At 45.7% G+C, this 71,597-nt stretch overlaps 5 non-coding genes across 5 annotated transcripts; all 5 read left to right on the top strand.

Annotated features, from left to right (window-relative positions):
- The first annotated feature begins 27,913 nt into the window (after positions 1–27,913).
- trnav-aac (transfer RNA valine (anticodon AAC)) lies at positions 27,914–27,986 on the top strand. The gene has a single exon. It is a non-coding gene; the product is annotated as a tRNA-Val (tRNA).
- Positions 27,987–33,429: 5,443 nt separating this feature from the next.
- trnav-aac (transfer RNA valine (anticodon AAC)) lies at positions 33,430–33,502 on the top strand. Its single transcript has one exon. It is a non-coding gene; the product is annotated as a tRNA-Val (tRNA).
- A 2,686-nt stretch (positions 33,503–36,188) lies between these two features.
- On the top strand, positions 36,189–36,261 carry trnav-aac (transfer RNA valine (anticodon AAC)). The gene has a single exon. It is a non-coding gene; the product is annotated as a tRNA-Val (tRNA).
- A 5,443-nt stretch (positions 36,262–41,704) lies between these two features.
- trnav-aac (transfer RNA valine (anticodon AAC)) lies at positions 41,705–41,777 on the top strand. Its single transcript has one exon. It is a non-coding gene; the product is annotated as a tRNA-Val (tRNA).
- A 2,686-nt stretch (positions 41,778–44,463) lies between these two features.
- Positions 44,464–44,536, top strand: trnav-aac (transfer RNA valine (anticodon AAC)). Its single transcript has one exon. It is a non-coding gene; the product is annotated as a tRNA-Val (tRNA).
- The last annotated feature ends 27,061 nt before the right edge of the window (positions 44,537–71,597 follow it).

Below are 71,597 nucleotides of genomic sequence, written 5' to 3'. Positions count from 1 at the left end.
CATGTCCAGGAGTGAACATCTCTGCAGCAAATTGCACGGTTAAAGTAAAAGGCACGGAAAGTGGCATCTCGAACCGGCCCCGAGGTCAGAGCATGCTCACAATGTGATGTGTCGTTCTCGGATTGTAATGCGACCTCCGGTTTTAGGGTGGAGAACATTCTTTGGGACCCTTCTTCTGCAAAACAGACACAGTGACTGAATAAATGCTGCACGGTTTGATGTGGAACACGGCCTGCTCAGCTTTGTGCATTTTCCCTGTAGTCAGGTGTGTTTCGTGTTCCGTGTAAACGTGAAAGTCGTCCTGTTTCGAGCAATGTGTGAAATCATTTAGCAAAGCAAGAATCGAAATTGTAGTAATGTCTAGCAGCTCATGGTTATTTGACCGAAGTGTCCAAGTGTCTCTGCTGTCATGATCGCGTTCGCCTCCCGCGCGGAAAATCGCAAACAGCTCTGCTGTTCCAAAGCGATTTGTGCTTTTACTGGAACCGAATGGAGACTATTATTTCATCGCTGTTGTGAAACAAAGTCCTGCGGTGACTCGACTCGTCGTTATTTGGTTTTCTGTCCAATGGGAAAATCGTTCCAATGAATTTCGGTGTCATATGTTATTGAATTTCTCCCATTTCCTTTATTTCCGTCCTGGAGTCATCAGAAGGAAAAGGTAATCTAATCGAGACTGTGAATGGTGAAATTCACTTTTTATGGCCCGTTCTTATGATGTTCTTTCTATCTCTCTTTTCAGCATTGTCTGGAAAGTGGTGGTGCACTAACGCTGCAGTATGTTTGAAAGAGTAGTTTGAAATTGCCCTGTTGGGAGTTGTGAGATTACTTTATGACTCATGCCCTCGGACTGTGACACATTTAGCATTCATGCATCTCTCTGAGAGGCTACAGAGAGGCTACAGAATGACATCGCATCCATTTGGTTTTCTTTAAATCACTGACGAGCAGGAAAATGTAAAAGGGGAGAGCGAGTGGGGAAGTGAGGCGGTTGCAGCTCTGGTAAAAGTCCTTCTTTGTGATTCACTCCGCAAACAGAGACTTGAAGGTGACTCAGAGGCGTGTGAGCTCTTCACATCGAGATCAAAAAGCACTCAAGGGCAGTTAGCACCTCTTCCGGAGTGGGGGTGGGGTGAGGTAATTACCTTTTGACTTCTGTTACTATGTTCAGAAACTGCCTTTTCGATTGACTTGAACAGAAACTGCATTTCCAATAAGCACCATGGAAGTTAGCCAAATTTATTGAATCGCTTCTCGTCGATTCCCGCACAGGTTTCCGACTCAGTTGGTATCCACGTGGCTCATGTCCAGGAGTGAACATCTCTGCAGCAAATTGCACGGTTAAAGTAAAAGGCACGGAAAGTGGCATCTCGAACCGGCCCCGAGGTCAGAGCATGCTCACAATGTGATGTGTCGTTCTCGGATTGTAATGCGACCTCCGGTTTTAGGGTGGAGAACATTCTTTGGGACCCTTCTTCTGCAAAACAGACACAGTGACTGAATAAATGCTGCACGGTTTGATGTGGAACACGGCCTGCTCAGCTTTGTGCATTTTCCCTGTAGTCAGGTGTGTTTCGTGTTCCGTGTAAACGTGAAAGTCGTCCTGTTTCGAGCAATGTGTGAAATCATTTAGCAAAGCAAGAATCGAAATTGTAGTAATGTCTAGCAGCTCATGGTTATTTGACCGAAGTGTCCAAGTGTCTCTGCTGTCATGATCGCGTTCGCCTCCCGCGCGGAAAATCGCAAACAGCTCTGCTGTTCCAAAGCGATTTGTGCTTTTACTGGAACCGAATGGAGACTATTATTTCATCGCTGTTGTGAAACAAAGTCCTGCGGTGACTCGACTCGTCGTTATTTGGTTTTCTGTCCAATGGGAAAATCGTTCCAATGAATTTCGGTGTCATATGTTATTGAATTTCTCCCATTTCCTTCATTTCCGTCCTGGAGTCATCAGAAGGAAAAGGTAATCTAATCGAGACTGTGAATGGTGAAATTCACTTTTTATGGCCCGTTCTTATGATGTTCTTTCTATCTCTCTTTTCAGCATTGTCTGGAAAGTGGTGGTGCACTAACGCTGCAGTATGTTTGAAAGAGTAGTTTGAAATTGCCCTGTTGGGAGTTGTGAGATTACTTTATGACTCATGCCCTCGGACTGTGACACATTTAGCATTCATGCATCTCTCTGTCTGAAAATGCATTCGGCATGCCAGTTTTGTTTGTGTTACGTGAAAAATGCTTTCTGTTTTGCGATTCGCTCAGCACATTACGAGTTAACGGGGTTTCTGAGGTAACTTCGAGCAGCAAAACTCCTCAATTGAGGTCTGGGAAAATTTCACGGGGTATGGTCAGTCGGGGCAAAATTAAGGAAGTTGTTCGTATCTGCAGTGTTTCACAATACTACCTTTCCCGTGAGCAGTCGAACAGACTAAACGATTGTGCCACAGACTGCGATGGAAAACTCCGCTAAAAAGTAATCCTTTACAGCCAGTGTTAGCAACAAGACGTTATGGGGGTACACGGCGTGGAAACAGATATTTAGGTGTATCTCATCCATGCTCACCACATAACCAAAATTAAACAAGTCCCGTTCCCCAGCATTTGGCCCCAATCCCTCTAAACCCATCCTGTCCAGAAACTATCCGATTACCTTTGCAATTTTCTGAGTGTAATAGCCTTCTCCACTTCCTCTGGGAGCTCATTCCATACACGCACAACCTTCTGTGTGGGAAATGTGCCTCAGGTCGTTTGTCAATTTCAGCCCACTCACCTTAAACCTATGCTCTCGAGTTTTCAACTCACCCCAATTTGGGTAAAACACAGAAATACTCAGTTTACATCCCTTCCATAAGATCATATCGCAGCCGTTACGCTGCAGGGAAAGTCGTCCCAGCTTATTCCACCTCGCCCTACGGTCCAAACATTGACGAAATCATTGTCTATATATTGTCATCAATTTCACGGCGACCTCGGCTGGTTTCTGTAGCTTAGTGGTCATCACGTTCGCCTAACACGCGAAAGGTCCCTAGTTCGAAACTGGCCAGAAACTGCTTTGTTCGTCAACTGCAGCCTTTTACATGGACAAGAACGGAGCTTTCTTGCTTGCTTTCCCATCTGCAAACCTGCCTTCGAATTTGCTTGAAAGAATCTGCTCTCGTAGTGAAATGTAAGGCAACTCCATTTAATTACTGTGTAAAGCATTATAAAGTTTTTCTCCAACCTGGTTCTGATGCATATGCCATTCTGTTTGAGAGTGTCCTTGCCGCGTTCTGATCCTTCCACGAAAAGCAGTACCGCATTTGCATTCCTTGCGCAGGCGGCCCGGTTCAAAGGCAGGGAAGAAGCTGCTGCGCTGGTGTCACAGCGCACCACGGATTCCTGAACTTGTCTGTCTGTCAAATGTACCCCAAAGTCGTCTCTGAAAGGCCTCATTTGGAAGCTGTCTGTCGTTATTCAACGCGCGAGAGTTGGTACCAGATTCCTGAATCATATTTTGGGGCAGTTCGCACGTTAGTGGCTCATTCAATCAGCAACAGCAATGAAATAATTTACACTCTCAGAGGAACCTTTGAACTTGTGCTTTCATAGCGCCGCTAATATTAAGGTGCGCCCCGAGATCTAAGCCATGTTGGAACTGAAACGGAGGAATCGACAGAGAGGCTACAGAATGACATCGCATCCATTTGGTTTTCTTTAAATCACTGACGAGCAGGAAAATGTAAAAGGGGAGAGCGAGTGGGGAAGTGAGGCGGTTGCAGCTCTGGTAAAAGTCCTTCTTTGTGATTCACTCCGCAAACAGAGACTTGAAGGTGACTCAGAGGCGTGTGAGCTCTTCACATCGAGATCAAAAAGCACTCAAGGGCAGTTAGCACCTCTTCCGGAGTGGGGGTGGGGTGAGGTAATTACCTTTTGACTTCTGTTACTATGTTCAGAAACTGCCTTTTCGATTGACTTGAACAGAAACTGCATTTCCAATAAGCACCATGGAAGTTAGCCAAATTTATTGAATCGCTTCTCGTCGATTCCCGCACAGGTTTCCGACTCAGTTGGTATCCACGTGGCTCATGTCCAGGAGTGAACATCTCTGCAGCAAATTGCACGGTTAAAGTAAAAGGCACGGAAAGTGGCATCTCGAACCGGCCCCGAGGTCAGAGCATGCTCACAATGTGATGTGTCGTTCTCGGATTGTAATGCGACCTCCGGTTTTAGGGTGGAGAACATTCTTTGGGACCCTTCTTCTGCAAAACAGACACAGTGACTGAATAAATGCTGCACGGTTTGATGTGGAACACGGCCTGCTCAGCTTTGTGCATTTTCCCTGTAGTCAGGTGTGTTTCGTGTTCCGTGTAAACGTGAAAGTCGTCCTGTTTCGAGCAATGTGTGAAATCATTTAGCAAAGCAAGAATCGAAATTGTAGTAATGTCTAGCAGCTCATGGTTATTTGACCGAAGTGTCCAAGTGTCTCTGCTGTCATGATCGCGTTCGCCTCCCGCGCGGAAAATCGCAAACAGCTCTGCTGTTCCAAAGCGATTTGTGCTTTTACTGGAACCGAATGGAGACTATTATTTCATCGCTGTTGTGAAACAAAGTCCTGCGGTGACTCGACTCGTCGTTATTTGGTTTTCTGTCCAATGGGAAAATCGTTCCAATGAATTTCGGTGTCATATGTTATTGAATTTCTCCCATTTCCTTCATTTCCGTCCTGGAGTCATCAGAAGGAAAAGGTAATCTAATCGAGACTGTGAATGGTGAAATTCACTTTTTATGGCCCGTTCTTATGATGTTCTTTCTATCTCTCTTTTCAGCATTGTCTGGAAAGTGGTGGTGCACTAACGCTGCAGTATGTTTGAAAGAGTAGTTTGGAATTGCCCTGTTGTTAGTTGTGAGATTACTTTATGACTCATGCCCTCGGACTGTGACACATTTAGCATTCATGCATCTCTCTGTCTGAAAATGCATTCGGCATGCCAGTTTTGTTTGTGTTCCGTGAAAAATGCTTTCTGTTTTGCGATTCGCTCAGCACATTACGAGTTAACGGGGTTTCTGAGGTAACTTCGAGCAGCAAAACTCCTCAATTGAGGTCTGGGAAAATTTCACGGAGTATGGTCAGTCGGGGCAAAATTAAGGAAGTTGTTCGTATCTGCAGTGTTTCACAATACTACCTTTCCCGTGAGCAGTCGAACAGACTAAACGATTGTGCCACAGACTGCGATGGAAAACTCCGCTAAAAAGTAATCCTTTACAGCCAGTGTTAGCAACAAGACGTTATGGGGGTACACGGCGTGGAAACAGATATTTAGGTGTATCTCATCCATGCTCACCACATAACCAAAATTAAACAAGTCCCGTTCCCCAGCATTTGGCCCCAATCCCTCTAAACCCATCCTGTCCAGAAACTATCCGATTACCTTTGCAATTTTCTGAGTGTAATCGCCTTCTCCACTTCCTCTGGGAGCTCATTCCATACACGCACAACCTTCTGTGTGGGAAATGTGCCTCAGGTCGTTTGTCAATTTCAGCCCACTCACCTTAAACCTATGCTCTCGAGTTTTCAACTCACCCCAATTTGGGTAAAACACAGAAATACTCAGTTTACAACCCTTCCATAAGATCATATCGCAGCCGTTACGCTGCAGGGAAAGTCGTCCCAGCTTATTCCACCTCGCCCTCCGGTCCAAACATTGACGAAATCATTGTCTATATATTGTCATCAATTTCACGGCGACCGCGGCTGGTTTCGGTAGTGTAGTGGTCATCACGTTCGCCTAACACGTGAAAGGTCCCTAGTTCGAAACTGGGCAGAAACTGCTTTGTTCGTCAACTGCAGCCTTTTACATGGACAAGAACGGAGCTTTCTTGCTTGCTTTCCCATCTGCAAACCTGCCTTCGAATTTGCTTGAAAGAATCTGCTCTCGTAGTGAAATGTAAGGCAACTCCATTTAATTACTGTGTAAAGCATTATAAAGTTTTTCTCCAACCTGGTTCTGATGCATATGCCATTCTGTTTGAGAGTGTCCTTGCCGCGTTCTGATCCTTCCACGAAAAGCAGTACCGCATTTGCATTCCTTGCGCAGGCGGCCCGGTTCAAAGGCAGGGAAGAAGCTGCTGCGCTGGTGTCACAGCGCACCACGGATTCCTGAACTTGTCTGTCTGTCAAATGTACCCCAAAGTCGTCTCTGAAAGGCCTCATTTGGAAGCTGTCTGTCGTTATTCAACGCGCGAGAGTTGGTACCAGATTCCTGAATCATATTTTGGGGCAGTTCGCACGTTAGTGGCTCATTCAATCAGCAACAGCAATGAAATAATTTACACTCTCAGAGGAACCTTTGAACTTGTGCTTTCATAGCGCCGCTAATATTAAGGTGCGCCCCGAGATCTAAGCCATGTTGGAACTGAAACGGAGGAATCGACAGAGAGGCTACAGAATGACATCGCATCCATTTGGTTTTCTTTAAATCACTGACGAGCAGGAAAATGTAAAAGGGGAGAGCGAGTGGGGAAGTGAGGCGGTTGCAGCTCTGGTAAAAGTCCTTCTTTGTGATTCACTCCGCAAACAGAGACTTGAAGGTGACTCAGAGGCGTGTGAGCTCTTCACATCGAGATCAAAAAGCACTCAAGGGCAGTTAGCACCTCTTCCGGAGTGGGGGTGGGGTGAGGTAATTACCTTTTGACTTCTGTTACTATGTTCAGAAACTGCCTTTTCGATTGACTTGAACAGAAACTGCATTTCCAATAAGCACCATGGAAGTTAGCCAAATTTATTGAATCGCTTCTCGTCGATTCCCGCACAGGTTTCCGACTCAGTTGGTATCCACGTGGCTCATGTCCAGGAGTGAACATCTCTGCAGCAAATTGCACGGTTAAAGTAAAAGGCACGGAAAGTGGCATCTCGAACCGGCCCCGAGGTCAGAGCATGCTCACAATGTGATCTGTCGTTCTCGGATTGTAATGCGACCTCCGGTTTTAGGGTGGAGAACATTCTTTGGGACCCTTCTTCTGCAAAACAGACACAGTGACTGAATAAATGCTGCACGGTTTGATGTGGAACACGGCCTGCTCAGCTTTGTGCATTTTCCCTGTAGTCAGGTGTGTTTCGTGTTCCGTGTAAACGTGAAAGTCGTCCTGTTTCGAGCAATGTGTGAAATCATTTAGCAAAGCAAGAATCGAAATTGTAGTAATGTCTAGCAGCTCATGGTTATTTGACCGAAGTGTCCAAGTGTCTCTGCTGTCATGATCGCGTTCGCCTCCCGCGCGGAAAATCGCAAACAGCTCTGCTGTTCCAAAGCGATTTGTGCTTTTACTGGAACCGAATGGAGACTATTATTTCATCGCTGTTGTGAAACAAAGTCCTGCGGTGACTCGACTCGTCGTTATTTGGTTTTCTGTCCAATGGGAAAATCGTTCCAATGAATTTCGGTGTCATATGTTATTGAATTTCTCCCATTTCCTTCATTTCCGTCCTGGAGTCATCAGAAGGAAAAGGTAATCTAACCGAGACTGTGATTGGTGAAATTCACTTTTTATGGCCCGTTCTTATGATGTTCTTTCTATCTCTCTTTTCAGCATTGTCTGGAAAGTGGTGGTGCACTAACGCTGCAGTATGTTTGAAAGAGTAGTTTGGAATTGCCCTGTTTTTAGTTGTGAGATTACTTTATGACTCATGCCCTCGGACTGTGACACATTTAGCATTCATGCATCTCTCTGTCTGAAAATGCATTCGGCATGCCAGTTTTGTTTGTGTTCCGTGAAAAATGCTTTCTGTTTTGCGATTCGCTCAGCACATTACGAGTTAACAGGGTTTCTGAGGTAACTTCGAGCAGCAAAACTCCTCAATTGAGGTCTGGGAAAATTTCACGGAGTATGGTCAGTCGGGGCAAAATTAAGGAAGTTGTTCGTATCTGCAGTGTTTCACAATACTACCTTTCCCGTGAGCAGTCGAACAGACTAAACGATTGTGCCACAGACTGCGATGGAAAACTCCGCTAAAAAGTAATCCTTTACAGCCAGTGTTAGCAACAAGACGTTATGGGGGTACACGGCGTGGAAACAGATATTTAGGTGTATCTCATCCATGCTCACCACATAACCAAAATTAAACAAGTCCCGTTCCCCAGCATTTGGCCCCAATCCCTCTAAACCCATCCTGTCCAGAAACTCATCCGATTACCTTTGCAATTTTCTGAGTGTAATAGCCTCCTCCACTTCCTCTGGGAGCTCATTCCATTCACGCACAACCTTCTGTGTGGGAAATGTGCCTCAGGTCGTTTGTCAATTTCAGCCCACTCACCTTAAACCTATGCTCTCGAGTTTTCAACTCACCCCAATTTGGGTAAAACACAGAAATACTCAGTTTACAACCCTTCCATAAGATCATATCGCAGCCGTTACGCTGCAGGGAAAGTCGTCCCAGCTTATGCCACCTCGCCCTACGGTCCAAACATTGACGAAATCATTGTCTATATATTGTCATCAATCTCACGGCGACATCGGCTGGTTTCTGTAGTGTAGTGGTCATCACGTTCGCCTAACTCGCGAAAGGTCCCCAGTTCGAAACTGGGCAGAAACTGCTTTGTTCGTCAACTGCAGCCTTTTACATGGACAAGAACGGAGCTTTCTTGCTTGCTTTCCCATCTGCAAACCTGCCTTCGAATTTGCTTGAAAGAATCTGCTCTCGTAGTGAAATGTAAGGCAACTCCATTTAATTACTGTGTAAAGCATTATAAAGTTTTTCTCCAACCTGGTTCTGATGCATATGCCATTCTGTTTGAGAGTGTCCTTGCCGCGTTCTGATCCTTCCACGAAAAGCAGTACCGCATTTGCATTCCTTGCGCAGGCGGCCCGGTTCAAAGGCAGGGAAGAAGCTGCTGCGCTGGTGTCACAGCGCACCACGGATTCCTGAACTTGTCTGTCTGTCAAATGTACCCCAAAGTCGTCTCTGAAAGGCCTCATTTGGAAGCTGTCTGTCGTTATTCAACGCGCGAGAGTTGGTACCAGATTCCTGAATCATATTTTGGGGCAGTTCGCACGTTAGTGGCTCATTCAATCAGCAACAGCAATGAAATAATTTACACTCTCAGAGGAACCTTTGAACTTGTGCTTTCATAGCGCCGCTAATATTAAGGTGCGCCCCGAGATCTAAGCCATGTTGGAACTGAAACGGAGGAATCGACAGAGAGGCTACAGAATGACATCGCATCCATTTGGTTTTCTTTAAATCACTGACGAGCAGGAAAATGTAAAAGGGGAGAGCGAGTGGGGAAGTGAGGCGGTTGCAGCTCTGGTAAAAGTCCTTCTTTGTGATTCACTCCGCAAACAGAGACTTGAAGGTGACTCAGAGGCGTGTGAGCTCTTCACATCGAGATCAAAAAGCACTCAAGGGCAGTTAGCACCTCTTCCGGAGTGGGGGTGGGGTGAGGTAATTACCTTTTGACTTCTGTTACTATGTTCAGAAACTGCCTTTTCGATTGACTTGAACAGAAACTGCATTTCCAATAAGCACCATGGAAGTTAGCCAAATTTATTGAATCGCTTCTCGTCGATTCCCGCACAGGTTTCCGACTCAGTTGGTATCCACGTGGCTCATGTCCAGGAGTGAACATCTCTGCAGCAAATTGCACGGTTAAAGTAAAAGGCACGGAAAGTGGCATCTCGAACCGGCCCCGAGGTCAGAGCATGCTCACAATGTGATCTGTCGTTCTCGGATTGTAATGCGACCTCCGGTTTTAGGGTGGAGAACATTCTTTGGGACCCTTCTTCTGCAAAACAGACACAGTGACTGAATAAATGCTGCACGGTTTGATGTGGAACACGGCCTGCTCAGCTTTGTGCATTTTCCCTGTAGTCAGGTGTGTTTCGTGTTCCGTGTAAACGTGAAAGTCGTCCTGTTTCGAGCAATGTGTGAAATCATTTAGCAAAGCAAGAATCGAAATTGTAGTAATGTCTAGCAGCTCATGGTTATTTGACCGAAGTGTCCAAGTGTCTCTGCTGTCATGATCGCGTTCGCCTCCCGCGCGGAAAATCGCAAACAGCTCTGCTGTTCCAAAGCGATTTGTGCTTTTACTGGAACCGAATGGAGACTATTATTTCATCGCTGTTGTGAAACAAAGTCCTGCGGTGACTCGACTCGTCGTTATTTGGTTTTCTGTCCAATGGGAAAATCGTTCCAATGAATTTCGGTGTCATATGTTATTGAATTTCTCCCATTTCCTTCATTTCCGTCCTGGAGTCATCAGAAGGAAAAGGTAATCTAACCGAGACTGTGATTGGTGAAATTCACTTTTTATGGCCCGTTCTTATGATGTTCTTTCTATCTCTCTTTTCAGCATTGTCTGGAAAGTGGTGGTGCACTAACGCTGCAGTATGTTTGAAAGAGTAGTTTGGAATTGCCCTGTTTTTAGTTGTGAGATTACTTTATGACTCATGCCCTCGGACTGTGACACATTTAGCATTCATGCATCTCTCTGTCTGAAAATGCATTCGGCATGCCAGTTTTGTTTGTGTTCCGTGAAAAATGCTTTCTGTTTTGCGATTCGCTCAGCACATTACGAGTTAACGGGGTTTCTGAGGTAACTTCGAGCAGCAAAACTCCTCAATTGAGGTCTGGGAAAATTTCACGGAGTATGGTCAGTCGGGGCAAAATTAAGGAAGTTGTTCGTATCTGCAGTGTTTCACAATACTACCTTTCCCGTGAGCAGTCGAACAGACTAAACGATTGTGCCACAGACTGCGATGGAAAACTCCGCTAAAAAGTAATCCTTTACAGCCAGTGTTAGCAACAAGACGTTATGGGGGTACACGGCGTGGAAACAGATATTTAGGTGTATCTCATCCATGCTCACCACATAACCAAAATTAAACAAGTCCCGTTCCCCAGCATTTGGCCCCAATCCCTCTAAACCCATCCTGTCCAGAAACTCATCCGATTACCTTTGCAATTTTCTGAGTGTAATAGCCTCCTCCACTTCCTCTGGGAGCTCATTCCATTCACGCACAACCTTCTGTGTGGGAAATGTGCCTCAGGTCGTTTGTCAATTTCAGCCCACTCACCTTAAACCTATGCTCTCGAGTTTTCAACTCACCCCAATTTGGGTAAAACACAGAAATACTCAGTTTACAACCCTTCCATAAGATCATATCGCAGCCGTTACGCTGCAGGGAAAGTCGTCCCAGCTTATGCCACCTCGCCCTACGGTCCAAACATTGACGAAATCATTGTCTATATATTGTCATCAATCTCACGGCGACATCGGCTGGTTTCTGTAGTGTAGTGGTCATCACGTTCGCCTAACTCGCGAAAGGTCCCCAGTTCGAAACTGGGCAGAAACTGCTTTGTTCGTCAACTGCAGCCTTTTACATGGACAAGAACGGAGCTTTCTTGCTTGCTTTCCCATCTGCAAACCTGCCTTCGAATTTGCTTGAAAGAATCTGCTCTCGTAGTGAAATGTAAGGCAACTCCATTTAATTACTGTGTAAAGCATTATAAAGTTTTTCTCCAACCTGGTTCTGATGCATATGCCATTCTGTTTGAGAGTGTCCTTGCCGCGTTCTGATCCTTCCACGAAAAGCAGTACCGCATTTGCATTCCTTGCGCAGGCGGCCCGGTTCAAAGGCAGGGAAGAAGCTGCTGCGCTGGTGTCACAGCGCACCACGGATTCCTGAACTTGTCTGTCTGTCAAATGTACCCCAAAGTCGTCTCTGAAAGGCCTCATTTGGAAGCTGTCTGTCGTTATTCAACGCGCGAGAGTTGGTACCAGATTCCTGAATCATATTTTGGGGCAGTTCGCACGTTAGTGGCTCATTCAATCAGCAACAGCAATGAAATAATTTACACTCTCAGAGGAACCTTTGAACTTGTGCTTTCATAGCGCCGCTAATATTAAGGTGCGCCCCGAGATCTAAGCCATGTTGGAACTGAAACGGAGGAATCGACAGAGAGGCTACAGAATGACATCGCATCCATTTGGTTTTCTTTAAATCACTGACGAGCAGGAAAATGTAAAAGGGGAGAGCGAGTGGGGAAGTGAGGCGGTTGCAGCTCTGGTAAAAGTCCTTCTTTGTGATTCACTCCGCAAACAGAGACTTGAAGGTGACTCAGAGGCGTGTGAGCTCTTCACATCGAGATCAAAAAGCACTCAAGGGCAGTTAGCACCTCTTCCGGAGTGGGGGTGGGGTGAGGTAATTACCTTTTGACTTCTGTTACTATGTTCAGAAACTGCCTTTTCGATTGACTTGAACAGAAACTGCATTTCCAATAAGCACCATGGAAGTTAGCCAAATTTATTGAATCGCTTCTCGTCGATTCCCGCACAGGTTTCCGACTCAGTTGGTATCCACGTGGCTCATGTCCAGGAGTGAACATCTCTGCAGCAAATTGCACGGTTAAAGTAAAAGGCACGGAAAGTGGCATCTCGAACCGGCCCCGAGGTCAGAGCATGCTCACAATGTGATGTGTCGTTCTCGGATTGTAATGCGACCTCCGGTTTTAGGGTGGAGAACATTCTTTGGGACCCTTCTTCTGCAAAACAGACACAGTGACTGAATAAATGCTGCACGGTTTGATGTGGAACACGGCCTGCTCAGCTTTGTGCATTTTCCCTGTAGTCAGGTGTGTTTCGTGTTCCGTGTAAACGTGAAAGTCGTCCTGTTTCGAGCAATGTGTGAAATCATTTAGCAAAGCAAGAATCGAAATTGTAGTAATGTCTAGCAGCTCATGGTTATTTGACCGAAGTGTCCAAGTGTCTCTGCTGTCATGATCGCGTTCGCCTCCCGCGCGGAAAATCGCAAACAGCTCTGCTGTTCCAAAGCGATTTGTGCTTTTACTGGAACCGAATGGAGACTATTATTTCATCGCTGTTGTGAAACAAAGTCCTGCGGTGACTCGACTCGTCGTTATTTGGTTTTCTGTCCAATGGGAAAATCGTTCCAATGAATTTCGGTGTCATATGTTATTGAATTTCTCCCATTTCCTTCATTTCCGTCCTGGAGTCATCAGAAGGAAAAGGTAATCTAACCGAGACTGTGATTGGTGAAATTCACTTTTTATGGCCCGTTCTTATGATGTTCTTTCTATCTCTCTTTTCAGCATTGTCTGGAAAGTGGTGGTGCACTAACGCTGCAGTATGTTTGAAAGAGTAGTTTGGAATTGCCCTGTTTTTAGTTGTGAGATTACTTTATGACTCATGCCCTCGGACTGTGACACATTTAGCATTCATGCATCTCTCTGTCTGAAAATGCATTCGGCATGCCAGTTTTGTTTGTGTTCCGTGAAAAATGCTTTCTGTTTTGCGATTCGCTCAGCACATTACGAGTTAACGGGGTTTCTGAGGTAACTTCGAGCAGCAAAACTCCTCAATTGAGGTCTGGGAAAATTTCACGGAGTATGGTCAGTCGGGGCAAAATTAAGGAAGTTGTTCGTATCTGCAGTGTTTCACAATACTACCTTTCCCGTGAGCAGTCGAACAGACTAAACGATTGTGCCACAGACTGCGATGGAAAACTCCGCTAAAAAGTAATCCTTTACAGCCAGTGTTAGCAACAAGACGTTATGGGGGTACACGGCGTGGAAACAGATATTTAGGTGTATCTCATCCATGCTCACCACATAACCAAAATTAAACAAGTCCCGTTCCCCAGCATTTGGCCCCAATCCCTCTAAACCCATCCTGTCCAGAAACTCATCCGATTACCTTTGCAATTTTCTGAGTGTAATAGCCTCCTCCACTTCCTCTGGGAGCTCATTCCATTCACGCACAACCTTCTGTGTGGGAAATGTGCCTCAGGTCGTTTGTCAATTTCAGCCCACTCACCTTAAACCTATGCTCTCGAGTTTTCAACTCACCCCAATTTGGGTAAAACACAGAAATACTCAGTTTACAACCCTTCCATAAGATCATATCGCAGCCGTTACGCTGCAGGGAAAGTCGTCCCAGCTTATGCCACCTCGCCCTACGGTCCAAACATTGACGAAATCATTGTCTATATATTGTCATCAATCTCACGGCGACATCGGCTGGTTTCTGTAGTGTAGTGGTCATCACGTTCGCCTAACTCGCGAAAGGTCCCCAGTTCGAAACTGGGCAGAAACTGCTTTGTTCGTCAACTGCAGCCTTTTACATGGACAAGAACGGAGCTTTCTTGCTTGCTTTCCCATCTGCAAACCTGCCTTCGAATTTGCTTGAAAGAATCTGCTCTCGTAGTGAAATGTAAGGCAACTCCATTTAATTACTGTGTAAAGCATTATAAAGTTTTTCTCCAACCTGGTTCTGATGCATATGCCATTCTGTTTGAGAGTGTCCTTGCCGCGTTCTGATCCTTCCACGAAAAGCAGTACCGCATTTGCATTCCTTGCGCAGGCGGCCCGGTTCAAAGGCAGGGAAGAAGCTGCTGCGCTGGTGTCACAGCGCACCACGGATTCCTGAACTTGTCTGTCTGTCAAATGTACCCCAAAGTCGTCTCTGAAAGGCCTCATTTGGAAGCTGTCTGTCGTTATTCAACGCGCGAGAGTTGGTACCAGATTCCTGAATCATATTTTGGGGCAGTTCGCACGTTAGTGGCTCATTCAATCAGCAACAGCAATGAAATAATTTACACTCTCAGAGGAACCTTTGAACTTGTGCTTTCATAGCGCCGCTAATATTAAGGTGCGCCCCGAGATCTAAGCCATGTTGGAACTGAAACGGAGGAATCGACAGAGAGGCTACAGAATGACATCGCATCCATTTGGTTTTCTTTAAATCACTGACGAGCAGGAAAATGTAAAAGGGGAGAGCGAGTGGGGAAGTGAGGCGGTTGCAGCTCTGGTAAAAGTCCTTCTTTGTGATTCACTCCGCAAACAGAGACTTGAAGGTGACTCAGAGGCGTGTGAGCTCTTCACATCGAGATCAAAAAGCACTCAAGGGCAGTTAGCACCTCTTCCGGAGTGGGGGTGGGGTGAGGTAATTACCTTTTGACTTCTGTTACTATGTTCAGAAACTGCCTTTTCGATTGACTTGAACAGAAACTGCATTTCCAATAAGCACCATGGAAGTTAGCCAAATTTATTGAATCGCTTCTCGTCGATTCCCGCACAGGTTTCCGACTCAGTTGGTATCCACGTGGCTCATGTCCAGGAGTGAACATCTCTGCAGCAAATTGCACGGTTAAAGTAAAAGGCACGGAAAGTGGCATCTCGAACCGGCCCCGAGGTCAGAGCATGCTCACAATGTGATGTGTCGTTCTCGGATTGTAATGCGACCTCCGGTTTTAGGGTGGAGAACATTCTTTGGGACCCTTCTTCTGCAAAACAGACACAGTGACTGAATAAATGCTGCACGGTTTGATGTGGAACACGGCCTGCTCAGCTTTGTGCATTTTCCCTGTAGTCAGGTGTGTTTCGTGTTCCGTGTAAACGTGAAAGTCGTCCTGTTTCGAGCAATGTGTGAAATCATTTAGCAAAGCAAGAATCGAAATTGTAGTAATGTCTAGCAGCTCATGGTTATTTGACCGAAGTGTCCAAGTGTCTCTGCTGTCATGATCGCGTTCGCCTCCCGCGCGGAAAATCGCAAACAGCTCTGCTGTTCCAAAGCGATTTGTGCTTTTACTGGAACCGAATGGAGACTATTATTTCATCGCTGTTGTGAAACAAAGTCCTGCGGTGACTCGACTCGTCGTTATTTGGTTTTCTGTCCAATGGGAAAATCGTTCCAATGAATTTCGGTGTCATATGTTATTGAATTTCTCCCATTTCCTTCATTTCCGTCCTGGAGTCATCAGAAGGAAAAGGTAATCTAACCGAGACTGTGATTGGTGAAATTCACTTTTTATGGCCCGTTCTTATGATGTTCTTTCTATCTCTCTTTTCAGCATTGTCTGGAAAGTGGTGGTGCACTAACGCTGCAGTATGTTTGAAAGAGTAGTTTGGAATTGCCCTGTTTTTAGTTGTGAGATTACTTTATGACTCATGCCCTCGGACTGTGACACATTTAGCATTCATGCATCTCTCTGTCTGAAAATGCATTCGGCATGCCAGTTTTGTTTGTGTTCCGTGAAAAATGCTTTCTGTTTTGCGATTCGCTCAGCACATTACGAGTTAACGGGGTTTCTGAGGTAACTTCGAGCAGCAAAACTCCTCAATTGAGGTCTGGGAAAATTTCACGGAGTATGGTCAGTCGGGGCAAAATTAAGGAAGTTGTTCGTATCTGCAGTGTTTCACAATACTACCTTTCCCGTGAGCAGTCGAACAGACTAAACGATTGTGCCACAGACTGCGATGGAAAACTCCGCTAAAAAGTAATCCTTTACAGCCAGTGTTAGCAACAAGACGTTATGGGGGTACACGGCGTGGAAACAGATATTTAGGTGTATCTCATCCATGCTCACCACATAACCAAAATTAAACAAGTCCCGTTCCCCAGCATTTGGCCCCAATCCCTCTAAACCCATCCTGTCCAGAAACTCATCCGATTACCTTTGCAATTTTCTGAGTGTAATAGCCTCCTCCACTTCCTCTGGGAGCTCATTCCATTCACGCACAACCTTCTGTGTGGGAAATGTGCCTCAGGTCGTTTGTCAATTTCAGCCCACTCACCTTAAACCTATGCTCTCGAGTTTTCAACTCACCCCAATTTGGGTAAAACACAGAAATACTCAGTTTACAACCCTTCCATAAGATCATATCGCAGCCGTTACGCTGCAGGGAAAGTCGTCCCAGCTTATGCCACCTCGCCCTACGGTCCAAACATTGACGAAATCATTGTCTATATATTGTCATCAATCTCACGGCGACATCGGCTGGTTTCTGTAGTGTAGTGGTCATCACGTTCGCCTAACTCGCGAAAGGTCCCCAGTTCGAAACTGGGCAGAAACTGCTTTGTTCGTCAACTGCAGCCTTTTACATGGACAAGAACGGAGCTTTCTTGCTTGCTTTCCCATCTGCAAACCTGCCTTCGAATTTGCTTGAAAGAATCTGCTCTCGTAGTGAAATGTAAGGCAACTCCATTTAATTACTGTGTAAAGCATTATAAAGTTTTTCTCCAACCTGGTTCTGATGCATATGCCATTCTGTTTGAGAGTGTCCTTGCCGCGTTCTGATCCTTCCACGAAAAGCAGTACCGCATTTGCATTCCTTGCGCAGGCGGCCCGGTTCAAAGGCAGGGAAGAAGCTGCTGCGCTGGTGTCACAGCGCACCACGGATTCCTGAACTTGTCTGTCTGTCAAATGTACCCCAAAGTCGTCTCTGAAAGGCCTCATTTGGAAGCTGTCTGTCGTTATTCAACGCGCGAGAGTTGGTACCAGATTCCTGAATCATATTTTGGGGCAGTTCGCACGTTAGTGGCTCATTCAATCAGCAACAGCAATGAAATAATTTACACTCTCAGAGGAACCTTTGAACTTGTGCTTTCATAGCGCCGCTAATATTAAGGTGCGCCCCGAGATCTAAGCCATGTTGGAACTGAAACGGAGGAATCGACAGAGAGGCTACAGAATGACATCGCATCCATTTGGTTTTCTTTAAATCACTGACGAGCAGGAAAATGTAAAAGGGGAGAGCGAGTGGGGAAGTGAGGCGGTTGCAGCTCTGGTAAAAGTCCTTCTTTGTGATTCACTCCGCAAACAGAGACTTGAAGGTGACTCAGAGGCGTGTGAGCTCTTCACATCGAGATCAAAAAGCACTCAAGGGCAGTTAGCACCTCTTCCGGAGTGGGGGTGGGGTGAGGTAATTACCTTTTGACTTCTGTTACTATGTTCAGAAACTGCCTTTTCGATTGACTTGAACAGAAACTGCATTTCCAATAAGCACCATGGAAGTTAGCCAAATTTATTGAATCGCTTCTCGTCGATTCCCGCACAGGTTTCCGACTCAGTTGGTATCCACGTGGCTCATGTCCAGGAGTGAACATCTCTGCAGCAAATTGCACGGTTAAAGTAAAAGGCACGGAAAGTGGCATCTCGAACCGGCCCCGAGGTCAGAGCATGCTCACAATGTGATGTGTCGTTCTCGGATTGTAATGCGACCTCCGGTTTTAGGGTGGAGAACATTCTTTGGGACCCTTCTTCTGCAAAACAGACACAGTGACTGAATAAATGCTGCACGGTTTGATGTGGAACACGGCCTGCTCAGCTTTGTGCATTTTCCCTGTAGTCAGGTGTGTTTCGTGTTCCGTGTAAACGTGAAAGTCGTCCTGTTTCGAGCAATGTGTGAAATCATTTAGCAAAGCAAGAATCGAAATTGTAGTAATGTCTAGCAGCTCATGGTTATTTGACCGAAGTGTCCAAGTGTCTCTGCTGTCATGATCGCGTTCGCCTCCCGCGCGGAAAATCGCAAACAGCTCTGCTGTTCCAAAGCGATTTGTGCTTTTACTGGAACCGAATGGAGACTATTATTTCATCGCTGTTGTGAAACAAAGTCCTGCGGTGACTCGACTCGTCGTTATTTGGTTTTCTGTCCAATGGGAAAATCGTTCCAATGAATTTCGGTGTCATATGTTATTGAATTTCTCCCATTTCCTTCATTTCCGTCCTGGAGTCATCAGAAGGAAAAGGTAATCTAATCGAGACTGTGAATGGTGAAATTCACTTTTTATGGCCCGTTCTTATGATGTTCTTTCTATCTCTCTTTTCAGCATTGTCTGGAAAGTGGTGGTGCACTAACGCTGCAGTATGTTTGAAAGAGTAGTTTGAAATTGCCCTGTTGGGAGTTGTGAGATTACTTTATGACTCATGCCCTCGGACTGTGACACATTTAGCATTCATGCATCTCTCTGTCTGAAAATGCATTCGGCATGCCAGTTTTGTTTGTGTTACGTGAAAAATGCTTTCTGTTTTGCGATTCGCTCAGCACATTACCAGTTAACGGGGTTTCTGAGGTAACTTCGAGCAGCAAAACTCCTCAATTGAGGTCTGGGAAAATTTCACGGAGTATGGTCAGTCGGGGCAAAATTAAGGAAGTTGTTCGTATCTGCAGTGTTTCACAATACTACCTTTCCCGTGAGCAGTCGAACAGACTAAACGATTGTGCCACAGACTGCGATGGAAAACTCCGCTAAAAAGTAATCCTTTACAGCCAGTGTTAGCAACAAGACGTTATGGGGGTACACGGCGTGGAAACAGATATTTAGGTGTATCTCATCCATGCTCACCACATAACCAAAATTAAACAAGTCCCGTTCCCCAGCATTTGGCCCCAATCCCTCTAAACCCATCCTGTCCAGAAACTCATCCGATTACCTTTGCAATTTTCTGAGTGTAATAGCCTCCTCCACTTCCTCTGGGAGCTCATTCCATTCACGCACAACCTTCTGTGTGGGAAATGTGCCTCAGGTCGTTTGTCAATTTCAGCCCACTCACCTTAAACCTATGCTCTCGAGTTTTCAACTCACCCCAATTTGGGTAAAACACAGAAATACTCAGTTTACATCCCTTCCATAAGATCATATCGCAGCCGTTACGCTGCAGGGAAAGTCGTCCCAGCTTATTCCACCTCGCCCTACGGTCCAAACATTGACGAAATCATTGTCTATATATTGTCATCAATTTCACGGCGACATCGGCTGGTTTCTGTAGCTTAGTGGTCATCACGTTCGCCTAACACGCGAAAGGTCCCTAGTTCGAAACTGGCCAGAAACTGCTTTGTTCGTCAACTGCAGCCTTTTACATGGACAAGAACGGAGCTTTCTTGCTTGCTTTCCCATCTGCAAACCTGCCTTCGAATTTGCTTGAAAGAATCTGCTCTCGTAGTGAAATGTAAGGCAACTCCATTTAATTACTGTGTAAAGCATTATAAAGTTTTTCTCCAACCTGGTTCTGATGCATATGCCATTCTGTTTGAGAGTGTCCTTGCCGCGTTCTGATCCTTCCACGAAAAGCAGTACCGCATTTGCATTCCTTGCGCAGGCGGCCCGGTTCAAAGGCAGGGAAGAAGCTGCTGCGCTGGTGTCACAGCGCACCACGGATTCCTGAACTTGTCTGTCTGTCAAATGTACCCCAAAGTCGTCTCTGAAAGGCCTCATTTGGAAGCTGTCTGTCGTTATTCAACGCGCGAGAGTTGGTACCAGATTCCTGAATCATATTTTGGGGCAGTTCGCACGTTAGTGGCTCATTCAATCAGCAACAGCAATGAAATAATTTACACTCTCAGAGGAACCTTTGAACTTGTGCTTTCATAGCGCCGCTAATATTAAGGTGCGCCCCGAGATCTAAGCCATGTTGGAACTGAAACGGAGGAATCGACAGAGAGGCTACAGAATGACATCGCATCCATTTGGTTTTCTTTAAATCACTGACGAGCAGGAAAATGTAAAAGGGGAGAGCGAGTGGGGAAGTGAGGCGGTTGCAGCTCTGGTAAAAGTCCTTCTTTGTGATTCACTCCGCAAACAGAGACTTGAAGGTGACTCAGAGGCGTGTGAGCTCTTCACATCGAGATCAAAAAGCACTCAAGGGCAGTTAGCACCTCTTCCGGAGTGGGGGTGGGGTGAGGTAATTACCTTTTGACTTCTGTTACTATGTTCAGAAACTGCCTTTTCGATTGACTTGAACAGAAACTGCATTTCCAATAAGCACCATGGAAGTTAGCCAAATTTATTGAATCGCTTCTCGTCGATTCCCGCACAGGTTTCCGACTCAGTTGGTATCCACGTGGCTCATGTCCAGGAGTGAACATCTCTGCAGCAAATTGCACGGTTAAAGTAAAAGGCACGGAAAGTGGCATCTCGAACCGGCCCCGAGGTCAGAGCATGCTCACAATGTGATGTGTCGTTCTCGGATTGTAATGCGACCTCCGGTTTTAGGGTGGAGAACATTCTTTGGGACCCTTCTTCTGCAAAACAGACACAGTGACTGAATAAATGCTGCACGGTTTGATGTGGAACACGGCCTGCTCAGCTTTGTGCATTTTCCCTGTAGTCAGGTGTGTTTCGTGTTCCGTGTAAACGTGAAAGTCGTCCTGTTTCGAGCAATGTGTGAAATCATTTAGCAAAGCAAGAATCGAAATTGTAGTAATGTCTAGCAGCTCATGGTTATTTGACCGAAGTGTCCAAGTGTCTCTGCTGTCATGATCGCGTTCGCCTCCCGCGCGGAAAATCGCAAACAGCTCTGCTGTTCCAAAGCGATTTGTGCTTTTACTGGAACCGAATGGAGACTATTATTTCATCGCTGTTGTGAAACAAAGTCCTGCGGTGACTCGACTCGTCGTTATTTGGTTTTCTGTCCAATGGGAAAATCGTTCCAATGAATTTCGGTGTCATATGTTATTGAATTTCTCCCATTTCCTTCATTTCCGTCCTGGAGACATCAGAAGGAAAAGGTAATCTAATCGAGACTGTGATTGGTGAAATTCACTTTTTATGGCCCGTTCTTATGATGTTCTTTCTATCTCTCTTTTCAGCATTGTCTGGAAAGTGGTGGTGCACTAACGCTGCAGTATGTTTGAAATTGCCCTGTTGTTAGTTGTGAGATTACTTTATGACTCATGCCCTCGGACTGTGACACATTTAGCATTCATGCATCTCTCTGTCTGAAAATGCATTCGGCATGCCAGTTTTGTTTGTGTTCCGTGAAAAATGCTTTCTGTTTTGCGATTCGCTCAGCACATTACGAGTTAACGGGGTTTCTGAGGTAACTTCGAGCAGCAAAACTCCTCAATTGAGGTCTGGGAAAATTTCACGGAGTATGGTCAGTCGGGGCAAAATTAAGGAAGTCGTTCGTTTCTGCAGTGTTTCACAATACTACCTTCCCCGTGAGCAGTCGAACAGACTGAACGATTGTGCCACAGACTGCGATGGAAAACTCCGCTAAAAAGTAATCCTTTAAAGCCAGTGTTAGCAACAAGACGTTATGGGGGTACACGGCGTGGAAACAGATATTTAGGTGTATCTCATCCATGCTCACCACATAACCAAAATTAAACAAGTCCCGTTCCCCAGCATTTGGCCCCAATCCCTCTAAACCCATCCTGTCCAGAAACTCATCCGATTACCTTTGCAATTGTCTGAGTGTAATAGCCTCCTCCACTTCCTCTGGGAGCTCATTCCATACACGCACAACCTTCTGTGTGGGAAATGTGCCTCAGGTCGTTTGTCAATTTCAGCCCACTCACCTTAAACCTATGCTCTCGAGTTTTCAACTCACCCCAATTTGGGTAAAACACAGAAATACTCAGTTTACAACCCTTCCATAAGATCATATCGCAGCCGTTACGCTGCAGGGAAAGTCGTCCCAGCTTATTCCACCTCGCCCTCCGGTCCAAACATTGACGAAATCATTGTCTATATATTGTCATCAATTTCACGTGTCTTTTTTTTATCGTTTTCAAGATGTCAATTACGCTGGACAACAACGAGCGATTGGAAACAGAAAGGTGAAACAGAGAATGGCTTCAACTTTCAGTGCTGGATGCCACTGCGCCACAGGGCGGTGACATCGGCTGGTTTCTGTAGCTTAGTGGTCATCGCGTTCGCCTAACACGCGAAAGGTCCCCAGTTCGAAACTGGGCAGAAACTGCTTTGTTCGTCAACTGCAGCCTTTTACATGGACAAGAACGGAGCTTTCTTGCTTGCTTTCCCACCTGCAAACCTGCCTTCGAATTTGCTTGAAAGAATCTGCTCTCGTAGTGAAATGTAAGGCAACTCCATTTAATTACTGTGTAAAGCATTATAAAGTTTTTCTCCAACCTGGTTCTGATGCATATGCCATTCTGTTTGAGAGTGTCCTTGCCGCGTTCTGATCCTTCTACGAAAAGCAGTACCGCATTTGCATTCCTTGCGCAGGCGGCCCGGTTCAAAGGCAGGGAAGAAGCTGCTGCGCTGGTGTCACAGCGCACCACGGATTCCTGAACTTGTCTGTCTGTCAAATGTACCCCAAAGTCGTCTCTGAAAGGCCTCATTTGGAAGCTGTCTGTCGTTATTCAACGCGCGAGAGTTGGTACCAGATTCCTGAATCATATTTTGGGGCAGTTCGCACGTTAGTGGCTCATTCAATCAGCAACAGCAATGAAATAATTTACACTCTCAGAGGAACCTTTGAACTTGTGCTTTCATAGCGCCGCTAATATTAAGGTGCGCCCCGAGATCTAAGCCATGTTGGAACTGAAACGGAGGAATCGACAGAGAGGCTACAGAATGACATCGCATCCATTTGGTTTTCTTTAAATCACTGACGAGCAGGAAAATGTAAAAGGGGAGAGCGAGTGGGGAAGTGAGGCGGTTGCAGCTCTGGTAAAAGTCCTTCTTTGTGATTCACTCCGCAAACAGAGACTTGAAGGTGACTCAGAGGCGTGTGAGCTCTTCACATCGAGATCAAAAAGCACTCAAGGGCAGTTAGCACCTCTTCCGGAGTGGGGGTGGGGTGAGGTCATTACCTTTTGACTTCTGTTACTATGTTCAGAAACTGCCTTTTCGATTGACTTGAACAGAAACTGCATTTCCAATAAGCACCATGGAAGTTAGCAAAATTTATTGAATCCCTTCTCGTCGATTCCCGCACAGGTTTCCGACTCAGTTGGTATCCACGTGGCTCATGTCCAGGAGTGAACATCTCTGCAGCAAATTGCACGGTTAAAGTAAAAGGCACGGAAAGTGGCATCTCGAACCGGCCCCGAGGTCAGAGCATGCTCACAATGTGATCTGTCGTTCTCGGATTGTAATGCGACCTCCGGTTTTAGGGTGGAGAACATTCTTTGGGACCCTTCTTCTGCAAAACAGACACAGTGACTGAATAAATGCTGCACGGTTTGATGTGGAACACGGCCTGCTCAGCTTTGTGCATTTTCCCTGTAGTCAGGTGTGTTTCGTGTTCCGTGTAAACGTGAAAGTCGTCCTGTTTCGAGCAATGTGTGAAATCATTTAGCAAAGCAAGAATCGAAATTGTAGTAATGTCTAGCAGCTCATGGTTATTTGACCGAAGTGTCCAAGTGTCTCTGCTGTCATGATCGCGTTCGCCTCCCGCGCGGAAAATCGCAAACAGCTCTGCTGTTCCAAAGCGATTTGTGCTTTTACTGGAACCGAATGGAGACTATTATTTCATCGCTGTTGTGAAACAAAGTCCTGCGGTGACTCGACTCGTCGTTATTTGGTTTTCTGTCCAATGGGAAAATCGTTCCAATGAATTTCGGTGTCATATGTTATTGAATTTCTCCCATTTCCTTCATTTCCGTCCTGGAGTCATCAGAAGGAAAAGGTAATCTAACCGAGACTGTGATTGGTGAAATTCACTTTTTATGGCCCGTTCTTATGATGTTCTTTCTATCTCTCTTTTCAGCATTGTCTGGAAAGTGGTGGTGCACTAACGCTGCAGTATGTTTGAAAGAGTAGTTTGGAATTGCCCTGTTTTTAGTTGTGAGATTACTTTATGACTCATGCCCTCGGACTGTGACACATTTAGCATTCATGCATCTCTCTGTCTGAAAATGCATTCGGCATGCCAGTTTTGTTTGTGTTCCGTGAAAAATGCTTTCTGTTTTGCGATTCGCTCAGCACATTACGAGTTAACAGGGTTTCTGAGGTAACTTCGAGCAGCAAAACTCCTCAATTGAGGTCTGGGAAAATTTCACGGAGTATGGTCAGTCGGGGCAAAATTAAGGAAGTTGTTCGTATCTGCAGTGTTTCACAATACTACCTTTCCCGTGAGCAGTCGAACAGACTAAACGATTGTGCCACAGACTGCGATGGAAAACTCCGCTAAAAAGTAATCCTTTACAGCCAGTGTTAGCAACAAGACGTTATGGGGGTACACGGCGTGGAAACAGATATTTAGGTGTATCTCATCCATGCTCACCACATAACCAAAATTAAACAAGTCCCGTTCCCCAGCATTTGGCCCCAATCCCTCTAAACCCATCCTGTCCAGAAACTCATCCGATTACCTTTGCAATTTTCTGAGTGTAATAGCCTCCTCCACTTCCTCTGGGAGCTCATTCCATTCACGCACAACCTTCTGTGTGGGAAATGTGCCTCAGGTCGTTTGTCAATTTCAGCCCACTCACCTTAAACCTATGCTCTCGAGTTTTCAACTCACCCCAATTTGGGTAAAACACAGAAATACTCAGTTTACAACCCTTCCATAAGATCATATCGCAGCCGTTACGCTGCAGGGAAAGTCGTCCCAGCTTATGCCACCTCGCCCTACGGTCCAAACATTGACGAAATCATTGTCTATATATTGTCATCAATCTCACGGCGGCCGCGGCTGGTTTCGGTAGTGTAGTGGTCATCACGTTCGCCTAACACGCGAAAGGTCCCTAGTTCGAAACTGGGCAGAAACTGCTTTGTTCGTCAACTGCAGCCTTTTACATGGACAAGAACGGAGCTTTCTTGCTTGCTTTCCCATCTGCAAACCTGCCTTCGAATTTGCTTGAAAGAATCTGCTCTCGTAGTGAAATGTAAGGCAACTCCATTTAATTACTGTGTAAAGCATTATAAAGTTTTTCTCCAACCTGGTACTGATCATATGCCATTCTGTTTGAGAGTGTCCTTGCCGCGTTCTGATCCTTCCACGAAAAGCAGTACCGCATTTGCATTCCTTGCGCAGGCGGCCCGGTTCAAAGGCAGGGAAGAAGCTGCTGCGCTGGTGTCACAGCGCACCACGGATTCCTGAACTTGTCTGTCTGTCAAATGTACCCCAAAGTCGTCTCTGAAAGGCCTCATTTGGAAGCTGTCTGTCGTTATTCAACGCGCGAGAGTTGGTACCAGATTCCTGAATCATATTTTGGGGCAGTTCGCACGTTAGTGGCTCATTCAATCAGCAACAGCAATGAAATAATTTACACTCTCAGAGGAACCTTTGAACTTGTGCTTTCATAGCGCCGCTAATATTAAGGTGCGCCCCGAGATCTAAGCCATGTTGGAACTGAAACGGAGGAATCGACAGAGAGGCTACAGAATGACATCGCATCCATTTGGTTTTCTTTAAATCACTGACGAGCAGGAAAATGTAAAAGGGGAGAGCGAGTGGGGAAGTGAGGCGGTTGCAGCTCTGGTAAAAGTCCTTCTTTGTGATTCACTCCGCAAACAGAGACTTGAAGGTGACTCAGAGGCGTGTGAGCTCTTCACATCGAGATCAAAAAGCACTCAAGGGCAGTTAGCACCTCTTCCGGAGTGGGGGTGGGGTGAGGTAATTACCTTTTGACTTCTGTTACTATGTTCAGAAACTGCCTTTTCGATTGACTTGAACAGAAACTGCATTTCCAATAAGCACCATGGAAGTTAGCAAAATTTATTGAATCCCTTCTCGTCGATTCCCGCACAGGTTTCCGACTCAGTTGGTATCCACGTGGCTCATGTCCAGGAGTGAACATCTCTGCAGCAAATTGCACGGTTAAAGTAAAAGGCACGGAAAGTGGCATCTCGAACCGGCCCCGAGGTCAGAGCATGCTCACAATGTGATCTGTCGTTCTCGGATTGTAATGCGACCTCCGGTTTTAGGGTGGAGAACATTCTTTGGGACCCTTCTTCTGCAAAACAGACACAGTGACTGAATAAATGCTGCACGGTTTGATGTGGAACACGGCCTGCTCAGCTTTGTGCATTTTCCCTGTAGTCAGGTGTGTTTCGTGTTCCGTGTAAACGTGAAAGTCGTCCTGTTTCGAGCAATGTGTGAAATCATTTAGCAAAGCAAGAATCGAAATTGTAGTAATGTCTAGCAGCTCATGGTTATTTGACCGAAGTGTCCAAGTGTCTCTGCTGTCATGATCGCGTTCGCCTCCCGCGCGGAAAATCGCAAACAGCTCTGCTGTTCCAAAGCGATTTGTGCTTTTACTGGAACCGAATGGAGACTATTATTTCATCGCTGTTGTGAAACAAAGTCCTGCGGTGACTCGACTCGTCGTTATTTGGTTTTCTGTCCAATGGGAAAATCGTTCCAATGAATTTCGGTGTCATATGTTATTGAATTTCTCCCATTTCCTTCATTTCCGTCCTGGAGTCATCAGAAGGAAAAGGTAATCTAATCGAGACTGTGATTGGTGAAATTCACTTTTTATGGCCCGTTCTTATGATGTTCTTTCTATCTCTCTTTTCAGCATTGTCTGGAAAGTGGTGGTGCACTAACGCTGCAGTATGTTTGAAAGAGTAGTTTGGAATTGCCCTGTTTTTAGTTGTGAGATTACTTTATGACTCATGCCCTCGGACTGTGACACATTTAGCATTCATGCATCTCTCTGTCTGAAAATGCATTCGGCATGCCAGTTTTGTTTGTGTTCCGTGAAAAATGCTTTCTGTTTTGCGATTCGCTCAGCACATTACGAGTTAACAGGGTTTCTGAGGTAACTTCGAGCAGCAAAACTCCTCAATTGAGGTCTGGGAAAATTTCACGGAGTATGGTCAGTCGGGGCAAAATTAAGGAAGTTGTTCGTATCTGCAGTGTTTCACAATACTACCTTTCCCGTGAGCAGTCGAACAGACTAAACGATTGTGCCACAGACTGCGATGGAAAACTCCGCTAAAAAGTAATCCTTTACAGCCAGTGTTAGCAACAAGACGTTATGGGGGTACACGGCGTGGAAACAGATATTTAGGTGTATCTCATCCATGCTCACCACATAACCAAAATTAAACAAGTCCCGTTCCCCAGCATTTGGCCCCAATCCCTCTAAACCCATCCTGTCCAGAAACTCATCCGATTACCTTTGCAATTTTCTGAGTGTAATAGCCTCCTCCACTTCCTCTGGGAGCTCATTCCATTCACGCACAACCTTCTGTGTGGGAAATGTGCCTCAGGTCGTTTGTCAATTTCAGCCCACTCACCTTAAACCTATGCTCTCGAGTTTTCAACTCACCCCAATTTGGGTAAAACACAGAAATACTCAGTTTACAACCCTTCCATAAGATCATATCGCAGCCGTTACGCTGCAGGGAAAGTCGTCCCAGCTTATGCCACCTCGCCCTACGGTCCAAACATTGACGAAATCATTGTCTATATATTGTCATCAATCTCACGGCGACATCGGCTGGTTTCTGTAGTGTAGTGGTAATCACGTTCGCCTAACACGCGAAAGGTCCCCAGTTCGAAACTGGGCAGAAACTGCTTTGTTCGTCAACTGCAGCCTTTTACATGGACAAGAACGGAGCTTTCTTGCTTGCTTTCCCATCTGCAAACCTGCCTTCGAATTTGCTTGAAAGAATCTGCTCTCGTAGTGAAATGTAAGGCAACTCCATTTAATTACTGTGTAAAGCATTATAAAGTTTTTCTCCAACCTGGTTCTGATGCATATGCCATTCTGTTTGAGAGTGTCCTTGCCGCGTTCTGATCCTTCCACGAAAAGCAGTACCGCATTTGCATTCCTTGCGCAGGCGGCCCGGTTCAAAGGCAGGGAAGAAGCTGCTGCGCTGGTGTCACAGCGCACCACGGATTCCTGAACTTGTCTGTCTGTCAAATGTACCCCAGAGTCGTCTCTGAAAGGCCTCATTTGGAAGCTGTCTGTCGTTATTCAACGCGCGAGAGTTGGTACCAGATTCCTGAATCATATTTTGGGGCAGTTCGCACGTTAGTGGCTCATTCAATCAGCAACAGCAATGAAATAATTTACACTCTCAGAGGAACCTTTGAACTTGTGCTTTCATAGCGCCGCTAATATTAAGGTGCGCCCCGAGATCTAAGCCATGTTGGAACTGAAACGGAGGAATCGACAGAGAGGCTACAGAATGACATCGCATCCATTTGGTTTTCTTTAAATCACTGACGAGCAGGAAAATGTAAAAGGGGAGAGCGAGTGGGGAAGTGAGGCGGTTGCAGCTCTGGTAAAAGTCCTTCTTTGTGATTCACTCCGCAAACAGAGACTTGAAGGTGACTCAGAGGCGTGTGAGCTCTTCACATCGAGATCAAAAAGCACTCAAGGGCAGTTAGCACCTCTTCCGGAGTGGGGGTGGGGTGAGGTAATTACCTTTTGACTTCTGTTACTATGTTCAGAAACTGCCTTTTCGATTGACTTGAACAGAAACTGCATTTCCAATAAGCACCATGGAAGTTAGCCAAATTTATTGAATCGCTTCTCGTCGATTCCCGCACAGGTTTCCGACTCAGTTGGTATCCACGTGGCTCATGTCCAGGAGTGAACATCTCTGCAGCAAATTGCACGGTTAAAGTAAAAGGCACGGAAAGTGGCATCTCGAACCGGCCCCGAGGTCAGAGCATGCTCACAATGTGATCTGTCGTTCTCGGATTGTAATGCGACCTCCGGTTTTAGGGTGGAGAACATTCTTTGGGACCCTTCTTCTGCAAAACAGACACAGTGACTGAATAAATGCTGCACGGTTTGATGTGGAACACGGCCTGCTCAGCTTTGTGCATTTTCCCTGTAGTCAGGTGTGTTTCGTGTTCCGTGTAAACGTGAAAGTCGTCCTGTTTCGAGCAATGTGTGAAATCATTTAGCAAAGCAAGAATCGAAATTGTAGTAATGTCTAGCAGCTCATGGTTATTTGACCGAAGTGTCCAAGTGTCTCTGCTGTCATGATCGCGTTCGCCTCCCGCGCGGAAAATCGCAAACAGCTCTGCTGTTCCAAAGCGATTTGTGCTTTTACTGGAACCGAATGGAGACTATTATTTCATCGCTGTTGTGAAACAAAGTCCTGCGGTGACTCGACTCGTCGTTATTTGGTTTTCTGTCCAATGGGAAAATCGTTCCAATGAATTTCGGTGTCATATGTTATTGAATTTCTCCCATTTCCTTCATTTCCGTCCTGGAGTCATCAGAAGGAAAAGGTAATCTAATCGAGACTGTGAATGGTGAAATTCACTTTTTATGGCCCGTTCTTATGATGTTCTTTCTATCTCTCTTTTCAGCATTGTCTGGAAAGTGGTGGTGCACTAACGCTGCAGTATGTTTGAAAGAGTAGTTTGAAATTGCCCTGTTGGGAGTTGTGAGATTACTTTATGACTCATGCCCTCGGACTGTGACACATTTAGCATTCATGCATCTCTCTGTCTGAAAATGCATTCGGCATGCCAGTTTTGTTTGTGTTCCGTGAAAAATGCTTTCTGTTTTGCGATTCGCTCAGCACATTACGAGTTAACGGGGTTTCTGAGGTAACTTCGAGCAGCAAAACTCCTCAATTGAGGTCTGGGAAAATTTCACGGAGTATGGTCAGTCGGGGCAAAATTAAGGAAGTTGTTCGTATCTGCAGTGTTTCACAATACTACCTTTCCCGTGAGCAGTCGAACAGACTAAACGATTGTGCCACAGACTGCGATGGAAAACTCCGCTAAAAAGTAATCCTTTACAGCCAGTGTTAGCAACAAGACGTTATGGGGGTACACGGCGTGGAAACAGATATTTAGGTGTATCTCATCCATGCTCACCACATAACCAAAATTAAACAAGTCCCGTTCCCCAGCATTTGGCCCCAATCCCTCTAAACCCATCCTGTCCAGAAACTATCCGATTACCTTTGCAATTTTCTGAGTGTAATAGCCTTCTCCACTTCCTCTGGGAGCTCATTCCATACACGCACAACCTTCTGTGTGGGAAATGTGCCTCAGGTCGTTTGTCAATTTCAGCCCACTCACCTTAAACCTATGCTCTCGAGTTTTCAACTCACCCCAATTTGGGTAAAACACAGAAATACTCAGTTTACATCCCTTCCATAAGATCATATCGCAGCCGTTACGCTGCAGGGAAAGTCGTCCCAGCTTATTCCACCTCGCCCTACGGTCCAAACATTGACGAAATCATTGTCTATATATTGTCATCAATTTCACGGCGACATCGGCTGGTTTCTGTAGCTTAGTGGTCATCACGTTCGCCTAACACGCGAAAGGTCCCTAGTTCGAAACTGGCCAGAAACTGCTTTGTTCGTCAACTGCAGCCTTTTACATGGACAAGAACGGAGCTTTCTTGCTTGCTTTCCCATCTGCAAACCTGCCTTCGAATTTGCTTGAAAGAATCTGCTCTCGTAGTGAAATGTAAGGCAACTCCATTTAATTACTGTGTAAAGCATTATAAAGTTTTTCTCCAACCTGGTTCTGATGCATATGCCATTCTGTTTGAGAGTGTCCTTGCCGCGTTCTGATCCTTCCACGAAAAGCAGTACCGCATTTGCATTCCTTGCGCAGGCGGCCCGGTTCAAAGGCAGGGAAGAAGCTGCTGCGCTGGTGTCACAGCGCACCACGGATTCCTGAACTTGTCTGTCTGTCAAATGTACCCCAAAGTCGTCTCTGAAAGGCCTCATTTAGAAGCTGTCTGTCGTTATTCAACGCGCGAGAGTTGGTACCAGATTCCTGAATCATATTTTGGGGCAGTCGCACGTTAGTGGCTCATTCAATCAGCAACAGCAATGAAATAATTTACACTCTCAGAGGAACCTTTGAACTTGTGCTTTCATAGCGCCGCTAATATTAAGGTGCGCCCCGAGATCTAAGCCATGTTGGAACTGAAACGGAGGAATCGACAGAGAGGCTACAGAATGACATCGCATCCATTTGGTTTTCTTTAAATCACTGACGAGCAGGAAAATGTAAAAGGGGAGAGCGAGTGGGGAAGTGAGGCGGTTGCAGCTCTGGTAAAAGTCCTTCTTTGTGATTCACTCCGCAAACAGAGACTTGAAGGTGACTCAGAGGCGTGTGAGCTCTTCACATCGAGATCAAAAAGCACTCAAGGGCAGTTAGCACCTCTTCCGGAGTGGGGGTGGGGTGAGGTCATTACCTTTTGACTTCTGTTACTATGTTCAGAAACTGCCTTTTCGATTGACTTGAACAGAAACTGCATTTCCAATAAGCACCATGGAAGTTAGCAAAATTTATTGAATCCCTTCTCGTCGATTCCCGCACAGGTTTCCGACTCAGTTGGTATCCACGTGGCTCATGTCCAGGAGTGAACATCTCTGCAGCAAATTGCACGGTTAAAGTAAAAGGCACGGAAAGTGGCATCTCGAACCGGCCCCGAGGTCAGAGCATGCTCACAATGTGATCTGTCGTTCTCGGATTGTAATGCGACCTCCGGTTTTAGGGTGGAGAACATTCTTTGGGACCCTTCTTCTGCAAAACAGACACAGTGACTGAATAAATGCTGCACGGTTTGATGTGGAACACGGCCTGCTCAGCTTTGTGCATTTTCCCTGTAGTCAGGTGTCTTTCGTGTTCCGTGTAAACGTGAAAGTCGTCCTGTTTCGAGCAATGTGTGAAATCATTTAGCAAAGCAAGAATCGAAATTGTAGTAATGTCTAGCAGCTCATGGTTATTTGACCGAAGTGTCCAAGTGTCTCTGCTGTCATGATCGCGTTCGCCTCCCGCGCGGAAAATCGCAAACAGCTCTGCTGTTCCAAAGCGATTTGTGCTTTTACTGGAACCGAATGGAGACTATTATTTCATCGCTGTTGTGAAACAAAGTCCTGCGGTGACTCGACTCGTCGTTATTTGGTTTTCTGTCCAATGGGAAAATCGTTCCAATGAATTTCGGTGTCATATGTTATTGAATTTCTCCCATTTCCTTCATTTCCGTCCTGGAGTCATCAGAAGGAAAAGGTAATCTAATCGAGACTGTGATTGGTGAAATTCACTTTTTATGGCCCGTTCTTATGATGTTCTTTCTATCTCTCTTTTCAGCATTGTCTGGAAAGTGGTGGTGCACTAACGCTGCAGTATGTTTGAAAGAGTAGTTTGGAATTGCCCTGTTTTTAGTTGTGAGATTACTTTATGACTCATGCCCTCGGACTGTGACACATTTAGCATTCATGCATCTCTCTGTCTGAAAATGCATTCGGCATGCCAGTTTTGTTTGTGTTCCGTGAAAAATGCTTTCTGTTTTGCGATTCGCTCAGCACATTACGAGTTAACAGGGTTTCTGAGGTAACTTCGAGCAGCAAAACTCCTCAATTGAGGTCTGGGAAAATTTCACGGAGTATGGTCAGTCGGGGCAAAATTAAGGAAGTTGTTCGTATCTGCAGTGTTTCACAATACTACCTTTCCCGTGAGCAGTCGAACAGACTAAACGATTGTGCCACAGACTGCGATGGAAAACTCCGCTAAAAAGTAATCCTTTACAGCCAGTGTTAGCAACAAGACGTTATGGGGGTACACGGCGTGGAAACAGATATTTAGGTGTATCTCATCCATGCTCACCACATAACCAAAATTAAACAAGTCCCGTTCCCCAGCATTTGGCCCCAATCCCTCTAAACCCATCCTGTCCAGAAACTCATCCGATTACCTTTGCAATTTTCTGAGTGTAATAGCCTCCTCCACTTCCTCTGGGAGCTCATTCCATTCACGCACAACCTTCTGTGTGGGAAATGTGCCTCAGGTCGTTTGTCAATTTCAGCCCACTCACCTTAAACCTATGCTCTCGAGTTTTCAACTCACCCCAATTTGGGTAAAACACAGAAATACTCAGTTTACAACCCTTCCATAAGATCATATCGCAGCCGTTACGCTGCAGGGAAAGTCGTCCCAGCTTATGCCACCTCGCCCTACGGTCCAAACATTGACGAAATCATTGTCTATATATTGTCATCAATCTCACGGCGACATCGGCTGGTTTCTGTAGTGTAGTGGTAATCACGTTCGCCTAACACGCGAAAGGTCCCCAGTTCGAAACTGGGCAGAAACTGCTTTGTTCGTCAACTGCAGCCTTTTACATGGACAAGAACGGAGCTTTCTTGCTTGCTTTCCCATCTGCAAACCTGCCTTCGAATTTGCTTGAAAGAATCTGCTCTCGTAGTGAAATGTAAGGCAACTCCATTTAATTACTGTGTAAAGCATTATAAAGTTTTTCTCCAACCTGGTTCTGATGCATATGCCATTCTGTTTGAGAGTGTCCTTGCCGCGTTCTGATCCTTCCACGAAAAGCAGTACCGCATTTGCATTCCTTGCGCAGGCGGCCCGGTTCAAAGGCAGGGAAGAAGCTGCTGCGCTGGTGTCACAGCGCACCACGGATTCCTGAACTTGTCTGTCTGTCAAATGTACCCCAGAGTCGTCTCTGAAAGGCCTCATTTGGAAGCTGTCTGTCGTTATTCAACGCGCGAGAGTTGGTACCAGATTCCTGAATCATATTTTGGGGCAGTTCGCACGTTAGTGGCTCATTCAATCAGCAACAGCAATGAAATAATTTACACTCTCAGAGGAACCTTTGAACTTGTGCTTTCATAGCGCCGCTAATATTAAGGTGCGCCCCGAGATCTAAGCCATGTTGGAACTGAAACGGAGGAATCGACAGAGAGGCTACAGAATGACATCGCATCCATTTGGTTTTCTTTAAATCACTGACGAGCAGGAAAATGTAAAAGGGGAGAGCGAGTGGGGAAGTGAGGCGGTTGCAGCTCTGGTAAAAGTCCTTCTTTGTGATTCACTCCGCAAACAGAGACTTGAAGGTGACTCAGAGGCGTGTGAGCTCTTCACATCGAGATCAAAAAGCACTCAAGGGCAGTTAGCACCTCTTCCGGAGTGGGGGTGGGGTGAGGTAATTACCTTTTGACTTCTGTTACTATGTTCAGAAACTGCCTTTTCGATTGACTTGAACAGAAACTGCATTTCCAATAAGCACCATGGAAGTTAGCCAAATTTATTGAATCGCTTCTCGTCGATTCCCGCACAGGTTTCCGACTCAGTTGGTATCCACGTGGCTCATGTCCAGGAGTGAACATCTCTGCAGCAAATTGCACGGTTAAAGTAAAAGGCACGGAAAGTGGCATCTCGAACCGGCCCCGAGGTCAGAGCATGCTCACAATGTGATCTGTCGTTCTCGGATTGTAATGCGACCTCCGGTTTTAGGGTGGAGAACATTCTTTGGGACCCTTCTTCTGCAAAACAGACACAGTGACTGAATAAATGCTGCACGGTTTGATGTGGAACACGGCCTGCTCAGCTTTGTGCATTTTCCCTGTAGTCAGGTGTGTTTCGTGTTCCGTGTAAACGTGAAAGTCGTCCTGTTTCGAGCAATGTGTGAAATCATTTAGCAAAGCAAGAATCGAAATTGTAGTAATGTCTAGCAGCTCATGGTTATTTGACCGAAGTGTCCAAGTGTCTCTGCTGTCATGATCGCGTTCGCCTCCCGCGCGGAAAATCGCAAACAGCTCTGCTGTTCCAAAGCGATTTGTGCTTTTACTGGAACCGAATGGAGACTATTATTTCATCGCTGTTGTGAAACAAAGTCCTGCGGTGACTCGACTCGTCGTTATTTGGTTTTCTGTCCAATGGGAAAATCGTTCCAATGAATTTCGGTGTCATATGTTATTGAATTTCTCCCATTTCCTTCATTTCCGTCCTGGAGTCATCAGAAGGAAAAGGTAATCTAATCGAGACTGTGATTGGTGAAATTCACTTTTTATGGCCCGTTCTTATGATGTTCTTTCTATCTCTCTTTTCAGCATTGTCTGGAAAGTGGTGGTGCACTAACGCTGCAGTATGTTTGAAAGAGTAGTTTGGAATTGCCCTGTTTTTAGTTGTGAGATTACTTTATGACTCATGCCCTCGGACTGTGACACATTTAGCATTCATGCATCTCTCTGTCTGAAAATGCATTCGGCATGCCAGTTTTGTTTGTGTTCCGTGAAAAATGCTTTCTGTTTTGCGATTCGCTCAGCACATTACGAGTTAACAGGGTTTCTGAGGTAACTTCGAGCAGCAAAACTCCTCAATTGAGGTCTGGGAAAATTTCACGGAGTATGGTCAGTCGGGGCAAAATTAAGGAAGTTGTTCGTATCTGCAGTGTTTCACAATACTACCTTTCCCGTGAGCAGTCGAACAGACTAAACGATTGTGCCACAGACTGCGATGGAAAACTCCGCTAAAAAGTAATCCTTTACAGCCAGTGTTAGCAACAAGACGTTATGGGGGTACACGGCGTGGAAACAGATATTTAGGTGTATCTCATCCATGCTCACCACATAACCAAAATTAAACAAGTCCCGTTCCCCAGCATTTGGCCCCAATCCCTCTAAACCCATCCTGTCCAGAAACTCATCCGATTACCTTTGCAATTTTCTGAGTGTAATAGCCTCCTCCACTTCCTCTGGGAGCTCATTCCATTCACGCACAACCTTCTGTGTGGGAAATGTGCCTCAGGTCGTTTGTCAATTTCAGCCCACTCACCTTAAACCTATGCTCTCGAGTTTTCAACTCACCCCAATTTGGGTAAAACACAGAAATACTCAGTTTACAACCCTTCCATAAGATCATATCGCAGCCGTTACGCTGCAGGGAAAGTCGTCCCAGCTTATGCCACCTCGCCCTACGGTCCAAACATTGACGAAATCATTGTCTATATATTGTCATCAATCTCACGGCGACATCGGCTGGTTTCTGTAGTGTAGTGGTAATCACGTTCGCCTAACACGCGAAAGGTCCCCAGTTCGAAACTGGGCAGAAACTGCTTTGTTCGTCAACTGCAGCCTTTTACATGGACAAGAACGGAGCTTTCTTGCTTGCTTTCCCATCTGCAAACCTGCCTTCGAATTTGCTTGAAAGAATCTGCTCTCGTAGTGAAATGTAAGGCAACTCCATTTAATTACTGTGTAAAGCATTATAAAGTTTTTCTCCAACCTGGTTCTGATGCATATGCCATTCTGTTTGAGAGTGTCCTTGCCGCGTTCTGATCCTTCCACGAAAAGCAGTACCGCATTTGCATTCCTTGCGCAGGCGGCCCGGTTCAAAGGCAGGGAAGAAGCTGCTGCGCTGGTGTCACAGCGCACCACGGATTCCTGAACTTGTCTGTCTGTCAAATGTACCCCAGAGTCGTCTCTGAAAGGCCTCATTTGGAAGCTGTCTGTCGTTATTCAACGCGCGAGAGTTGGTACCAGATTCCTGAATCATATTTTGGGGCAGTTCGCACGTTAGTGGCTCATTCAATCAGCAACAGCAATGAAATAATTTACACTCTCAGAGGAACCTTTGAACTTGTGCTTTCATAGCGCCGCTAATATTAAGGTGCGCCCCGAGATCTAAGCCATGTTGGAACTGAAACGGAGGAATCGACAGAGAGGCTACAGAATGACATCGCATCCATTTGGTTTTCTTTAAATCACTGACGAGCAGGAAAATGTAAAAGGGGAGAGCGAGTGGGGAAGTGAGGCGGTTGCAGCTCTGGTAAAAGTCCTTCTTTGTGATTCACTCCGCAAACAGAGACTTGAAGGTGACTCAGAGGCGTGTGAGCTCTTCACATCGAGATCAAAAAGCACTCAAGGGCAGTTAGCACCTCTTCCGGAGTGGGGGTGGGGTGAGGTAATTACCTTTTGACTTCTGTTACTATGTTCAGAAACTGCCTTTTCGATTGACTTGAACAGAAACTGCATTTCCAATAAGCACCATGGAAGTTAGCCAAATTTATTGAATCGCTTCTCGTCGATTCCCGCACAGGTTTCCGACTCAGTTGGTATCCACGTGGCTCATGTCCAGGAGTGAACATCTCTGCAGCAAATTGCACGGTTAAAGTAAAAGGCACGGAAAGTGGCATCTCGAACCGGCCCCGAGGTCAGAGCATGCTCACAATGTGATCTGTCGTTCTCGGATTGTAATGCGACCTCCGGTTTTAGGGTGGAGAACATTCTTTGGGACCCTTCTTCTGCAAAACAGACACAGTGACTGAATAAATGCTGCACGGTTTGATGTGGAACACGGCCTGCTCAGCTTTGTGCATTTTCCCTGTAGTCAGGTGTGTTTCGTGTTCCGTGTAAACGTGAAAGTCGTCCTGTTTCGAGCAATGTGTGAAATCATTTAGCAAAGCAAGAATCGAAATTGTAGTAATGTCTAGCAGCTCATGGTTATTTGACCGAAGTGTCCAAGTGTCTCTGCTGTCATGATCGCGTTCGCCTCCCGCGCGGAAAATCGCAAACAGCTCTGCTGTTCCAAAGCGATTTGTGCTTTTACTGGAACCGAATGGAGACTATTATTTCATCGCTGTTGTGAAACAAAGTCCTGCGGTGACTCGACTCGTCGTTATTTGGTTTTCTGTCCAATGGGAAAATCGTTCCAATGAATTTCGGTGTCATATGTTATTGAATTTCTCCCATTTCCTTCATTTCCGTCCTGGAGTCATCAGAAGGAAAAGGTAATCTAATCGAGACTGTGAATGGTGAAATTCACTTTTTATGGCCCGTTCTTATGATGTTCTTTCTATCTCTCTTTTCAGCATTGTCTGGAAAGTGGTGGTGCACTAACGCTGCAGTATGTTTGAAAGAGTAGTTTGAAATTGCCCTGTTGGGAGTTGTGAGATTACTTTATGACTCATGCCCTCGGACTGTGACACATTTAGCATTCATGCATCTCTCTGTCTGAAAATGCATTCGGCATGCCAGTTTTGTTTGTGTTCCGTGAAAAATGCTTTCTGTTTTGCGATTCGCTCAGCACATTACGAGTTAACGGGGTTTCTGAGGTAACTTCGAGCAGCAAAACTCCTCAATTGAGGTCTGGGAAAATTTCACGGAGTATGGTCAGTCGGGGCAAAATTAAGGAAGTTGTTCGTATCTGCAGTGTTTCACAATACTACCTTTCCCGTGAGCAGTCGAACAGACTAAACGATTGTGCCACAGACTGCGATGGAAAACTCCGCTAAAAAGTAATCCTTTACAGCCAGTGTTAGCAACAAGACGTTATGGGGGTACACGGCGTGGAAACAGATATTTAGGTGTATCTCATCCATGCTCACCACATAACCAAAATTAAACAAGTCCCGTTCCCCAGCATTTGGCCCCAATCCCTCTAAACCCATCCTGTCCAGAAACTATCCGATTACCTTTGCAATTTTCTGAGTGTAATAGCCTTCTCCACTTCCTCTGGGAGCTCATTCCATACACGCACAACCTTCTGTGTGGGAAATGTGCCTCAGGTCGTTTGTCAATTTCAGCCCACTCACCTTAAACCTATGCTCTCGAGTTTTCAACTCACCCCAATTTGGGTAAAACACAGAAATACTCAGTTTACATCCCTTCCATAAGATCATATCGCAGCCGTTACGCTGCAGGGAAAGTCGTCCCAGCTTATTCCACCTCGCCCTACGGTCCAAACATTGACGAAATCATTGTCTATATATTGTCATCAATTTCACGGCGACATCGGCTGGTTTCTGTAGCTTAGTGGTCATCACGTTCGCCTAACACGCGAAAGGTCCCTAGTTCGAAACTGGCCAGAAACTGCTTTGTTCGTCAACTGCAGCCTTTTACATGGACAAGAACGGAGCTTTCTTGCTTGCTTTCCCATCTGCAAACCTGCCTTCGAATTTGCTTGAAAGAATCTGCTCTCGTAGTGAAATGTAAGGCAACTCCATTTAATTACTGTGTAAAGCATTATAAAGTTTTTCTCCAACCTGGTTCTGATGCATATGCCATTCTGTTTGAGAGTGTCCTTGCCGCGTTCTGATCCTTCCACGAAAAGCAGTACCGCATTTGCATTCCTTGCGCAGGCGGCCCGGTTCAAAGGCAGGGAAGAAGCTGCTGCGCTGGTGTCACAGCGCACCACGGATTCCTGAACTTGTCTGTCTGTCAAATGTACCCCAAAGTCGTCTCTGAAAGGCCTCATTTAGAAGCTGTCTGTCGTTATTCAACGCGCGAGAGTTGGTACCAGATTCCTGAATCATATTTTGGGGCAGTCGCACGTTAGTGGCTCATTCAATCAGCAACAGCAATGAAATAATTTACACTCTCAGAGGAACCTTTGAACTTGTGCTTTCATAGCGCCGCTAATATTAAGGTGCGCCCCGAGATCTAAGCCATGTTGGAACTGAAACGGAGGAATCGACAGAGAGGCTACAGAATGACATCGCATCCATTTGGTTTTCTTTAAATCACTGACGAGCAGGAAAATGTAAAAGGGGAGAGCGAGTGGGGAAGTGAGGCGGTTGCAGCTCTGGTAAAAGTCCTTCTTTGTGATTCACTCCGCAAACAGAGACTTGAAGGTGACTCAGAGGCGTGTGAGCTCTTCACATCGAGATCAAAAAGCACTCAAGGGCAGTTAGCACCTCTTCCGGAGTGGGGGTGGGGTGAGGTCATTACCTTTTGACTTCTGTTACTATGTTCAGAAACTGCCTTTTCGATTGACTTGAACAGAAACTGCATTTCCAATAAGCACCATGGAAGTTAGCAAAATTTATTGAATCCCTTCTCGTCGATTCCCGCACAGGTTTCCGACTCAGTTGGTATCCACGTGGCTCATGTCCAGGAGTGAACATCTCTGCAGCAAATTGCACGGTTAAAGTAAAAGGCACGGAAAGTGGCATCTCGAACCGGCCCCGAGGTCAGAGCATGCTCACAATGTGATCTGTCGTTCTCGGATTGTAATGCGACCTCCGGTTTTAGGGTGGAGAACATTCTTTGGGACCCTTCTTCTGCAAAACAGACACAGTGACTGAATAAATGCTGCACGGTTTGATGTGGAACACGGCCTGCTCAGCTTTGTGCATTTTCCCTGTAGTCAGGTGTCTTTCGTGTTCCGTGTAAACGTGAAAGTCGTCCTGTTTCGAGCAATGTGTGAAATCATTTAGCAAAGCAAGAATCGAAATTGTAGTAATGTCTAGCAGCTCATGGTTATTTGACCGAAGTGTCCAAGTGTCTCTGCTGTCATGATCGCGTTCGCCTCCCGCGCGGAAAATCGCAAACAGCTCTGCTGTTCCAAAGCGATTTGTGCTTTTACTGGAACCGAATGGAGACTATTATTTCATCGCTGTTGTGAAACAAAGTCCTGCGGTGACTCGACTCGTCGTTATTTGGTTTTCTGTCCAATGGGAAAATCGTTCCAATGAATTTCGGTGTCATATGTTATTGAATTTCTCCCATTTCCTTCATTTCCGTCCTGGAGTCATCAGAAGGAAAAGGTAATCTAATCGAGACTGTGATTGGTGAAATTCACTTTTTATGGCCCGTTCTTATGATGTTCTTTCTATCTCTCTTTTCAGCATTGTCTGGAAAGTGGTGGTGCACTAACGCTGCAGTATGTTTGAAAGAGTAGTTTGGAATTGCCCTGTTTTTAGTTGTGAGATTACTTTATGACTCATGCCCTCGGACTGTGACACATTTAGCATTCATGCATCTCTCTGTCTGAAAATGCATTCGGCATGCCAGTTTTGTTTGTGTTCCGTGAAAAATGCTTTCTGTTTTGCGATTCGCTCAGCACATTACGAGTTAACAGGGTTTCTGAGGTAACTTCGAGCAGCAAAACTCCTCAATTGAGGTCTGGGAAAATTTCACGGAGTATGGTCAGTCGGGGCAAAATTAAGGAAGTTGTTCGTATCTGCAGTGTTTCACAATACTACCTTTCCCGTGAGCAGTCGAACAGACTAAACGATTGTGCCACAGACTGCGATGGAAAACTCCGCTAAAAAGTAATCCTTTACAGCCAGTGTTAGCAACAAGACGTTATGGGGGTACACGGCGTGGAAACAGATATTTAGGTGTATCTCATCCATGCTCACCACATAACCAAAATTAAACAAGTCCCGTTCCCCAGCATTTGGCCCCAATCCCTCTAAACCCATCCTGTCCAGAAACTCATCCGATTACCTTTGCAATTTTCTGAGTGTAATAGCCTCCTCCACTTCCTCTGGGAGCTCATTCCATTCACGCACAACCTTCTGTGTGGGAAATGTGCCTCAGGTCGTTTGTCAATTTCAGCCCACTCACCTTAAACCTATGCTCTCGAGTTTTCAACTCACCCCAATTTGGGTAAAACACAGAAATACTCAGTTTACAACCCTTCCATAAGATCATATCGCAGCCGTTACGCTGCAGGGAAAGTCGTCCCAGCTTATGCCACCTCGCCCTACGGTCCAAACATTGACGAAATCATTGTCTATATATTGTCATCAATCTCACGGCGACATCGGCTGGTTTCTGTAGTGTAGTGGTAATCACGTTCGCCTAACACGCGAAAGGTCCCCAGTTCGAAACTGGGCAGAAACTGCTTTGTTCGTCAACTGCAGCCTTTTACATGGACAAGAACGGAGCTTTCTTGCTTGCTTTCCCATCTGCAAACCTGCCTTCGAATTTGCTTGAAAGAATCTGCTCTCGTAGTGAAATGTAAGGCAACTCCATTTAATTACTGTGTAAAGCATTATAAAGTTTTTCTCCAACCTGGTTCTGATGCATATGCCATTCTGTTTGAGAGTGTCCTTGCCGCGTTCTGATCCTTCCACGAAAAGCAGTACCGCATTTGCATTCCTTGCGCAGGCGGCCCGGTTCAAAGGCAGGGAAGAAGCTGCTGCGCTGGTGTCACAGCGCACCACGGATTCCTGAACTTGTCTGTCTGTCAAATGTACCCCAGAGTCGTCTCTGAAAGGCCTCATTTGGAAGCTGTCTGTCGTTATTCAACGCGCGAGAGTTGGTACCAGATTCCTGAATCATATTTTGGGGCAGTTCGCACGTTAGTGGCTCATTCAATCAGCAACAGCAATGAAATAATTTACACTCTCAGAGGAACCTTTGAACTTGTGCTTTCATAGCGCCGCTAATATTAAGGTGCGCCCCGAGATCTAAGCCATGTTGGAACTGAAACGGAGGAATCGACAGAGAGGCTACAGAATGACATCGCATCCATTTGGTTTTCTTTAAATCACTGACGAGCAGGAAAATGTAAAAGGGGAGAGCGAGTGGGGAAGTGAGGCGGTTGCAGCTCTGGTAAAAGTCCTTCTTTGTGATTCACTCCGCAAACAGAGACTTGAAGGTGACTCAGAGGCGTGTGAGCTCTTCACATCGAGATCAAAAAGCACTCAAGGGCAGTTAGCACCTCTTCCGGAGTGGGGGTGGGGTGAGGTAATTACCTTTTGACTTCTGTTACTATGTTCAGAAACTGCCTTTTCGATTGACTTGAACAGAAACTGCATTTCCAATAAGCACCATGGAAGTTAGCCAAATTTATTGAATCGCTTCTCGTCGATTCCCGCACAGGTTTCCGACTCAGTTGGTATCCACGTGGCTCATGTCCAGGAGTGAACATCTCTGCAGCAAATTGCACGGTTAAAGTAAAAGGCACGGAAAGTGGCATCTCGAACCGGCCCCGAGGTCAGAGCATGCTCACAATGTGATCTGTCGTTCTCGGATTGTAATGCGACCTCCGGTTTTAGGGTGGAGAACATTCTTTGGGACCCTTCTTCTGCAAAACAGACACAGTGACTGAATAAATGCTGCACGGTTTGATGTGGAACACGGCCTGCTCAGCTTTGTGCATTTTCCCTGTAGTCAGGTGTGTTTCGTGTTCCGTGTAAACGTGAAAGTCGTCCTGTTTCGAGCAATGTGTGAAATCATTTAGCAAAGCAAGAATCGAAATTGTAGTAATGTCTAGCAGCTCATGGTTATTTGACCGAAGTGTCCAAGTGTCTCTGCTGTCATGATCGCGTTCGCCTCCCGCGCGGAAAATCGCAAACAGCTCTGCTGTTCCAAAGCGATTTGTGCTTTTACTGGAACCGAATGGAGACTATTATTTCATCGCTGTTGTGAAACAAAGTCCTGCGGTGACTCGACTCGTCGTTATTTGGTTTTCTGTCCAATGGGAAAATCGTTCCAATGAATTTCGGTGTCATATGTTATTGAATTTCTCCCATTTCCTTCATTTCCGTCCTGGAGTCATCAGAAGGAAAAGGTAATCTAATCGAGACTGTGATTGGTGAAATTCACTTTTTATGGCCCGTTCTTATGATGTTCTTTCTATCTCTCTTTTCAGCATTGTCTGGAAAGTGGTGGTGCACTAACGCTGCAGTATGTTTGAAAGAGTAGTTTGGAATTGCCCTGTTTTTAGTTGTGAGATTACTTTATGACTCATGCCCTCGGACTGTGACACATTTAGCATTCATGCATCTCTCTGTCTGAAAATGCATTCGGCATGCCAGTTTTGTTTGTGTTCCGTGAAAAATGCTTTCTGTTTTGCGATTCGCTCAGCACATTACGAGTTAACAGGGTTTCTGAGGTAACTTCGAGCAGCAAAACTCCTCAATTGAGGTCTGGGAAAATTTCACGGAGTATGGTCAGTCGGGGCAAAATTAAGGAAGTTGTTCGTATCTGCAGTGTTTCACAATACTACCTTTCCCGTGAGCAGTCGAACAGACTAAACGATTGTGCCACAGACTGCGATGGAAAACTCCGCTAAAAAGTAATCCTTTACAGCCAGTGTTAGCAACAAGACGTTATGGGGGTACACGGCGTGGAAACAGATATTTAGGTGTATCTCATCCATGCTCACCACATAACCAAAATTAAACAAGTCCCGTTCCCCAGCATTTGGCCCCAATCCCTCTAAACCCATCCTGTCCAGAAACTCATCCGATTACCTTTGCAATTTTCTGAGTGTAATAGCCTCCTCCACTTCCTCTGGGAGCTCATTCCATTCACGCACAACCTTCTGTGTGGGAAATGTGCCTCAGGTCGTTTGTCAATTTCAGCCCACTCACCTTAAACCTATGCTCTCGAGTTTTCAACTCACCCCAATTTGGGTAAAACACAGAAATACTCAGTTTACAACCCTTCCATAAGATCATATCGCAGCCGTTACGCTGCAGGGAAAGTCGTCCCAGCTTATGCCACCTCGCCCTACGGTCCAAACATTGACGAAATCATTGTCTATATATTGTCATCAATCTCACGGCGACATCGGCTGGTTTCTGTAGTGTAGTGGTAATCACGTTCGCCTAACACGCGAAAGGTCCCCAGTTCGAAACTGGGCAGAAACTGCTTTGTTCGTCAACTGCAGCCTTTTACATGGACAAGAACGGAGCTTTCTTGCTTGCTTTCCCATCTGCAAACCTGCCTTCGAATTTGCTTGAAAGAATCTGCTCTCGTAGTGAAATGTAAGGCAACTCCATTTAATTACTGTGTAAAGCATTATAAAGTTTTTCTCCAACCTGGTTCTGATGCATATGCCATTCTGTTTGAGAGTGTCCTTGCCGCGTTCTGATCCTTCCACGAAAAGCAGTACCGCATTTGCATTCCTTGCGCAGGCGGCCCGGTTCAAAGGCAGGGAAGAAGCTGCTGCGCTGGTGTCACAGCGCACCACGGATTCCTGAACTTGTCTGTCTGTCAAATGTACCCCAGAGTCGTCTCTGAAAGGCCTCATTTGGAAGCTGTCTGTCGTTATTCAACGCGCGAGAGTTGGTACCAGATTCCTGAATCATATTTTGGGGCAGTTCGCACGTTAGTGGCTCATTCAATCAGCAACAGCAATGAAATAATTTACACTCTCAGAGGAACCTTTGAACTTGTGCTTTCATAGCGCCGCTAATATTAAGGTGCGCCCCGAGATCTAAGCCATGTTGGAACTGAAACGGAGGAATCGACAGAGAGGCTACAGAATGACATCGCATCCATTTGGTTTTCTTTAAATCACTGACGAGCAGGAAAATGTAAAAGGGGAGAGCGAGTGGGGAAGTGAGGCGGTTGCAGCTCTGGTAAAAGTCCTTCTTTGTGATTCACTCCGCAAACAGAGACTTGAAGGTGACTCAGAGGCGTGTGAGCTCTTCACATCGAGATCAAAAAGCACTCAAGGGCAGTTAGCACCTCTTCCGGAGTGGGGGTGGGGTGAGGTAATTACCTTTTGACTTCTGTTACTATGTTCAGAAACTGCCTTTTCGATTGACTTGAACAGAAACTGCATTTCCAATAAGCACCATGGAAGTTAGCCAAATTTATTGAATCGCTTCTCGTCGATTCCCGCACAGGTTTCCGACTCAGTTGGTATCCACGTGGCTCATGTCCAGGAGTGAACATCTCTGCAGCAAATTGCACGGTTAAAGTAAAAGGCACGGAAAGTGGCATCTCGAACCGGCCCCGAGGTCAGAGCATGCTCACAATGTGATCTGTCGTTCTCGGATTGTAATGCGACCTCCGGTTTTAGGGTGGAGAACATTCTTTGGGACCCTTCTTCTGCAAAACAGACACAGTGACTGAATAAATGCTGCACGGTTTGATGTGGAACACGGCCTGCTCAGCTTTGTGCATTTTCCCTGTAGTCAGGTGTGTTTCGTGTTCCGTGTAAACGTGAAAGTCGTCCTGTTTCGAGCAATGTGTGAAATCATTTAGCAAAGCAAGAATCGAAATTGTAGTAATGTCTAGCAGCTCATGGTTATTTGACCGAAGTGTCCAAGTGTCTCTGCTGTCATGATCGCGTTCGCCTCCCGCGCGGAAAATCGCAAACAGCTCTGCTGTTCCAAAGCGATTTGTGCTTTTACTGGAACCGAATGGAGACTATTATTTCATCGCTGTTGTGAAACAAAGTCCTGCGGTGACTCGACTCGTCGTTATTTGGTTTTCTGTCCAATGGGAAAATCGTTCCAATGAATTTCGGTGTCATATGTTATTGAATTTCTCCCATTTCCTTCATTTCCGTCCTGGAGTCATCAGAAGGAAAAGGTAATCTAACCGAGACTGTGATTGGTGAAATTCACTTTTTATGGCCCGTTCTTATGATGTTCTTTCTATCTCTCTTTTCAGCATTGTCTGGAAAGTGGTGGTGCACTAACGCTGCAGTATGTTTGAAAGAGTAGTTTGGAATTGCCCTGTTTTTAGTTGTGAGATTACTTTATGACTCATGCCCTCGGACTGTGACACATTTAGCATTCATGCATCTCTCTGTCTGAAAATGCATTCGGCATGCCAGTTTTGTTTGTGTTCCGTGAAAAATGCTTTCTGTTTTGCGATTCGCTCAGCACATTACGAGTTAACAGGGTTTCTGAGGTAACTTCGAGCAGCAAAACTCCTCAATTGAGGTCTGGGAAAATTTCACGGAGTATGGTCAGTCGGGGCAAAATTAAGGAAGTTGTTCGTATCTGCAGTGTTTCACAATACTACCTTTCCCGTGAGCAGTCGAACAGACTAAACGATTGTGCCACAGACTGCGATGGAAAACTCCGCTAAAAAGTAATCCTTTACAGCCAGTGTTAGCAACAAGACGTTATGGGGGTACACGGCGTGGAAACAGATATTTAGGTGTATCTCATCCATGCTCACCACATAACCAAAATTAAACAAGTCCCGTTCCCCAGCATTTGGCCCCAATCCCTCTAAACCCATCCTGTCCAGAAACTCATCCGATTACCTTTGCAATTTTCTGAGTGTAATAGCCTCCTCCACTTCCTCTGGGAGCTCATTCCATTCACGCACAACCTTCTGTGTGGGAAATGTGCCTCAGGTCGTTTGTCAATTTCAGCCCACTCACCTTAAACCTATGCTCTCGAGTTTTCAACTCACCCCAATTTGGGTAAAACACAGAAATACTCAGTTTACAACCCTTCCATAAGATCATATCGCAGCCGTTACGCTGCAGGGAAAGTCGTCCCAGCTTATGCCACCTCGCCCTACGGTCCAAACATTGACGAAATCATTGTCTATATATTGTCATCAATCTCACGGCGACATCGGCTGGTTTCTGTAGTGTAGTGGTCATCACGTTCGCCTAACTCGCGAAAGGTCCCCAGTTCGAAACTGGGCAGAAACTGCTTTGTTCGTCAACTGCAGCCTTTTACATGGACAAGAACGGAGCTTTCTTGCTTGCTTTCCCATCTGCAAACCTGCCTTCGAATTTGCTTGAAAGAATCTGCTCTCGTAGTGAAATGTAAGGCAACTCCATTTAATTACTGTGTAAAGCATTATAAAGTTTTTCTCCAACCTGGTTCTGATGCATATGCCATTCTGTTTGAGAGTGTCCTTGCCGCGTTCTGATCCTTCCACGAAAAGCAGTACCGCATTTGCATTCCTTGCGCAGGCGGCCCGGTTCAAAGGCAGGGAAGAAGCTGCTGCGCTGGTGTCACAGCGCACCACGGATTCCTGAACTTGTCTGTCTGTCAAATGTACCCCAAAGTCGTCTCTGAAAGGCCTCATTTGGAAGCTGTCTGTCGTTATTCAACGCGCGAGAGTTGGTACCAGATTCCTGAATCATATTTTGGGGCAGTTCGCACGTTAGTGGCTCATTCAATCAGCAACAGCAATGAAATAATTTACACTCTCAGAGGAACCTTTGAACTTGTGCTTTCATAGCGCCGCTAATATTAAGGTGCGCCCCGAGATCTAAGCCATGTTGGAACTGAAACGGAGGAATCGACAGAGAGGCTACAGAATGACATCGCATCCATTTGGTTTTCTTTAAATCACTGACGAGCAGGAAAATGTAAAAGGGGAGAGCGAGTGGGGAAGTGAGGCGGTTGCAGCTCTGGTAAAAGTCCTTCTTTGTGATTCACTCCGCAAACAGAGACTTGAAGGTGACTCAGAGGCGTGTGAGCTCTTCACATCGAGATCAAAAAGCACTCAAGGGCAGTTAGCACCTCTTCCGGAGTGGGGGTGGGGTGAGGTAATTACCTTTTGACTTCTGTTACTATGTTCAGAAACTGCCTTTTCGATTGACTTGAACAGAAACTGCATTTCCAATAAGCACCATGGAAGTTAGCCAAATTTATTGAATCGCTTCTCGTCGATTCCCGCACAGGTTTCCGACTCAGTTGGTATCCACGTGGCTCATGTCCAGGAGTGAACATCTCTGCAGCAAATTGCACGGTTAAAGTAAAAGGCACGGAAAGTGGCATCTCGAACCGGCCCCGAGGTCAGAGCATGCTCACAATGTGATCTGTCGTTCTCGGATTGTAATGCGACCTCCGGTTTTAGGGTGGAGAACATTCTTTGGGACCCTTCTTCTGCAAAACAGACACAGTGACTGAATAAATGCTGCACGGTTTGATGTGGAACACGGCCTGCTCAGCTTTGTGCATTTTCCCTGTAGTCAGGTGTGTTTCGTGTTCCGTGTAAACGTGAAAGTCGTCCTGTTTCGAGCAATGTGTGAAATCATTTAGCAAAGCAAGAATCGAAATTGTAGTAATGTCTAGCAGCTCATGGTTATTTGACCGAAGTGTCCAAGTGTCTCTGCTGTCATGATCGCGTTCGCCTCCCGCGCGGAAAATCGCAAACAGCTCTGCTGTTCCAAAGCGATTTGTGCTTTTACTGGAACCGAATGGAGACTATTATTTCATCGCTGTTGTGAAACAAAGTCCTGCGGTGACTCGACTCGTCGTTATTTGGTTTTCTGTCCAATGGGAAAATCGTTCCAATGAATTTCGGTGTCATATGTTATTGAATTTCTCCCATTTCCTTCATTTCCGTCCTGGAGTCATCAGAAGGAAAAGGTAATCTAATCGAGACTGTGATTGGTGAAATTCACTTTTTATGGCCCGTTCTTATGATGTTCTTTCTATCTCTCTTTTCAGCATTGTCTGGAAAGTGGTGGTGCACTAACGCTGCAGTATGTTTGAAAGAGTAGTTTGGAATTGCCCTGTTTTTAGTTGTGAGATTACTTTATGACTCATGCCCTCGGACTGTGACACATTTAGCATTCATGCATCTCTCTGTCTGAAAATGCATTCGGCATGCCAGTTTTGTTTGTGTTCCGTGAAAAATGCTTTCTGTTTTGCGATTCGCTCAGCACATTACGAGTTAACAGGGTTTCTGAGGTAACTTCGAGCAGCAAAACTCCTCAATTGAGGTCTGGGAAAATTTCACGGAGTATGGTCAGTCGGGGCAAAATTAAGGAAGTTGTTCGTATCTGCAGTGTTTCACAATACTACCTTTCCCGTGAGCAGTCGAACAGACTAAACGATTGTGCCACAGACTGCGATGGAAAACTCCGCTAAAAAGTAATCCTTTACAGCCAGTGTTAGCAACAAGACGTTATGGGGGTACACGGCGTGGAAACAGATATTTAGGTGTATCTCATCCATGCTCACCACATAACCAAAATTAAACAAGTCCCGTTCCCCAGCATTTGGCCCCAATCCCTCTAAACCCATCCTGTCCAGAAACTATCCGATTACCTTTGCAATTTTCTGAGTGTAATAGCCTTCTCCACTTCCTCTGGGAGCTCATTCCATACACGCACAACCTTCTGTGTGGGAAATGTGCCTCAGGTCGTTTGTCAATTTCAGCCCACTCACCTTAAACCTATGCTCTCGAGTTTTCAACTCACCCCAATTTGGGTAAAACACAGAAATACTCAGTTTACATCCCTTCCATAAGATCATATCGCAGCCGTTACGCTGCAGGGAAAGTCGTCCCAGCTTATTCCACCTCGCCCTACGGTCCAAACATTGACGAAATCATTGTCTATATATTGTCATCAATTTCACGGCGACATCGGCTGGTTTCTGTAGCTTAGTGGTCATCACGTTCGCCTAACACGCGAAAGGTCCCTAGTTCGAAACTGGCCAGAAACTGCTTTGTTCGTCAACTGCAGCCTTTTACATGGACAAGAACGGAGCTTTCTTGCTTGCTTTCCCATCTGCAAACCTGCCTTCGAATTTGCTTGAAAGAATCTGCTCTCGTAGTGAAATGTAAGGCAACTCCATTTAATTACTGTGTAAAGCATTATAAAGTTTTTCTCCAACCTGGTTCTGATGCATATGCCATTCTGTTTGAGAGTGTCCTTGCCGCGTTCTGATCCTTCCACGAAAAGCAGTACCGCATTTGCATTCCTTGCGCAGGCGGCCCGGTTCAAAGGCAGGGAAGAAGCTGCTGCGCTGGTGTCACAGCGCACCACGGATTCCTGAACTTGTCTGTCTGTCAAATGTACCCCAAAGTCGTCTCTGAAAGGCCTCATTTGGAAGCTGTCTGTCGTTATTCAACGCGCGAGAGTTGGTACCAGATTCCTGAATCATATTTTGGGGCAGTTCGCACGTTAGTGGCTCATTCAATCAGCAACAGCAATGAAATAATTTACACTCTCAGAGGAACCTTTGAACTTGTGCTTTCATAGCGCCGCTAATATTAAGGTGCGCCCCGAGATCTAAGCCATGTTGGAACTGAAACGGAGGAATCGACAGAGAGGCTACAGAATGACATCGCATCCATTTGGTTTTCTTTAAATCACTGACGAGCAGGAAAATGTAAAAGGGGAGAGCGAGTGGGGAAGTGAGGCGGTTGCAGCTCTGGTAAAAGTCCTTCTTTGTGATTCACTCCGCAAACAGAGACTTGAAGGTGACTCAGAGGCGTGTGAGCTCTTCACATCGAGATCAAAAAGCACTCAAGGGCAGTTAGCACCTCTTCCGGAGTGGGGGTGGGGTGAGGTAATTACCTTTTGACTTCTGTTACTATGTTCAGAAACTGCCTTTTCGATTGACTTGAACAGAAACTGCATTTCCAATAAGCACCATGGAAGTTAGCCAAATTTATTGAATCGCTTCTCGTCGATTCCCGCACAGGTTTCCGACTCAGTTGGTATCCACGTGGCTCATGTCCAGGAGTGAACATCTCTGCAGCAAATTGCACGGTTAAAGTAAAAGGCACGGAAAGTGGCATCTCGAACCGGCCCCGAGGTCAGAGCATGCTCACAATGTGATGTGTCGTTCTCGGATTGTAATGCGACCTCCGGTTTTAGGGTGGAGAACATTCTTTGGGACCCTTCTTCTGCAAAACAGACACAGTGACTGAATAAATGCTGCACGGTTTGATGTGGAACACGGCCTGCTCAGCTTTGTGCATTTTCCCTGTAGTCAGGTGTGTTTCGTGTTCCGTGTAAACGTGAAAGTCGTCCTGTTTCGAGCAATGTGTGAAATCATTTAGCAAAGCAAGAATCGAAATTGTAGTAATGTCTAGCAGCTCATGGTTATTTGACCGAAGTGTCCAAGTGTCTCTGCTGTCATGATCGCGTTCGCCTCCCGCGCGGAAAATCGCAAACAGCTCTGCTGTTCCAAAGCGATTTGTGCTTTTACTGGAACCGAATGGAGACTATTATTTCATCGCTGTTGTGAAACAAAGTCCTGCGGTGACTCGACTCGTCGTTATTTGGTTTTCTGTCCAATGGGAAAATCGTTCCAATGAATTTCGGTGTCATATGTTATTGAATTTCTCCCATTTCCTTCATTTCCGTCCTGGAGTCATCAGAAGGAAAAGGTAATCTAATCGAGACTGTGATTGGTGAAATTCACTTTTTATGGCCCGTTCTTATGATGTTCTTTCTATCTCTCTTTTCAGCATTGTCTGGAAAGTGGTGGTGCACTAACGCTGCAGTATGTTTGAAAGAGTAGTTTGGAATTGCCCTGTTTTTAGTTGTGAGATTACTTTATGACTCATGCCCTCGGACTGTGACACATTTAGCATTCATGCATCTCTCTGTCTGAAAATGCATTCGGCATGCCAGTTTTGTTTGTGTTCCGTGAAAAATGCTTTCTGTTTTGCGATTCGCTCAGCACATTACGAGTTAACAGGGTTTCTGAGGTAACTTCGAGCAGCAAAACTCCTCAATTGAGGTCTGGGAAAATTTCACGGAGTATGGTCAGTCGGGGCAAAATTAAGGAAGTTGTTCGTATCTGCAGTGTTTCACAATACTACCTTTCCCGTGAGCAGTCGAACAGACTAAACGATTGTGCCACAGACTGCGATGGAAAACTCCGCTAAAAAGTAATCCTTTACAGCCAGTGTTAGCAACAAGACGTTATGGGGGTACACGGCGTGGAAACAGATATTTAGGTGTATCTCATCCATGCTCACCACATAACCAAAATTAAACAAGTCCCGTTCCCCAGCATTTGGCCCCAATCCCTCTAAACCCATCCTGTCCAGAAACTATCCGATTACCTTTGCAATTTTCTGAGTGTAATAGCCTTCTCCACTTCCTCTGGGAGCTCATTCCATACACGCACAACCTTCTGTGTGGGAAATGTGCCTCAGGTCGTTTGTCAATTTCAGCCCACTCACCTTAAACCTATGCTCTCGAGTTTTCAACTCACCCCAATTTGGGTAAAACACAGAAATACTCAGTTTACATCCCTTCCATAAGATCATATCGCAGCCGTTACGCTGCAGGGAAAGTCGTCCCAGCTTATTCCACCTCGCCCTACGGTCCAAACATTGACGAAATCATTGTCTATATATTGTCATCAATTTCACGGCGACATCGGCTGGTTTCTGTAGCTTAGTGGTCATCACGTTCGCCTAACACGCGAAAGGTCCCTAGTTCGAAACTGGCCAGAAACTGCTTTGTTCGTCAACTGCAGCCTTTTACATGGACAAGAACGGAGCTTTCTTGCTTGCTTTCCCATCTGCAAACCTGCCTTCGAATTTGCTTGAAAGAATCTGCTCTCGTAGTGAAATGTAAGGCAACTCCATTTAATTACTGTGTAAAGCATTATAAAGTTTTTCTCCAACCTGGTTCTGATGCATATGCCATTCTGTTTGAGAGTGTCCTTGCCGCGTTCTGATCCTTCCACGAAAAGCAGTACCGCATTTGCATTCCTTGCGCAGGCGGCCCGGTTCAAAGGCAGGGAAGAAGCTGCTGCGCTGGTGTCACAGCGCACCACGGATTCCTGAACTTGTCTGTCTGTCAAATGTACCCCAAAGTCGTCTCTGAAAGGCCTCATTTGGAAGCTGTCTGTCGTTATTCAACGCGCGAGAGTTGGTACCAGATTCCTGAATCATATTTTGGGGCAGTTCGCACGTTAGTGGCTCATTCAATCAGCAACAGCAATGAAATAATTTACACTCTCAGAGGAACCTTTGAACTTGTGCTTTCATAGCGCCGCTAATATTAAGGTGCGCCCCGAGATCTAAGCCATGTTGGAACTGAAACGGAGGAATCGACAGAGAGGCTACAGAATGACATCGCATCCATTTGGTTTTCTTTAAATCACTGACGAGCAGGAAAATGTAAAAGGGGAGAGCGAGTGGGGAAGTGAGGCGGTTGCAGCTCTGGTAAAAGTCCTTCTTTGTGATTCACTCCGCAAACAGAGACTTGAAGGTGACTCAGAGGCGTGTGAGCTCTTCACATCGAGATCAAAAAGCACTCAAGGGCAGTTAGCACCTCTTCCGGAGTGGGGGTGGGGTGAGGTAATTACCTTTTGACTTCTGTTACTATGTTCAGAAACTGCCTTTTCGATTGACTTGAACAGAAACTGCATTTCCAATAAGCACCATGGAAGTTAGCCAAATTTATTGAATCGCTTCTCGTCGATTCCCGCACAGGTTTCCGACTCAGTTGGTATCCACGTGGCTCATGTCCAGGAGTGAACATCTCTGCAGCAAATTGCACGGTTAAAGTAAAAGGCACGGAAAGTGGCATCTCGAACCGGCCCCGAGGTCAGAGCATGCTCACAATGTGATGTGTCGTTCTCGGATTGTAATGCGACCTCCGGTTTTAGGGTGGAGAACATTCTTTGGGACCCTTCTTCTGCAAAACAGACACAGTGACTGAATAAATGCTGCACGGTTTGATGTGGAACACGGCCTGCTCAGCTTTGTGCATTTTCCCTGTAGTCAGGTGTGTTTCGTGTTCCGTGTAAACGTGAAAGTCGTCCTGTTTCGAGCAATGTGTGAAATCATTTAGCAAAGCAAGAATCGAAATTGTAGTAATGTCTAGCAGCTCATGGTTATTTGACCGAAGTGTCCAAGTGTCTCTGCTGTCATGATCGCGTTCGCCTCCCGCGCGGAAAATCGCAAACAGCTCTGCTGTTCCAAAGCGATTTGTGCTTTTACTGGAACCGAATGGAGACTATTATTTCATCGCTGTTGTGAAACAAAGTCCTGCGGTGACTCGACTCGTCGTTATTTGGTTTTCTGTCCAATGGGAAAATCGTTCCAATGAATTTCGGTGTCATATGTTATTGAATTTCTCCCATTTCCTTCATTTCCGTCCTGGAGTCATCAGAAGGAAAAGGTAATCTAATCGAGACTGTGATTGGTGAAATTCACTTTTTATGGCCCGTTCTTATGATGTTCTTTCTATCTCTCTTTTCAGCATTGTCTGGAAAGTGGTGGTGCACTAACGCTGCAGTATGTTTGAAAGAGTAGTTTGGAATTGCCCTGTTTTTAGTTGTGAGATTACTTTATGACTCATGCCCTCGGACTGTGACACATTTAGCATTCATGCATCTCTCTGTCTGAAAATGCATTCGGCATGCCAGTTTTGTTTGTGTTCCGTGAAAAATGCTTTCTGTTTTGCGATTCGCTCAGCACATTACGAGTTAACAGGGTTTCTGAGGTAACTTCGAGCAGCAAAACTCCTCAATTGAGGTCTGGGAAAATTTCACGGAGTATGGTCAGTCGGGGCAAAATTAAGGAAGTTGTTCGTATCTGCAGTGTTTCACAATACTACCTTTCCCGTGAGCAGTCGAACAGACTAAACGATTGTGCCACAGACTGCGATGGAAAACTCCGCTAAAAAGTAATCCTTTACAGCCAGTGTTAGCAACAAGACGTTATGGGGGTACACGGCGTGGAAACAGATATTTAGGTGTATCTCATCCATGCTCACCACATAACCAAAATTAAACAAGTCCCGTTCCCCAGCATTTGGCCCCAATCCCTCTAAACCCATCCTGTCCAGAAACTATCCGATTACCTTTGCAATTTTCTGAGTGTAATAGCCTTCTCCACTTCCTCTGGGAGCTCATTCCATACACGCACAACCTTCTGTGTGGGAAATGTGCCTCAGGTCGTTTGTCAATTTCAGCCCACTCACCTTAAACCTATGCTCTCGAGTTTTCAACTCACCCCAATTTGGGTAAAACACAGAAATACTCAGTTTACATCCCTTCCATAAGATCATATCGCAGCCGTTACGCTGCAGGGAAAGTCGTCCCAGCTTATTCCACCTCGCCCTACGGTCCAAACATTGACGAAATCATTGTCTATATATTGTCATCAATTTCACGGCGACATCGGCTGGTTTCTGTAGCTTAGTGGTCATCACGTTCGCCTAACACGCGAAAGGTCCCTAGTTCGAAACTGGCCAGAAACTGCTTTGTTCGTCAACTGCAGCCTTTTACATGGACAAGAACGGAGCTTTCTTGCTTGCTTTCCCATCTGCAAACCTGCCTTCGAATTTGCTTGAAAGAATCTGCTCTCGTCGTGAAATGTAAGGCAACTCCATTTAATTACTGTGTAAAGCATTATAAAGTTTTTCTCCAACCTGGTTCTGATGCATATGCCATTCTGTTTGAGAGTGTCCTTGCCGCGTTCTGATCCTTCCACGAAAAGCAGTACCGCATTTGCATTCCTTGCGCAGGCGGCCCGGTTCAAAGGCAGGGAAGAAGCTGCTGCGCTGGTGTCACAGCGCACCACGGATTCCTGAACTTGTCTGTCTGTCAAATGTACCCCAAAGTCGTCTCTGAAAGGCCTCATTTGGAAGCTGTCTGTCGTTATTCAACGCGCGAGAGTTGGTACCAGATTCCTGAATCATATTTTGGGGCAGTTCGCACGTTAGTGGCTCATTCAATCAGCAACAGCAATGAAATAATTTACACTCTCAGAGGAACCTTTGAACTTGTGCTTTCATAGCGCCGCTAATATTAAGGTGCGCCCCGAGATCTAAGCCATGTTGGAACTGAAACGGAGGAATCGACAGAGAGGCTACAGAATGACATCGCATCCATTTGGTTTTCTTTAAATCACTGACGAGCAGGAAAATGTAAAAGGGGAGAGCGAGTGGGGAAGTGAGGCGGTTGCAGCTCTGGTAAAAGTCCTTCTTTGTGATTCACTCCGCAAACAGAGACTTGAAGGTGACTCAGAGGCGTGTGAGCTCTTCACATCGAGATCAAAAAGCACTCAAGGGCAGTTAGCACCTCTTCCGGAGTGGGGGTGGGGTGAGGTAATTACCTTTTGACTTCTGTTACTATGTTCAGAAACTGCCTTTTCGATTGACTTGAACAGAAACTGCATTTCCAATAAGCACCATGGAAGTTAGCCAAATTTATTGAATCGCTTCTCGTCGATTCCCGCACAGGTTTCCGACTCAGTTGGTATCCACGTGGCTCATGTCCAGGAGTGAACATCTCTGCAGCAAATTGCACGGTTAAAGTAAAAGGCACGGAAAGTGGCATCTCGAACCGGCCCCGAGGTCAGAGCATGCTCACAATGTGATGTGTCGTTCTCGGATTGTAATGCGACCTCCGGTTTTAGGGTGGAGAACATTCTTTGGGACCCTTCTTCTGCAAAACAGACACAGTGACTGAATAAATGCTGCACGGTTTGATGTGGAACACGGCCTGCTCAGCTTTGTGCATTTTCCCTGTAGTCAGGTGTGTTTCGTGTTCCGTGTAAACGTGAAAGTCGTCCTGTTTCGAGCAATGTGTGAAATCATTTAGCAAAGCAAGAATCGAAATTGTAGTAATGTCTAGCAGCTCATGGTTATTTGACCGAAGTGTCCAAGTGTCTCTGCTGTCATGATCGCGTTCGCCTCCCGCGCGGAAAATCGCAAACAGCTCTGCTGTTCCAAAGCGATTTGTGCTTTTACTGGAACCGAATGGAGACTATTATTTCATCGCTGTTGTGAAACAAAGTCCTGCGGTGACTCGACTCGTCGTTATTTGGTTTTCTGTCCAATGGGAAAATCGTTCCAATGAATTTCGGTGTCATATGTTATTGAATTTCTCCCATTTCCTTCATTTCCGTCCTGGAGTCATCAGAAGGAAAAGGTAATCTAATCGAGACTGTGATTGGTGAAATTCACTTTTTATGGCCCGTTCTTATGATGTTCTTTCTATCTCTCTTTTCAGCATTGTCTGGAAAGTGGTGGTGCACTAACGCTGCAGTATGTTTGAAAGAGTAGTTTGGAATTGCCCTGTTTTTAGTTGTGAGATTACTTTATGACTCATGCCCTCGGACTGTGACACATTTAGCATTCATGCATCTCTCTGTCTGAAAATGCATTCGGCATGCCAGTTTTGTTTGTGTTCCGTGAAAAATGCTTTCTGTTTTGCGATTCGCTCAGCACATTACGAGTTAACAGGGTTTCTGAGGTAACTTCGAGCAGCAAAACTCCTCAATTGAGGTCTGGGAAAATTTCACGGAGTATGGTCAGTCGGGGCAAAATTAAGGAAGTTGTTCGTATCTGCAGTGTTTCACAATACTACCTTTCCCGTGAGCAGTCGAACAGACTAAACGATTGTGCCACAGACTGCGATGGAAAACTCCGCTAAAAAGTAATCCTTTACAGCCAGTGTTAGCAACAAGACGTTATGGGGGTACACGGCGTGGAAACAGATATTTAGGTGTATCTCATCCATGCTCACCACATAACCAAAATTAAACAAGTCCCGTTCCCCAGCATTTGGCCCCAATCCCTCTAAACCCATCCTGTCCAGAAACTCATCCGATTACCTTTGCAATTTTCTGAGTGTAATAGCCTCCTCCACTTCCTCTGGGAGCTCATTCCATTCACGCACAACCTTCTGTGTGGGAAATGTGCCTCAGGTCGTTTGTCAATTTCAGCCCACTCACCTTAAACCTATGCTCTCGAGTTTTCAACTCACCCCAATTTGGGTAAAACACAGAAATACTCAGTTTACAACCCTTCCATAAGATCATATCGCAGCCGTTACGCTGCAGGGAAAGTCGTCCCAGCTTATGCCACCTCGCCCTACGGTCCAAACATTGACGAAATCATTGTCTATATATTGTCATCAATCTCACGGCGACATCGGCTGGTTTCTGTAGTGTAGTGGTCATCACGTTCGCCTAACACGCGAAAGGTCCCTAGTTCGAAACTGGGCAGAAACTGCTTTGTTCGTCAACTGCAGCCTTTTACATGGACAAGAACGGAGCTTTCTTGCTTGCTTTCCCATCTGCAAACCTGCCTTCGAATTTGCTTGAAAGAATCTGCTCTCGTAGTGAAATGTAAGGCAACTCCATTTAATTACTGTGTAAAGCATTATAAAGTTTTTCTCCAACCTGGTTCTGATGCATATGCCATTCTGTTTGAGAGTGTCCTTGCCGCGTTCTGATCCTTCCACGAAAAGCAGTACCGCATTTGCATTCCTTGCGCAGGCGGCCCGGTTCAAAGGCAGGGAAGAAGCTGCTGCGCTGGTGTCACAGCGCACCACGGATTCCTGAACTTGTCTGTCTGTCAAATGTACCCCAAAGTCGTCTCTGAAAGGCCTCATTTGGAAGCTGTCTGTCGTTATTCAACGCGCGAGAGTTGGTACCAGATTCCTGAATCATATTTTGGGGCAGTTCGCACGTTAGTGGCTCATTCAATCAGCAACAGCAATGAAATAATTTACACTCTCAGAGGAACCTTTGAACTTGTGCTTTCATAGCGCCGCTAATATTAAGGTGCGCCCCGAGATCTAAGCCATGTTGGAACTGAAACGGAGGAATCGACAGAGAGGCTACAGAATGACATCGCATCCATTTGGTTTTCTTTAAATCACTGACGAGCAGGAAAATGTAAAAGGGGAGAGCGAGTGGGGAAGTGAGGCGGTTGCAGCTCTGGTAAAAGTCCTTCTTTGTGATTCACTCCGCAAACAGAGACTTGAAGGTGACTCAGAGGCGTGTGAGCTCTTCACATCGAGATCAAAAAGCACTCAAGGGCAGTTAGCACCTCTTCCGGAGTGGGGGTGGGGTGAGGTAATTACCTTTTGACTTCTGTTACTATGTTCAGAAACTGCCTTTTCGATTGACTTGAACAGAAACTGCATTTCCAATAAGCACCATGGAAGTTAGCCAAATTTATTGAATCGCTTCTCGTCGATTCCCGCACAGGTTTCCGACTCAGTTGGTATCCACGTGGCTCATGTCCAGGAGTGAACATCTCTGCAGCAAATTGCACGGTTAAAGTAAAAGGCACGGAAAGTGGCATCTCGAACCGGCCCCGAGGTCAGAGCATGCTCACAATGTGATGTGTCGTTCTCGGATTGTAATGCGACCTCCGGTTTTAGGGTGGAGAACATTCTTTGGGACCCTTCTTCTGCAAAACAGACACAGTGACTGAATAAATGCTGCACGGTTTGATGTGGAACACGGCCTGCTCAGCTTTGTGCATTTTCCCTGTAGTCAGGTGTGTTTCGTGTTCCGTGTAAACGTGAAAGTCGTCCTGTTTCGAGCAATGTGTGAAATCATTTAGCAAAGCAAGAACCGAAATTGTAGTAATGTCTAGCAGCTCATGGTTATTTGACCGAAGTGTCCAAGTGTCTCTGCTGTCATGATCGCGTTCGCCTCCCGCGCGGAAAATCGCAAACAGCTCTGCTGTTCCAAAGCGATTTGTGCTTTTACTGGAACCGAATGGAGACTATTATTTCATCGCTGTTGTGAAACAAAGTCCTGCGGTGACTCGACTCGTCGTTATTTGGTTTTCTGTCCAATGGGAAAATCGTTCCAATGAATTTCGGTGTCATATGTTATTGAATTTCTCCCATTTCCTTCATTTCCGTCCTGGAGTCATCAGAAGGAAAAGGTAATCTAATCGAGACTGTGATTGGTGAAATTCACTTTTTATGGCCCGTTCTTATGATGTTCTTTCTATCTCTCTTTTCAGCATTGTCTGGAAAGTGGTGGTGCACTAACGCTGCAGTATGTTTGAAAGAGTAGTTTGGAATTGCCCTGTTTTTAGTTGTGAGATTACTTTATGACTCATGCCCTCGGACTGTGACACATTTAGCATTCATGCATCTCTCTGTCTGAAAATGCATTCGGCATGCCAGTTTTGTTTGTGTTCCGTGAAAAATGCTTTCTGTTTTGCGATTCGCTCAGCACATTACGAGTTAACAGGGTTTCTGAGGTAACTTCGAGCAGCAAAACTCCTCAATTGAGGTCTGGGAAAATTTCACGGAGTATGGTCAGTCGGGGCAAAATTAAGGAAGTTGTTCGTATCTGCAGTGTTTCACAATACTACCTTTCCCGTGAGCAGTCGAACAGACTAAACGATTGTGCCACAGACTGCGATGGAAAACTCCGCTAAAAAGTAATCCTTTACAGCCAGTGTTAGCAACAAGACGTTATGGGGGTACACGGCGTGGAAACAGATATTTAGGTGTATCTCATCCATGCTCACCACATAACCAAAATTAAACAAGTCCCGTTCCCCAGCATTTGGCCCCAATCCCTCTAAACCCATCCTGTCCCGAAACTCATCCGATTACCTTTGCAATTTTCTGAGTGTAATAGCCTCCTCCACTTCCTCTGGGAGCTCATTCCATTCACGCACAACCTTCTGTGTGGGAAATGTGCCTCAGGTCGTTTGTCAATTTCAGCCCACTCACCTTAAACCTATGCTCTCGAGTTTTCAACTCACCCCAATTTGGGTAAAACACAGAAATACTCAGTTTACAACCCTTCCATAAGATCATATCGCAGCCGTTACGCTGCAGGGAAAGTCGTCCCAGCTTATGCCACCTCGCCCTACGGTCCAAACATTGACGAAATCATTGTCTATATATTGTCATCAATCTCACGGCGACATCGGCTGGTTTCTGTATTGTAGTGGTCATCACGTTCGCCTAACACGCGAAAGGTCCCCAGTTCGAAACTGGGCAGAAACTGCTTTGTTCGTCAACTGCAGCCTTTTACATGGACAAGAACGGAGCTTTCTTGCTTGCTTTCCCATCTGCAAACCTGCCTTCGAATTTGCTTGAAAGAATCTGCTCTCGTAGTGAAATGTAAGGCAACTCCATTTAATTACTGTGTAAAGCATTATAAAGTTTTTCTCCAACCTGGTTCTGATCATATGCCATTCTGTTTGAGAGTGTCCTTGCCGCGTTCTGATCCTTCCACGAAAAGCAGTACCGCATTTGCATTCCTTGCGCAGGCGGCCCGGTTCAAAGGCAGGGAAGAAGCTGCTGCGCTGGTGTCACAGCGCACCACGGATTCCTGAACTTGTCTGTCTGTCAAATGTACCCCAAAGTCGTCTCTGAAAGGCCTCATTTGGAAGCTGTCTGTCGTTATTCAACGCGCGAGAGTTGGTACCAGATTCCTGAATCATATTTTGGGGCAGTTCGCACGTTAGTGGCTCATTCAATCAGCAACAGCAATGAAATAATTTACACTCTCAGAGGAACCTTTGAACTTGTGCTTTCATAGCGCCGCTAATATTAAGGTGCGCCCCGAGATCTAAGCCATGTTGGAACTGAAACGGAGGAATCGACAGAGAGGCTACAGAATGACATCGCATCCATTTGGTTTTCTTTAAATCACTGACGAGCAGGAAAATGTAAAAGGGGAGAGCGAGTGGGGAAGTGAGGCGGTTGCAGCTCTGGTAAAAGTCCTTCTTTGTGATTCACTCCGCAAACAGAGACTTGAAGGTGACTCAGAGGCGTGTGAGCTCTTCACATCGAGATCAAAAAGCACTCAAGGGCAGTTAGCACCTCTTCCGGAGTGGGGGTGGGGTGAGGTAATTACCTTTTGACTTCTGTTACTATGTTCAGAAACTGCCTTTTCGATTGACTTGAACAGAAACTGCATTTCCAATAAGCACCATGGAAGTTAGCCAAATTTATTGAATCGCTTCTCGTCGATTCCCGCACAGGTTTCCGACTCAGTTGGTATCCACGTGGCTCATGTCCAGGAGTGAACATCTCTGCAGCAAATTGCACGGTTAAAGTAAAAGGCACGGAAAGTGGCATCTCGAACCGGCCCCGAGGTCAGAGCATGCTCACAATGTGATCTGTCGTTCTCGGATTGTAATGCGACCTCCGGTTTTAGGGTGGAGAACATTCTTTGGGACCCTTCTTCTGCAAAACAGACACAGTGACTGAATAAATGCTGCACGGTTTGATGTGGAACACGGCCTGCTCAGCTTTGTGCATTTTCCCTGTAGTCAGGTGTGTTTCGTGTTCCGTGTAAACGTGAAAGTCGTCCTGTTTCGAGCAATGTGTGAAATCATTTAGCAAAGCAAGAATCGAAATTGTAGTAATGTCTAGCAGCTCATGGTTATTTGACCGAAGTGTCCAAGTGTCTCTGCTGTCATGATCGCGTTCGCCTCCCGCGCGGAAAATCGCAAACAGCTCTGCTGTTCCAAAGCGATTTGTGCTTTTACTGGAACCGAATGGAGACTATTATTTCATCGCTGTTGTGAAACAAAGTCCTGCGGTGACTCGACTCGTCGTTATTTGGTTTTCTGTCCAATGGGAAAATCGTTCCAATGAATTTCGGTGTCATATGTTATTGAATTTCTCCCATTTCCTTCATTTCCGTCCTGGAGTCATCAGAAGGAAAAGGTAATCTAACCGAGACTGTGATTGGTGAAATTCACTTTTTATGGCCCGTTCTTATGATGTTCTTTCTATCTCTCTTTTCAGCATTGTCTGGAAAGTGGTGGTGCACTAACGCTGCAGTATGTTTGAAAGAGTAGTTTGGAATTGCCCTGTTTTTAGTTGTGAGATTACTTTATGACTCATGCCCTCGGACTGTGACACATTTAGCATTCATGCATCTCTCTGTCTGAAAATGCATTCGGCATGCCAGTTTTGTTTGTGTTACGTGAAAAATGCTTTCTGTTTTGCGATTCGCTCAGCACATTACGAGTTAACAGGGTTTCTGAGGTAACTTCGAGCAGCAAAACTCCTCAATTGAGGTCTGGGAAAATTTCACGGAGTATGGTCAGTCGGGGCAAAATTAAGGAAGTTGTTCGTATCTGCAGTGTTTCACAATACTACCTTTCCCGTGAGCAGTCGAACAGACTAAACGATTGTGCCACAGACTGCGATGGAAAACTCCGCTAAAAAGTAATCCTTTACAGCCAGTGTTAGCAACAAGACGTTATGGGGGTACACGGCGTGGAAACAGATATTTAGGTGTATCTCATCCATGCTCACCACATAACCAAAATTAAACAAGTCCCGTTCCCCAGCATTTGGCCCCAATCCCTCTAAACCCATCCTGTCCAGAAACTCATCCGATTACCTTTGCAATTTTCTGAGTGTAATAGCCTCCTCCACTTCCTCTGGGAGCTCATTCCATTCACGCACAACCTTCTGTGTGGGAAATGTGCCTCAGGTCGTTTGTCAATTTCAGCCCACTCACCTTAAACCTATGCTCTCGAGTTTTCAACTCACCCCAATTTGGGTAAAACACAGAAATACTCAGTTTACAACCCTTCCATAAGATCATATCGCAGCCGTTACGCTGCAGGGAAAGTCGTCCCAGCTTATGCCACCTCGCCCTACGGTCCAAACATTGACGAAATCATTGTCTATATATTGTCATCAATCTCACGGCGACATCGGCTGGTTTCTGTATTGTAGTGGTCATCACGTTCGCCTAACACGCGAAAGGTCCCCAGTTCGAAACTGGGCAGAAACTGCTTTGTTCGTCAACTGCAGCCTTTTACATGGACAAGAACGGAGCTTTCTTGCTTGCTTTCCCATCTGCAAACCTGCCTTCGAATTTGCTTGAAAGAATCTGCTCTCGTAGTGAAATGTAAGGCAACTCCATTTAATTACTGTGTAAAGCATTATAAAGTTTTTCTCCAACCTGGTTCTGATGCATATGCCATTCTGTTTGAGAGTGTCCTTGCCGCGTTCTGATCCTTCCACGAAAAGCAGTACCGCATTTGCATTCCTTGCGCAGGCGGCCCGGTTCAAAGGCAGGGAAGAAGCTGCTGCGCTGGTGTCACAGCGCACCACGGATTCCTGAACTTGTCTGTCTGTCAAATGTACCCCAAAGTCGTCTCTGAAAGGCCTCATTTGGAAGCTGTCTGTCGTTATTCAACGCGCGAGAGTTGGTACCAGATTCCTGAATCATATTTTGGGGCAGTTCGCACGTTAGTGGCTCATTCAATCAGCAACAGCAATGAAATAATTTACACTCTCAGAGGAACCTTTGAACTTGTGCTTTCATAGCGCCGCTAATATTAAGGTGCGCCCCGAGATCTAAGCCATGTTGGAACTGAAACGGAGGAATCGACAGAGAGGCTACAGAATGACATCGCATCCATTTGGTTTTCTTTAAATCACTGACGAGCAGGAAAATGTAAAAGGGGAGAGCGAGTGGGGAAGTGAGGCGGTTGCAGCTCTGGTAAAAGTCCTTCTTTGTGATTCACTCCGCAAACAGAGACTTGAAGGTGACTCAGAGGCGTGTGAGCTCTTCACATCGAGATCAAAAAGCACTCAAGGGCAGTTAGCACCTCTTCCGGAGTGGGGGTGGGGTGAGGTAATTACCTTTTGACTTCTGTTACTATGTTCAGAAACTGCCTTTTCGATTGACTTGAACAGAAACTGCATTTCCAATAAGCACCATGGAAGTTAGCCAAATTTATTGAATCGCTTCTCGTCGATTCCCGCACAGGTTTCCGACTCAGTTGGTATCCACGTGGCTCATGTCCAGGAGTGAACATCTCTGCAGCAAATTGCACGGTTAAAGTAAAAGGCACGGAAAGTGGCATCTCGAACCGGCCCCGAGGTCAGAGCATGCTCACAATGTGATCTGTCGTTCTCGGATTGTAATGCGACCTCCGGTTTTAGGGTGGAGAACATTCTTTGGGACCCTTCTTCTGCAAAACAGACACAGTGACTGAATAAATGCTGCACGGTTTGATGTGGAACACGGCCTGCTCAGCTTTGTGCATTTTCCCTGTAGTCAGGTGTGTTTCGTGTTCCGTGTAAACGTGAAAGTCGTCCTGTTTCGAGCAATGTGTGAAATCATTTAGCAAAGCAAGAATCGAAATTGTAGTAATGTCTAGCAGCTCATGGTTATTTGACCGAAGTGTCCAAGTGTCTCTGCTGTCATGATCGCGTTCGCCTCCCGCGCGGAAAATCGCAAACAGCTCTGCTGTTCCAAAGCGATTTGTGCTTTTACTGGAACCGAATGGAGACTATTATTTCATCGCTGTTGTGAAACAAAGTCCTGCGGTGACTCGACTCGTCGTTATTTGGTTTTCTGTCCAATGGGAAAATCGTTCCAATGAATTTCGGTGTCATATGTTATTGAATTTCTCCCATTTCCTTCATTTCCGTCCTGGAGTCATCAGAAGGAAAAGGTAATCTAACCGAGACTGTGATTGGTGAAATTCACTTTTTATGGCCCGTTCTTATGATGTTCTTTCTATCTCTCTTTTCAGCATTGTCTGGAAAGTGGTGGTGCACTAACGCTGCAGTATGTTTGAAAGAGTAGTTTGGAATTGCCCTGTTTTTAGTTGTGAGATTACTTTATGACTCATGCCCTCGGACTGTGACACATTTAGCATTCATGCATCTCTCTGTCTGAAAATGCATTCGGCATGCCAGTTTTGTTTGTGTTACGTGAAAAATGCTTTCTGTTTTGCGATTCGCTCAGCACATTACGAGTTAACAGGGTTTCTGAGGTAACTTCGAGCAGCAAAACTCCTCAATTGAGGTCTGGGAAAATTTCACGGAGTATGGTCAGTCGGGGCAAAATTAAGGAAGTTGTTCGTATCTGCAGTGTTTCACAATACTACCTTTCCCGTGAGCAGTCGAACAGACTAAACGATTGTGCCACAGACTGCGATGGAAAACTCCGCTAAAAAGTAATCCTTTACAGCCAGTGTTAGCAACAAGACGTTATGGGGGTACACGGCGTGGAAACAGATATTTAGGTGTATCTCATCCATGCTCACCACATAACCAAAATTAAACAAGTCCCGTTCCCCAGCATTTGGCCCCAATCCCTCTAAACCCATCCTGTCCAGAAACTCATCCGATTACCTTTGCAATTTTCTGAGTGTAATAGCCTCCTCCACTTCCTCTGGGAGCTCATTCCATTCACGCACAACCTTCTGTGTGGGAAATGTGCCTCAGGTCGTTTGTCAATTTCAGCCCACTCACCTTAAACCTATGCTCTCGAGTTTTCAACTCACCCCAATTTGGGTAAAACACAGAAATACTCAGTTTACAACCCTTCCATAAGATCATATCGCAGCCGTTACGCTGCAGGGAAAGTCGTCCCAGCTTATGCCACCTCGCCCTACGGTCCAAACATTGACGAAATCATTGTCTATATATTGTCATCAATCTCACGGCGACATCGGCTGGTTTCTGTATTGTAGTGGTCATCACGTTCGCCTAACACGCGAAAGGTCCCCAGTTCGAAACTGGGCAGAAACTGCTTTGTTCGTCAACTGCAGCCTTTTACATGGACAAGAACGGAGCTTTCTTGCTTGCTTTCCCATCTGCAAACCTGCCTTCGAATTTGCTTGAAAGAATCTGCTCTCGTAGTGAAATGTAAGGCAACTCCATTTAATTACTGTGTAAAGCATTATAAAGTTTTTCTCCAACCTGGTTCTGATGCATATGCCATTCTGTTTGAGAGTGTCCTTGCCGCGTTCTGATCCTTCCACGAAAAGCAGTACCGCATTTGCATTCCTTGCGCAGGCGGCCCGGTTCAAAGGCAGGGAAGAAGCTGCTGCGCTGGTGTCACAGCGCACCACGGATTCCTGAACTTGTCTGTCTGTCAAATGTACCCCAAAGTCGTCTCTGAAAGGCCTCATTTGGAAGCTGTCTGTCGTTATTCAACGCGCGAGAGTTGGTACCAGATTCCTGAATCATATTTTGGGGCAGTTCGCACGTTAGTGGCTCATTCAATCAGCAACAGCAATGAAATAATTTACACTCTCAGAGGAACCTTTGAACTTGTGCTTTCATAGCGCCGCTAATATTAAGGTGCGCCCCGAGATCTAAGCCATGTTGGAACTGAAACGGAGGAATCGACAGAGAGGCTACAGAATGACATCGCATCCATTTGGTTTTCTTTAAATCACTGACGAGCAGGAAAATGTAAAAGGGGAGAGCGAGTGGGGAAGTGAGGCGGTTGCAGCTCTGGTAAAAGTCCTTCTTTGTGATTCACTCCGCAAACAGAGACTTGAAGGTGACTCAGAGGCGTGTGAGCTCTTCACATCGAGATCAAAAAGCACTCAAGGGCAGTTAGCACCTCTTCCGGAGTGGGGGTGGGGTGAGGTAATTACCTTTTGACTTCTGTTACTATGTTCAGAAACTGCCTTTTCGATTGACTTGAACAGAAACTGCATTTCCAATAAGCACCATGGAAGTTAGCCAAATTTATTGAATCGCTTCTCGTCGATTCCCGCACAGGTTTCCGACTCAGTTGGTATCCACGTGGCTCATGTCCAGGAGTGAACATCTCTGCAGCAAATTGCACGGTTAAAGTAAAAGGCACGGAAAGTGGCATCTCGAACCGGCCCCGAGGTCAGAGCATGCTCACAATGTGATCTGTCGTTCTCGGATTGTAATGCGACCTCCGGTTTTAGGGTGGAGAACATTCTTTGGGACCCTTCTTCTGCAAAACAGACACAGTGACTGAATAAATGCTGCACGGTTTGATGTGGAACACGGCCTGCTCAGCTTTGTGCATTTTCCCTGTAGTCAGGTGTGTTTCGTGTTCCGTGTAAACGTGAAAGTCGTCCTGTTTCGAGCAATGTGTGAAATCATTTAGCAAAGCAAGAATCGAAATTGTAGTAATGTCTAGCAGCTCATGGTTATTTGACCGAAGTGTCCAAGTGTCTCTGCTGTCATGATCGCGTTCGCCTCCCGCGCGGAAAATCGCAAACAGCTCTGCTGTTCCAAAGCGATTTGTGCTTTTACTGGAACCGAATGGAGACTATTATTTCATCGCTGTTGTGAAACAAAGTCCTGCGGTGACTCGACTCGTCGTTATTTGGTTTTCTGTCCAATGGGAAAATCGTTCCAATGAATTTCGGTGTCATATGTTATTGAATTTCTCCCATTTCCTTCATTTCCGTCCTGGAGTCATCAGAAGGAAAAGGTAATCTAATCGAGACTGTGAATGGTGAAATTCACTTTTTATGGCCCGTTCTTATGATGTTCTTTCTATCTCTCTTTTCAGCATTGTCTGGAAAGTGGTGGTGCACTAACGCTGCAGTATGTTTGAAAGAGTAGTTTGAAATTGCCCTGTTGGGAGTTGTGAGATTACTTTATGACTCATGCCCTCGGACTGTGACACATTTAGCATTCATGCATCTCTCTGTCTGAAAATGCATTCGGCATGCCAGTTTTGTTTGTGTTACGTGAAAAATGCTTTCTGTTTTGCGATTCGCTCAGCACATTACGAGTTAACGGGGTTTCTGAGGTAACTTCGAGCAGCAAAACTCCTCAATTGAGGTCTGGGAAAATTTCACGGAGTATGGTCAGTCGGGGCAAAATTAAGGAAGTTGTTCGTATCTGCAGTGTTTCACAATACTACCTTTCCCGTGAGCAGTCGAACAGACTAAACGATTGTGCCACAGACTGCGATGGAAAACTCCGCTAAAAAGTAATCCTTTACAGCCAGTGTTAGCAACAAGACGTTATGGGGGTACACGGCGTGGAAACAGATATTTAGGTGTATCTCATCCATGCTCACCACATAACCAAAATTAAACAAGTCCCGTTCCCCAGCATTTGGCCCCAATCCCTCTAAACCCATCCTGTCCAGAAACTATCCGATTACCTTTGCAATTTTCTGAGTGTAATAGCCTTCTCCACTTCCTCTGGGAGCTCATTCCATACACGCACAACCTTCTGTGTGGGAAATGTGCCTCAGGTCGTTTGTCAATTTCAGCCCACTCACCTTAAACCTATGCTCTCGAGTTTTCAACTCACCCCAATTTGGGTAAAACACAGAAATACTCAGTTTACATCCCTTCCATAAGATCATATCGCAGCCGTTACGCTGCAGGGAAAGTCGTCCCAGCTTATTCCACCTCGCCCTACGGTCCAAACATTGACGAAATCATTGTCTATATATTGTCATCAATTTCACGGCGACATCGGCTGGTTTCTGTAGCTTAGTGGTCATCACGTTCGCCTAACACGCGAAAGGTCCCTAGTTCGAAACTGGCCAGAAACTGCTTTGTTCGTCAACTGCAGCCTTTTACATGGACAAGAACGGAGCTTTCTTGCTTGCTTTCCCATCTGCAAACCTGCCTTCGAATTTGCTTGAAAGAATCTGCTCTCGTAGTGAAATGTAAGGCAACTCCATTTAATTACTGTGTAAAGCATTATAAAGTTTTTCTCCAACCTGGTTCTGATGCATATGCCATTCTGTTTGAGAGTGTCCTTGCCGCGTTCTGATCCTTCCACGAAAAGCAGTACCGCATTTGCATTCCTTGCGCAGGCGGCCCGGTTCAAAGGCAGGGAAGAAGCTGCTGCGCTGGTGTCACAGCGCACCACGGATTCCTGAACTTGTCTGTCTGTCAAATGTACCCCAAAGTCGTCTCTGAAAGGCCTCATTTGGAAGCTGTCTGTCGTTATTCAACGCGCGAGAGTTGGTACCAGATTCCTGAATCATATTTTGGGGCAGTTCGCACGTTAGTGGCTCATTCAATCAGCAACAGCAATGAAATAATTTACACTCTCAGAGGAACCTTTGAACTTGTGCTTTCATAGCGCCGCTAATATTAAGGTGCGCCCCGAGATCTAAGCCATGTTGGAACTGAAACGGAGGAATCGACAGAGAGGCTACAGAATGACATCGCATCCATTTGGTTTTCTTTAAATCACTGACGAGCAGGAAAATGTAAAAGGGGAGAGCGAGTGGGGAAGTGAGGCGGTTGCAGCTCTGGTAAAAGTCCTTCTTTGTGATTCACTCCGCAAACAGAGACTTGAAGGTGACTCAGAGGCGTGTGAGCTCTTCACATCGAGATCAAAAAGCACTCAAGGGCAGTTAGCACCTCTTCCGGAGTGGGGGTGGGGTGAGGTAATTACCTTTTGACTTCTGTTACTATGTTCAGAAACTGCCTTTTCGATTGACTTGAACAGAAACTGCATTTCCAATAAGCACCATGGAAGTTAGCCAAATTTATTGAATCGCTTCTCGTCGATTCCCGCACAGGTTTCCGACTCAGTTGGTATCCACGTGGCTCATGTCCAGGAGTGAACATCTCTGCAGCAAATTGCACGGTTAAAGTAAAAGGCACGGAAAGTGGCATCTCGAACCGGCCCCGAGGTCAGAGCATGCTCACAATGTGATCTGTCGTTCTCGGATTGTAATGCGACCTCCGGTTTTAGGGTGGAGAACATTCTTTGGGACCCTTTTTCTGCAAAACAGACACAGTGACTGAATAAATGCTGCACGGTTTGATGTGGAACACGGCCTGCTCAGCTTTGTGCATTTTCCCTGTAGTCAGGTGTGTTTCGTGTTCCGTGTAAACGTGAAAGTCGTCCTGTTTCGAGCAATGTGTGAAATCATTTAGCAAAGCAAGAATCGAAATTGTAGTAATGTCTAGCAGCTCATGGTTATTTGACCGAAGTGTCCAAGTGTCTCTGCTGTCATGATCGCGTTCGCCTCCCGCGCGGAAAATCGCAAACAGCTCTGCTGTTCCAAAGCGATTTGTGCTTTTACTGGAACCGAATGGAGACTATTATTTCATCGCTGTTGTGAAACAAAGTCCTGCGGTGACTCGACTCGTCGTTATTTGGTTTTCTGTCCAATGGGAAAATCGTTCCAATGAATTTCGGTGTCATATGTTATTGAATTTCTCCCATTTCCTTCATTTCCGTCCTGGAGTCATCAGAAGGAAAAGGTAATCTAATCGAGACTGTGAATGGTGAAATTCACTTTTTATGGCCCGTTCTTATGATGTTCTTTCTATCTCTCTTTTCAGCATTGTCTGGAAAGTGGTGGTGCACTAACGCTGCAGTATGTTTGAAAGAGTAGTTTGAAATTGCCCTGTTGGGAGTTGTGAGATTACTTTATGACTCATGCCCTCGGACTGTGACACATTTAGCATTCATGCATCTCTCTGTCTGAAAATGCATTCGGCATGCCAGTTTTGTTTGTGTTACGTGAAAAATGCTTTCTGTTTTGCGATTCGCTCAGCACATTACGAGTTAACGGGGTTTCTGAGGTAACTTCGAGCAGCAAAACTCCTCAATTGAGGTCTGGGAAAATTTCACGGAGTATGGTCAGTCGGGGCAAAATTAAGGAAGTTGTTCGTATCTGCAGTGTTTCACAATACTACCTTTCCCGTGAGCAGTCGAACAGACTAAACGATTGTGCCACAGACTGCGATGGAAAACTCCGCTAAAAAGTAATCCTTTACAGCCAGTGTTAGCAACAAGACGTTATGGGGGTACACGGCGT

The sequence above is a fragment of the Chiloscyllium punctatum genome, chromosome 12, assembly GCF_047496795.1.
Source record: "Chiloscyllium punctatum isolate Juve2018m chromosome 12, sChiPun1.3, whole genome shotgun sequence".
NCBI lineage: Eukaryota > Metazoa > Chordata > Chondrichthyes > Orectolobiformes > Hemiscylliidae > Chiloscyllium > Chiloscyllium punctatum.
Note: the sequence above shows the minus strand (reverse complement) of the source record. Positions and strands in the feature narration are given on the sequence as shown.